Here is a 72,089-nt window from a genome sequence, read left to right on the forward strand (position 1 = left end):
CCTTTCTTGTCTTAACGGGCATTCAGATTATTTAAACATAAAACATTGTCTTTAAAATAACATAACATTTCCTTGAGATGCCAGCTTCTTCAAGTCCATGCCATGTGCTTCCTCTTATGCAAGCTGCCTCAGTCTACTCACCTGCGTGCATACTAAAAGTCAGCCACGTTGAGTGAGTTCTAGTTAATCATACAACATACAATCTGTCCTCATATTTGCACACGTGCCCGAAGGGGTGTACATTAATCATACATATTCTACATATATAACTATCCATCCTATTTAAAGGGCCTTCCGCCCTATAACCTCACAGATATTAGAAGGGTCTGGTCCCCAACATCACAGATATTATTAGGGTCAGGTCCCTACCATCACAGATATTATTAGGGTCTGGTCCCTTTATTTCATGAAATTGTACCATACCTGTTCCTACATACTTTCCTTGATAATACGTACAATCTCCGAAGAGCGTTCACGTACCATCAACATATCATTCATACATTATGTATACATCATATATATTCATACATACATCTTATCTTACATCATACATATCAATCACATCTTTAGCTACCACCTGATGGTACATGCAATATCCGAAGATCGTTCACGCACCGTTAAGCAATTATCATATATAAATCATACAAGGCATACACTTACCACTCAAGGTAAGTGTATTAATATCACATCGAGTATGCACACAGCCCCGAAAACATAACAAGGAAGTGAGGCTAGAAACTCACCTAAATGCAGTTACGTTCTCCGTTTATGGTAATCCCTTTCTTGAGTTGTGCACGACTAACTGGATAACAATTACACGTATCAATTAACTATCACTACTCATATCGTCTTTCTAGTTCAATCATTACCCACAACTAACGGGGGTCCGGGGGCAGCGCCCCTTGCTGCGAGGTTCTAGGGGCGGCAGCCCCTAGCGGGGTCCAAGGGGCAGAGCTCCTGGCTGGGGTTAAGCTACCAGGTCAGCTTGGAAAAATTTTATTTTCATTAACTGCCTTAACACATTTTCCATTAGGGTTTTAATTCATTTCTCAGCGAGCTTAACTTTTGGCGAATTTAACATTAAGCGAACTTATTATCCTAGCGAACTTATCATTTAAGCGAACTTAATCTTTAGCGAAGTTAAGCATTCAGCGAACTTAGCTCAGGCGAAGTTAGCATTGAACGAACTTATCACCAGGCGAAGTTAAACCTTAAGCGAACTTAACTTGCAGGCGAAGTTGCCTGCTGGCAAACTTGGCAACAACGAACTTGGCTTGCAGGCGAAGTTGCTCAGCAGCAGGTTCTGTTCGTTCTAAAACCCCATACTCGTATCGTTTCGTCATGAAACCTTGGATATGATAGTGACCAAACCCGTAAACGTTCTCATATTCATTTTCGGATAAAACTTGACCCAGAAACGCATAAAGTTTGGACCTTTAATATTAAACGTTCAAAACTATATCTTATGGTTCCATTTAATCGAGCCACACAAGTTCAAGGGTTCATTAGTTTCGTTTTAGCATCAAGTTTACAACTTTAATACTCGTTTATACCCGATCTATTCCCGTTTTAAGTCTCAAGGCTAAACGTTTATTAAAACGTAAACTTTTAAGATCAAAACATACCTTTATGCGTTCGGTTGGTCCCGTTTTGCTTGGTTATCTTGTATCAAGCTCGTATATGAGATATCTATTGTTATTCGATGTTCGTTGGTCGTTTCACCCTCTTCCTCTCTCTTTCGGCCGTAAATAATAATAAGGAAGTGTGTGTGTTTTTTAGTGTGTAGAGATTAGGATGGAAATGAATGAGGGTTTAGGGTTTTAGGTTGGTTTAGGAGGATATTTATATTCCCTAAAGCCCATGGACCTAAGGCCCATTCCCTTTAATCCATCTTAATTAGTCCAAGTCCATGATCTTTTTTAATACTAATTAATTATTTAGACCCAATAACTAAACGCGACTTTCTTTTATTAAATACGAAAATTCTAGGATGTTACAATAGGTCAGAATGTCAGAACATTCTCTGACATCCTAGGATATGTTTTTCTGGCGCCGTCATCGCCGGAAAACCGGGATCTCGCAGGAAAAGCGAGATCTCGTTTATTTCACCACCGGTTTTCGTCCCGTTCGATCCAGATCTGAGCTAGGGTGATCCCTAGGCTCATCTTTCGCTCGGTTCATACCCGATTCCACCCGGATCTCGTGACTTTAACGTTTTAAAGGTGTCGGCTCGTCGTTTCGCTACTAGATCTAACGGGTTTGGATCTCTACAATATCATACTATCATTACCTCGTGTCAGGATCGATTCTTCTTCTTGGTTTCGACTAGAGAGATAAAGTAGGATGAGAGAAAGCTAAGTGTGTGTTTTTTATGGTGTTTGGAGTAGTGGAAAATGAATGGATTAATGATAAGTTTTGTTTATATACTATGGGTCATGGGCTCAAGCCCATGGTCTTTTCTTCCCTTTTTTTTAATCCAAGTCCATAACCTATATCTATTTAACCCAACACTAGCCCGACTCATAATAACTCATATTTTATTAACCGAAACGAGAAAACGAGATGTTACAAGTAATGTCTTTAATAATATTCTCATTTAAATATAACAATTAATTTCCACCTTTTTAGTATATTTTTTATTAAAATACATGTATATATGGTATATATATTTTTATATCATATTTTTTCACCTTTAAATATTTTCAAAGTCAACATAAATTTTTTTAATCTTTCCAAAGTTAGTTGAAAATTCATTTATTGTAAAACGTTTTTATGTTTTGCAAGTTTAACAAAATATTAATGTCAGTGATTTAAAAGTTTGTTGCAAGATTGGTCAAAATTAAAAAAAAATCATAATTTTTTTAAGTTGACTAATTCCAATTTTTTTATATTTTGTAACTATTTTGAAAATATTTCAAAACGGGTTGTTTTAAAAAAATATCAATTTTTTTAGGTATAAAATGACGACCAAAAAAGGTTTTTATTAATATATATATTTTTTGGTTTAATGGTTTAAGTTAGAAAGATGTTTTATGTTGTCATTTTACTTTTTTTGTTGTTGTATGTTATTTTGTTTTGATAAAAACAACAATTTAATAAAAACAATTTTATTAATGTTCAAATGTTACTCATTATTAAATATATTTAATTTGGATGCTATTGTTTTATTATATTTGCAGCTGGTAAAACAAAATGAGTTTCTTTTGGTAGAATGTTTATAGAAGTTGATGGTGGTTTAATATGAAAGAACATGTTTATGTCTTTTTTTGATGTTTTTTGGTTGTTCGATATACATTAACTTATTGTAACTTTTAACTTTTAATATATAGAACATGGAAATGGTTAACGTTTTAGTCCGAAAGTTTGAAGAAGTTTTGTATTGCTTGAATTTGTTGTTTAAATTTATTATGTTTGTTGACATGTTTTTCCACCCGTGTGTAACACGGGCTATACCCTAGTTTTTAGTATAAGAAAATGCATCAATTTGTTTAGAATACGCATTGTTACAATTTTGGTAAATAATTTGTTTTCCCCTTAAACATGCTCGGACCTTAACGAAATCACTTTCAAAGTGTACACATTAAGAAAGTTTATATAATATTTACGTTTACAAAAACTTGTAACAAAAACAACCCGGAGCTCACAAACCCCTCTGTCATCAACCCCCCACACTTTTTATTTATGACTATTGTTAACGCGCCTGTACAACATCCAGCCCGTGATAATATGGCAAAGATTCGTATCCACATGTGCATTAAATTCCATCTCAATTGAAGAAGTGTCCAACCGCACGAGTAGGGGTGTCAAACGTGTCGGGTTGGCAGATTGACGGGTTGGCAGGTTGACGGGTTGAAATGTGCAACCCGAACCCGACCCATATTATTATTCGTGTCAAATATGTCAACCCTAACCCGCACACACATAAATTCGGGTCAACCCGAACACGACCCGTTTAACCCATATTTTTTAAGCAAGTTAATTTATAAAATCAGACATACAAATTATAATAAAATCAAAACCATATATTGTAAAATTCAAATGAAATTTAAGCATAAGTTGATTTAGATATAGATGGATTTGACGATATGTTCATGCATATTGGTGAAGGAACCGAAGAAATACATCCTGGGTAATGAAATTTTGGTTGAGATTTTACAAGTGTCGTTCACGAAAAATAGAATTTAAGGGGAGACCAAAAAAGGTAATATGGGGAATGAAAAATAATTAAATTCTTTAATACATATTAAAACTAACAAGGAAATATAAAATTAATTTTAAAATATCTAAAATTAAACGGGTTAACGGATCAACCCGTTTTTATATAGGTCAACCCGAACCCGACCTGTTTAGAAAACAGGTCAACCCGAACCCAACCCGTTTTTTAAACGGGTCGTGTTAGCCTACCCAAAACCTGTTTTTTTCGTGTCGGGTTCGGGTTGGGTTTCGGGTCATGTCAAGAATTGACACCCCTATGCACGAGCATATTATTATTTTTTGGTTATTGTACAAGTCTCGTCCAAAAAATTATATTATATATATTTTGCTCTTCTTTTTTCTTTTTAGATAACAGCCATTAACATTAACTTATTTTCAACAGGTGACCATATATTAAATAGTAATTAATATATTTTAAATGTTTATTTATTTAAATTCAATTTACTTTTGATTTTTATGGAATGCAATTACTATGTTTTATGTTTTTATAGTCTAGCTTAATATTTTTATATTGCTTATTTACTTGTATTAATCATTTAATTATTCAAATATTTTATTATGATTTAAGTAATTACATTTAAAGAAAAAATAGGTGATGAGGTGGCAACTAAGTAGGCAACTAAGGGTATCTAAGTATGCCCTTACTATTGGAAGTGAAATTAAAGTTTTCAAAAATTTGAAATGATTTGTAAGAATATGACATGGCATTTGACTGGACATCTAAGGGCACATAGGAGCCCTTCGACATTGGAGATAGTCTAACCCCATAAACGCTCTTCCTTATCTCCACATTGACTCCACTAAGTGCACATACGTTAATGTGTTAGATCATAGCCCCGCTGCTTGGTAAAACCCATTTAAGGATGAGTTAGCCAACCATTTACAAAGTAGGCTGTCGAATCATAGCCCGCATTATCAATTTAAAAACGGCATATGTTATTCCAACACCATATTGGTTATTCAAACAACAAGTGCTTCTATACGAGTCATATAAGAGCTATACATGCCTTATATGCAAGAATTATGTCATATTGTGTCTCAGTCTATAACGGCGATGTTTTCAAACCCGACCCGAATGTCGACCCGGACGCCTTACCGGGTCAAAGGTCGGACCGACCCGAGAGAGCGGACCGGTGTTTGACCCGGATGACGTCATAAATAATTTAAATATATAATTGCATATATATATAATTCATATACATATAAAAAATAATGATAACCAAATATAATAATAATAACAAACTTTAGTGTTTATCTATGTTTTATACATTGCTTTTTAAATATGTATGATTTATGTTTGATTAATAGAGACATTAATGAAGTTTGGTTGGTTGGCTCATTGGTAATTATTAAAGCTTTTATCTCTAAAATGACCCAAGTTCGAATCCAGGCGTACACATTACATTTTGGATTTAACGAAAAAATGGGTTTCAGCGGTTCAACCGGTCCAACCGGTCACCCGGAAAACCGGCCGGGTTTTTCGAAAACGGGCCAAATATAGTGACCCGGCCCTATTTAGGAACCGGGTCCCGATCGAACCGGTCATAAAGTAGGGGCTATACAGGCCGGGTTTCAAAACACTGTATAACATGTTATATAGATATAAAATTGTCATAAAGTAGGGGCTATACAGGCCGTATACACTAACACGTCAGAGGTGGTGTTAGAATATTACGAATCTTTAAAAACTCGTCAAAAGATGATTTAGGTTTGAGGTGTGAAGTGAAATTGACTTTACACAATCATCAACTTTTAAAAAGGCTTTAATTGTTCCGAACCCAAGACCAATCTGGACCATCGATGGTAGGACCCGGTCAACTTCACCTCACCTCACCCCCAGCGTATTTTAGCATCTCCTATCTCTCTCTCTATCTATCTTATGTCCACTTTCTCATCTTCTCTTTCCATTATCACCAATTCCAAACCCTAGTTTTCACCACCGTAAAAATTCCGTACAATCCTATCTCAAGTTCAATTACCTTCAATTCACTGTTTCCGATCCATGATCCATGAAGAAACACTAAGTGACCCCGGCAGATTACGGATAATCTTAGGGTTAAGTAGATGTTTCCCACGAGGGTTAGGTCCGGCAAAGATGGTTATTCTTCTGATGACCTGCAAAACAGACACCGTGAGCTCGTCACTGAGAAGGGGGGGTACCTCCTTGTGACCACCCTCCGGCGTGAGAATCAGGCTAGATTGCTCTGAATATAAGTGTATATTGAGAGAAATAGCTAGAGCAGATCATATAAGATAAGATAAGATGATCATACCGTTCCAAGGTGTTGGAGTATTTATAGCCGAAGGTAGGTTTCCAAGCAGGTACAGCCAGCTGTATAATATTTCTTTTCTACCAACTGTGGGCTACGTATATGCCATGCTGGTGGTTAGTGGGTAAGCAGCGGCTGATAGTGACATGGCCGGCTGTGTACTATTCCTTTTCCACCAACTACAGGCTATGTACGTGCCACGATGAGGGTTGGTGAGTAGGCAGCGGCTGATAGTGACATTTTGTACTAGAGCGTGCTCCTCGTCGTACTGTTGTCAGTGAGCTGTCACCCTGTGATTGGTTCATGGGCTGCTTTGGTCAGATCTTGTCTATTTTGTCCATACCTTGGCAGGTATAGTACAAAAGATCTTCCAGAAGCGTACGGACTGGCTCATTTGGGCGGGAGTATTCCCGCCTTGCTCATTCCTTCTTCAGGTGACATTACTGAATTATTGAGAGTTAGTGCCTTGTGCGTGTAGCCTTACTATTAGTGCGGGTAGCCTTCCCTGATGGCTTGTATCCGCAGCTGTGGGAACAGGCGGGGTACTTCACCATTGGGAGGCTTTTCCTGCGGGAACAGCTGGCGTACTGCGCGTAAGGTCTTCATCTCTCTGAGCATGGTGGGTCATGCGGATCCAGTTGGTCTTTGCGCAGACGTCCCTCTTCAAGGTGAGTCTTGCGGGTCCAACTGGGCTCTGCTGGGACCTACCTCTTCAAGTCCCCCAGTCCATTGTTCTTCTCATGAATTGTTAATAAGTGAGGTGAACTTTTGGACTTAAGCAAGGGGTTTTGAAAAGGGTTTAGTTTTAAGGTTTTCCGTGGGGATTCTTCCCGCGGTTTTCCTAATGTCACGTTCAGAAATTCCCGACTTTTCTGCTTGATCTTTGGGTATGATGCGGGTAGGTGTGTAACCTCCTCGCAAGTCAGATGCGTTGAGTTTCACTTGTGTAGATTCTTCACGAGGTTTTGGTAGTTTTAGACATAGTGATCAATTATGTTAAACAACCAATTCCATCTTGGAGCTTCAAACAATCTAGTTCTCAACGTTCCCGCTATGTGGGGATGTTATTTCTCTTTCCACAAGCATGGCCCAGAAGATCCTTCTTGGTTTCAATTCCCTGCAAGTGCTAAGTATGTGAAGGATTTCGCCTTGACACTGTACCCGCACTCTTCTTATAGTTTCTTGATTTCCAAGGTATTCTTGGCTTCAATTCCCTGCAGGTGCTAAGTATGTGAAGGGTTTCGCCTTGACACTGTACCCGCACTTGTCTTACGGTTTCTTGGTTACCATTGTATTCTTGGCTTCAATTCCCTGCAGGTGCTAAGTATGTGAAGGGTTTCGCCTTGACACTGTACCCGCACTTGTCTTACGGTTTCTTGGTTACCAAGGTAAGGGGGTATATTCCCTCTTATTTTTGAATCTTTGAATCTTTTTGAAATTCGAAGAGTTGGTGAAAGGATAAGAACAGTCCAAACTGTTGAAGGGACGTTAGCGTCGTCCGACGATTTCTTCTGACAGTTTCAGGACGTGCAGGAAGTTATGGCGACGTGACAGTATATGGTCATTCCAGACGCTTTTTCAGGCGCGTGGGCGCAAGTTTTCGGGCGCGTGGGCGCGAATTTTACGGCACGCGTCCTGTCGACAGCTGTTGCCAGCTTGCTTTCCACGTGTCGTTGTCTTATTGTGCCTGCGCTTTTCCCTCTCCCCCGCATTAAATTCATCGCATTCATTGCGATGGGTATATAAAGGGGGAAGAGGATGCATCTCAACTTACACCTTCACTTCACTCTTCTTCTTCTAAACGATTTCTGGCGAATACTCTAACTTTTCCGCCGAGCATTTTCCTGAAATCGTTCTCTTTCATACCTCCAAAATGTCTTCTACTCATGATCCTGAGGTTACTGCCGAAGAGCCCGACGTATACCCTGACAACCCGACGTCCACGTCTGACAAGGACGATAAGAGTACTGCTGGCGAGTGCCAGTGTGCTCTTTCCGTCGACCTGTACCAGTACATCGTCAAGAAGTTCATGCTCGAGCCTTTCGAGCCTGAGTTTCCTGAGCCTCACTGTTGGTGCATAGATGTCAGTAGTTCATATGTCTAATGTCTGTAATCGAGTCTGTAATATTGGTTATGTAATTGTTTGTAAAAGCGAAGTTGTTGACAAGTTCGCTTAGGCGAACTTGTTAACCAAGCGAAGTTGTTGACAAGTTCGCCTAGGCGAACTTGTTGAACGAGCGAAGTTATAGACAACTTCGCCTGAGGCGAAGTTGTCGTGTATTTAAGTAGTTTACTATTTACGGTTAAGGTGTTGGTCAGTTAGTGTCTTGGTTGATCGAGTTCAGTTTACGTGAGTCTATTGACGTGAGTCTGTAAGTAACACGATCCGAGTTATCAATATAACGTGTGGTTGTTCGTATTGTGTGTACGTGTGTTCGTGAGCTAATATTCTACGTCCGTAACGATCTACACAGGGATTCCGCACCTGTGTATATCGGGATATCTCGTGTGATCCGTCCAGGGAACCTACAATTGGTATCAGAGCATTTGCTCGATTGTGTGGTTCGGGATATTCAAGCGGGTGTAGAATTCGTTCCATTTCGGGTATTACCGGGACGAGTTTTTGGTGTTGTTGCTCATTCTAGCCTCCTACAAGTGTGTTCAAGCCTTCAAACCGTCAAAATCGTCGTCAAAATTCGATTTTCAGATCTGCAGAAAGTTTCAGTTCGTCAGGCGAAGTTGCTGTTCATCAGGCGAAGTTGCCGTCAGGATTCGTAGGGTTTCAGCGAAGATATAAGGAGAAGCGAAGTTATTCACAACTTCGCCTACCTCCTCAACTTCGCCTACCTCAGCGAAGTTCTTCTCAAGTTCGCCTAGTTCAGCGAAGTTCTCTTCAAGTTCGCTTACTTTCTAAGTTCGCTTATCCTAAGAGAAGTTATTCTCAACTTCGCCCAGTTACGCGAATTTAAGAAGGATCCAGCGAAGTTATTACTTAAGCGAAGTTATACTTAACTTCGCCTACAGTACTGTTTCGAAGAAATTTTTCTAACTTCGCCCATTTCAGAATTTTTCGGGTTTCATAGTCTTCAAGAAGGATGTCGTCAATCAATATTTCAGAGCTTGTCAAGATGGAAGTTGAAGCGGGGTCAGCTACAAAGGCCCCAAGGTTGCTGAAGGGAACCGACTTTGTTGCGTGGAAGGATCGGTTCATACAGTATGTTAAGTACCAGGATGCAAAAATGTGGGTATGCATCCAAGATGGATATATTCCACCGATCATGGAGTATGAGGGTCGAGACCAAATAAAGAAATACAGTAAAATGGAAGAAGAGGAGAAGAAGATGTATGAAGCCGAAAGCAAGGCTCATGCTGCAATCACAATGGCTCTTCCACAGGAGATCCTCCATACTTTCAGAAAGTATACATCAGCTAGAGAGCTTTGGGAAACTCTTGAGAGCAGATTCGAAGGAAATGTAGGCATTCAGGCCTCAAAGATAAAGCTGCTGAAAACTCAATTTTCAGTCTTTAAGTACTTAAAGAACGAATCTCTTGATGATATTATCACTCGATATTATCATCTAATGACTGAATTGAGTAACTACTCCATTTCCTACAGAGAAGAAGAGATTGTAGAAAAACTTCTCGATGCTCTCCCACCAAAATGGGAGATGTATACTGTACTGATGAGGGAAGACAAGGACTTCTCTACGTATGATCTTGAAACCGCTGTTAACAAGCTCAGAACTTTTGAGCTTAATATGGTTAGAAAAGAAACATCTATGGATCAGGTTCAAGATCCAGGCATGTACGGTGCGAAAGTGAACTCCAATACAAGTTCAAAGACTGACTCTGCCGCCTACTACTCGAAAGGTGAGTTGGGTGCAAATTCTTCACAGGAGGGGCATGTGTCAGTAAATTCAAATGGGGATGTTTGCTTTGTTGCGGGTGGATCAAGTGGTACTCAACAGACAGCAAGCAAGAGTAGTGGATCTTAAAGTTCCTCAAGCAAGAATTACTCTAAGATGCCAATGAGCGTCAAATCTGCTGAAGAGCAGTTTGGCCTCTATGCTTCATTTATTGCTTCTTATGAAAACTACATTCAAGGAAAGGTGGTTGATCCAGCGATACTAGATGAAGACTACGACCAGATCGATGCTGATGATCTGGAGGAGATGGATTTACAATGGCAGATGGCCATGATAGTGAGGAGAGTGAAGAAGTTCATGAGAAAGACGGGGAGAAAGTTTGTTGGTGGCAGGCCTGGGTTCGACAAATCTAAAGTGAGGTGCTATAACTGTCAACAAAACGGGCACTTTGCCAAAGATTGCAGAAACAAGAGAGTTGAACGTGGTCAAGGGAGGCCTGCACAGCACACTGGGAATAATAAGGAAATCAATGCCATGTTGTCTAGAGAAGCAGGTGAATACAACTGGAAGCTGCATTTAAATGAAACTAGTGAACATGCAAATATGGCTAAGGTTGAGAGTGAAGAACGTGAGAAGACTACCGGAGAAGAGAAACCTGCTGGTAAGGAAAAAGCTTTCATGGCAGATAACGATGATCAACGCTCCGAGGTAAGTTCTAAATCTATCTGTACTAAATGTGAGAATTTGTCTGAGCAACTTGCTACCATAACTGATCAGTATGTTCGTTTAGATGCTGAATTTAAAACTCTTAAAGAAGATCATCACTTCACAAAAGCAAGAGAAAACAGTTACAAAGTTAAAATTAAAGCATGTGAAAAAGATGTTAAAAGCTTAAAAACTAAACTTGCCGAAAAAATTGAAGTAATTGATCTAAGTTATGAGGTTTTAGAAGAAAAAACTAAACTGATTGCTGAACGAGAAAAGCAGATTGCTGACCACCAGGTGAAAGTGGTGGAACTGAACCGAAAACTAGAACAGTTCAGAAATTCCTCAGCTATTCTTGATCACCTTGTTAGTGATCAAGGTACCTCTACAAAGAGAGGAGGAATTGGTTATCACGAGGTTCCACCACCGTATAACCACAATTACACTTTTAATCCTAGTGTACAGAAATCTGCTGATTTTGAAGTTCCTCAGACAGTTCCTAACAAGGTTACAAGTAAAGAATCAAGTGTTAGTAGTGGCGAAACGAGTTCGCTTGTTTCAAGTGTGAATATTTCTGTTACGAGTCCAGTCTCATCGGATTCGGATAAGTTGTCCGAATCGGGTAAGACAAATGAGAAGGTAGTGTTACCCACTGGTGGAGAAAAAGATAAATCTTCTAAAAAGAATACTCCACTCAACCCGTACGTCCCACCTTATGTGAGACGAACGGCCGGTAACACTGCCTCGACATCCAAAACAACCTTTGAGAAGAAAATGGAGTATAGGTGTTGTTTTAGATGTAATAAGTTAGGACATCTTGTTGCAGATTGTCCTCTGACACCTAAATTCAGAGGCGTGAGGCCTATTAAAACTGAGCATAAGCTTAATGGTAATTTTAAAAATGAAAACCCTTCAAAGTTTCAAAATGTAACTAATTCAGGTTTTCAGAGAAACAAACCTCAGTTTTACAATGCTAATCACCAAACCGTAAGATATAATACTTTCAATACGCATAGGTTTGGAAGGCCTCACACTCAATTTCCAAGGAGATTTCCTAATTGGACTGATAGGAATTATCCAAATGCTAACTTTGGAAAGCAGAAGTACGGGATGTATAGATCCAAGACCAATTGGTCTTGGGTCCCTAGATTCTAATCATTTGCTTTATTGTGCGGGAACAGTTGAACAGGGCTGCCCACAGTCTTTGGATTGTAGATAGCGGCTGTTCCCGGCACATGACGGGCAACAAATACTTGTTGCACGACTTAAAACCTGTTCAGGGAGCGAGAGTTAGTTTTGCTGGTGAAAGTGGAGGAAGGATTATGGGAAAAGGTACGGTGTCCAATGGGAAGATGACACTTGAGAATGTGAATTTTGTGGAAGAGCTGAAGCACAATTTGCTGAGTGTGTCGCAGATTTGTGATAAGGAGTATACTGTTCACTTCACGAAGAATGAGGCGATCGTGTTGAAGCCTGGTTTTCAGATACCAGAAGAGTGGATAGTGATGACAGCTCCACGTGGTACAAATACGTATGTGATGGATATGAGGTCTACTGAAATGGCCTTGGGAGAATCATGTTTAATGACAAAAGCAAGCGAATCAGAATCCGAACTATGGCACAGAAGGATGGGGCACATTCATCTTCGGAAGATGAACCACATTGTCAAGAATGGGCTTGTGATGGGCGTTCCCTTGAAAAGTTTTAACTTTGAAGACAAATGTATTGCATGCAAGAAGGGAAAGCAACACAAGAAATCCCATCTCACCAAGAAGGTCAACTCAATTGCCAGTACTCTAGAACTGCTTCACATGGATCTCTTCGGTCCAGTGAATGTAAAAAGTCTAGGAGGTACTTCTTACTGCTTGGTGATCACTGATGACTACTCGCGATATTCGTGGGTATATTTTCTGAAATCGAAAGATGAGACGGCTCAAATGGTGAAGAGTTTGATTACTAAAGTTGAGAACGTCATGAGTAAAACAGTTAAGTTCATCAGAAGTGACAATGGTACGGAGTCCAAGAACTTTGAAATGGAGATCTTCTGTCTTCAGAAAGGAATTGAACATCAATACAGCGCTCCGTATACTCCACAACAGAATGGAGTGGCTGAAAGGAAGAACCGAACTTTAATTGAAGGAGCCAGGACTATGCTGGCAGATTCAAAGCTTCCTGTGATGTTCTGGGCTGAAGCAGTTGCTACAGCCTGCTATGTTCTGAATAGAGTGTTAACCGTTAAGAGACTTGGTAAAACTTGCTACGAGCTTATGCATGGAAGGAAGCCCAACTTGAGTGGTCTTGAACCATTCGGGTCCCCTTGTTCGATCTTGAAGACAAATTCGAAATTTGGGGAAGTAGCCGATGAAGGAATATTAGTCGGTTATGTTGTTGGTACTCCCAACAGGCGTGTCTTCAATACTTCGACTTGCAAGGTGGAGGTGGTGTGTAACACTGACATCACAAGTTACCAACCGCCAAAACCTAGCAATGGACCTGCTGAGCTTTTCGACTATGTTAAGCTTTTTAAGTCATTTAACGTACCGGATTTGGAGATTTCTGAAGAAGAAGAAAGAGCTGCGACGAAGATGATACTCGATGAGGAAGAAAATTTATTGCAAAGACAGCTGATTGAAAAATGTCAACCTTCCTCATCAAACACTATCGGTACCCCTGCTGCCTCAACTGAAGAAGAATTTATCAATCCTTTTCACTCTCAGCATGAAACAACCATTGATGAGATCTCTTCTAATTTGGAAGATAATTTGCATATCGGTGCTGTTCCGACCACGAGAATTCATAAAGATCACCCTCTGGATAATGTGATTGGTGATGTGTCCTCAGGTGTACAAACGAGAAGCAGCTTGAATGAACACACCTGTGTTTATACAAGCATTAAGGAGACATGAATAATCGATGAATGCCTGTATACCTGCTTTATAAGCCAGATTGAACCGAAAAATTATCAAATGGCTTTAAAGGACAGCTCATGGGTCGAGGCCATGCAAGAAGAGTTGGCTCAATTCGAGAAGATGGAAGTTTGGACTTTGGTTGAAAAACCAAAGAATGTGCATGCGATAGGCACAAAATGGGTGTTCAAGTGCAAGAGAGATGATAAGGGGATCATTATAAGAAACAAGGCGAGGCTTGTCGTGAAGGGTTTTAATCAACAAGAGGGGATTGATTATAACGAAGTGTTCGCTCCTGTCGCCAGATTGGAAGCCATAAGATTGTTTCTGGCGTTTGCTGCTTATGAAAAGATGAAGGTGTTTCAGCTAGATGTGAAGAGTGCGTTTTTAAATGGGATAGTTGATGAGGTTGTGTATGTTGAGCAACCTCCGGGTTTTCCTGACCCAGACTATCCAGATCACATGTACAGGTTGAGCAAGGCATTGTATGGATTACATCAGGCACCTCGTGCCTGGTATGCAACTTTATCGGATTACTTGCTCGAGAATGGTTTTGAAAGAGGGAAATGAAAATATTTTTCAAGTCTGTTACTTCGTAAGAAGTTCGTTAGCTATGTTAAACGGAAAATTGATCCAACCTTGGAAAATGATAGATATACTAACTTTGTATGCTTAACTAGTGAAGTTATTAGGCTTATAAGGCTTTAGGACAATCATTGTATGTCAAGGTAACTTTTTATGGTGCGTAAAAGTAGACGTGATACAAACTAATTTTACTTGATTTTACGTGGAAACTCCTTAAGAGTTTTGCGTGTCTTCATATATATCTTTCCGAATGATAGGCAGAAAAGCGATTACCCAGTCATACACGAGCCCATGTGTGTTCTGATTCCCGTGAAGATATCGTTTCAAGATACTGCAGTGATCCAGATTCGGGACTTGCAGTTAAATTCTACTTTGAAGTCTATGTTGTTCATAAAAAAATATATATATATATATATTTGAAGTTATTGTAACATATTAGTGATGATAAAATCAAGACTTCTCTATCTTAGAGTAAGAAGAAGAACGGGAACCAGAAGAAGAGTACATACTTGTTTAATCAGACACTATGGGTCGAAGTCAATTCGGGGTGACTTGGGGAAAGCCAAATACGCTTTGAGGTTAGATAGGAGGCATCAATATTTCTGAGTTGTTGCCCACTTAAATTTTAAGGATTAATTGAACCTAACTCGTATCACAGAAACGATGAAAACCACTTTAAGTTATACCTTCTTACAACCTGTCTCTATATGTCATAATACAGCTAAACACGGATCTATGTGACAGTCACGTAGTTAGTATGATTCCTGTTCGGATCTTTTCTACAACGTAGCAGTCCCTAGCAAGACTGAAATTTAATCCCTTATACTTTAAATTTTTTAAGTTTTTGTACTTAGATAGTTTTATGATTTATTAACTGGTTACTTAGAATTGATCATGTCATTTATTTCTTCTAGGAAAGTTTTATAACTTAATTGGAAAATTGTTAAAATTATAAGGTTTGATTTTGTAAATATATAGGCGATGTTGTTGAACAGGCGAAGTTGTGGTTAACTTCGCCTAGGCGAAGTTATCCGTAACTTCGCCTGTATAACTCCGCCCATATAAAAGGACTTTCAACAGTCAATTTTTCATTATTTTCAGCGAACTTATATCCACAGATTCACTTATTCTCCGGCGAACTTGATTTAACCTCGATTACGTGTTTTTTATTCCGATTTTTTCACCGATCAAAGGTTCGGATGTTGTTTTATCATATATTATAAGGTCGTTCATGCTAATCAAGGGTCGTTTCGACCCGGTTATTAACCTCGAACCAATCGGTTTTGAAACCGATTCTCTTAACTTGTGTTTTTACGTGTTAAACACTATAATGATCGTCAACATGTCCTTAAAACTTGTGTTTACGAGTGCTTAATCGTCTAAAAACAAGCCGAATCATCAACTGCACGTTGTTCCATGAATCTCACTGTCGCCGATTCAGATTCAGGCGAAGTTAGGGTTTAGGCGAAGTTATCCGTAACTTCGCCCGAAGCTTAAGTTCGCCTGAGGCGAAGTTATCCGTAACTTCGCCCGAAGCTTAAGTTCGCCTGAGGCGAAGTTATCCGTAACTTCGCCCAGAACTTAAATTCGCCTGAGGCGATGTTGTGATGAGGCGAAGTTAACTTTAACTTCGCCTAAGATCAATTTTACTTAGTTTTAATTAGACGAACTTAAAGCTGAAGCGAAGTTGTTCCCAACTTCGCCTCAACTTTAACTTCGTCTATACAGAGTTTATCACAACTTCGCTCATGGTAACAAAGCGAACTTGTGCTACGTCTTTTTGTCGTTCTAACTTGGTTAGTTTGTTGCAGATATGGCTGCGGTAGCTGGTGCTGGAGGTGCAGGAGTCAATGATGGTGACAATCAGAGACAATTTTACCCGGGTCACAATATGTACATCACTCTTGACCCGGAGGCGAGCGGTGTGGACGACTACCGCGAGATTATCACGTTCCTCCTGCGCTCGAGGATCTTTCATGCCATCACAAACACGCTGCCGATATCTCTGCCGAACATCGAAGACTTCTGGCAGACGGTAGAATATGATTGCCGTATTGAGCCCCCGGTGATGAGAGCAACGGTAAACAATCAAGTAGTTCAGTTCAATTCTGAACAGATCCGGGTGGCGCTACGATTTGGAGAAGAGACACGAGATGATCCTACAGAGTTCGTAGCTCCCTTTCGTGATGGAGCGTTTCTTCGAATGGGCTACTCTGGTCCATTAGGAGATACCCAGAGGAAGAAGGGTTTCCTTCTAGATCAGTGGCGCTTCCTCATGCACGTTATGATCGTGTGCATGTCGGGGAGGAAGGCGGGCACAGATGGTATGGGTGCGACCATGCAGTCTGCCATGACTGCACTGACCTATAACAAGCGTTATAGTTTCAGTCAAATGGTCTTTTACGAGATAGACAGGCAAAGAAGGGCAATGTCTCGGGAGCGGTTCATCATGTACCCACGCTTTTTACAGATGATATTGAACCATGTCGCTCCGGCTCTACCTCAGAGACGCTCCGATCAGATACATGGAATCGGTGAGCAAACGTATCTTTGCTCAGTGCCGCACGTCAAGTGCGAGGAGCAATCCTGAACGTCGTCCCAGGCATACTCCTCTATTTGGGTTTTTAATCAACCCAGAGTATGTTCCTGCTGGCGGGGACGAGTTCAGAGATCCTCAACCGCGACAGGCAAGAGCAACTCAAGCTGTTCCTGCTCCTCCTATGCCTGTTGCGTCTACTGCAGAGGATATAGACCTTGACGCTGTTTTTGGAGGTCAAGGCTATTTTGACATGGATCATGTGGAGGAGGTGCAGGTCTCGACTGCACAAAGTTTGGGTGTGAGTATGACTAGAGCAGCTACGTCGATGGCTGACTCCGATTTAGACGAGATTATGAATGAGGGGAGACGGTTGATGGTGTCTCGAGAGAGAACGATTGGGAAGAGGAAGAGAACAGAGGATGATGATGAGTCGGAAGAAGAAGAAGACATACATAAGCTGATTAGAAGATCAAGACGGGAGAGGACAGGTGCTGGCATGGGAGCTGGAGAGACTTCAAGGACTGTACGATTTGCTCCGGCCGCACTGTCTGGTATGACCATTGTTCCTTCTTCTGTACAGGTGACGAGTACAAGCGCTGCGGATGTTCCCGTGGTGGCTACATCAACGGCTGACATTCCATCCACCATTACCATCCAGACGTTGACTCCGGAGATCGTGTCACTACCACCTCCAACGCTTACTCAATCGGTGGTAGCTGCTCGTTTTGTGGAGTCAACGATCGTCACAGCTGCAGGGTTATCAGGTATGGTACCACCTGCGGTTACGCCTGCTTCTGGAGTCTCGCCTTCGCCAATGTCAGACTCAGAGAGAATAGCTTCACTAGAGCGGATCGTTGCAGAACAATCGAAGACTATTCAAAGCCTAGTGGAAGCAAATCAACTACAGGCATCCCTCCTGGTTGAGCATGGGAAAATCATAGATGCCTTGAAGGAGTTCTTGGCATCTCAGGGGGAGATGAGCTGTAAGGGCGACGAGCTCAGATCGAAGAAGAGGAATAACCGAGACAATGATCCCAATGCATCGAAAGATGCAGGTGGTGAGCTGCCAAGAACTTCTGAAGCTCTTGGTACTTCCACAGCTGAGGGGGAGTCTACTGACGTGGCTGGTGGTTCTGGTGATGATGTTGTGTTAGTTGAAGATGATGTGATCGATGTGCTGAAAGAGCTTGATGATGACATGTTCAGTGACGATGTTCTGTTTGATGAAGATGTGCTGCCGAATGATATGATTGAGAAGATCGGTGAGCAGATTGAGATTGAAGATGGAATAGAAGAGGGGGAGATAGTAGAAGAAAACGTTGAACACGAGATCCCTGAGGTTGAGAAAGCCGACGTGAGAGTTGAGATGGATGAGACTGAGTGGGAGGAGCAGCCTAGGTGGAAGGAAGGCTATGCTCATTGGTTTATCAAGACCAAGAAGCCTGCTGTTCCAGCCATGTTCAAGAAGAGCTATAACATTAAAGGCTATGCTGAGTCTAAGAAGGGAATCATATGTTGGATTTATGATGAACAGATCAAGTTGTTTGTGGTGAAACGTTATGATGGCATTCAATACTTCAAGAGAATGTTGAGATCTTTCAACACGTTGCCGGAATGCGAGGTGAAGGATTTGGCCAGGTTGGGCCTGATAAACAGAAGTGAAAACAATATGGCGAGAATGATTGAGAAGATTATGTGGAAAGAAGGCATAAAAGAAAAGAAGTTTGAACTATTAAAGCCACAAAAGGGAAAGCTCGTGGAGGATACAGAGAGGGGATTGAGAGCAGATGGCAAGCCATGGATGGTGATGAAGTACAAGCCGATCCGATGCATCAAGGAGGTTCCAATGAAGACTATGCCTCAAGATGTGTTGAAGAATCTAAAATGGTGGTACGTTGATTGCCAGACTGCTGAAGCTGTGATGGAAGATGAGGATGAACAAGAGATACTTAGAATTTACGATCCGATGCATCTTGTCAACTTATCGCAAGCTGATCTGAAGATGCTCAACGAGAAAAAGATCTTTTATATTCCAGCTTGGAAGGATGAAGCAAGAAAGTATCAACGAGTTGTGACGGTGTGTGTGAGAGAAGGAGTGCACGCATGAAGATACAGGATTACGAGACAAGAGCTGAAAGATCAAGATATGAAGCTACTGCCAAGGGGGAGTCTGTTGGTGCATAGATGTCAGTAGTTCATATGTCTAATGTCTGTAATCGAGTTTGTAATATTGGTTATGTAATTGTTTGTAAAAGCGAAGTTGTTGACAAGTTCGCTTAGGCGAACTTGTTAACCAAGCGAAGTTGTTGACAAGTTCGCCTAGGCGAACTTGTTGAACGAGCGAAGTTATAGACAACTTCGCCTGAGGCGAAGTTGTCGTGTATTTAAGTAGTTTACTGTTTACGGTTAAGGTGTTGGTCAGTTAGTGTCTTGGTTGATCGAGTTCAGTTTACGTGAGTCTATTGACGTGAGTCTGTAAGTAACACGATCCGAGTTATCAATATAACGTGTGGTTGTTCGTATTGTGTGTACGTGTGTTCGTGAGCTAATATTCTACGTCCGTAACGATCTACACAGGGATTCCGCACCTGTGTATATCGGGATATCTCGTGTGATCCATCCAGGGAACCTACACTCACCAGACGGTGTACGATGCCCCCAAGGGCAAGATAGGGGTGTATGCTGCTTTCTTCATCTATGGGAATCTCAGGTTCCATTGACGAAGTTTGTGTACCGTGTTTTGGAGAAACACGGTATACATTTGACGGAGGTACACCCAATGGCGATCGCTAAGGTTCGCCACTTTGAATGTGTGTGCCACATTCTGGGCGTTGAGCCTCGCGTCGACCGCCTGATGACCTTCTACTCCTGGAGGTGCATCCAGGGCTGGTACACCTTGATCACTCGGATCAAGGGTTTGAAGATCTGTGCTACCAAGCGCAGTCTTCGGTCTTGGAAGCGGGAGTTCTTCTATATCTCTGCACGTGTCGTCCCTATTGCGATGACATTCAAGAACGGGAGAGCACTCCCGAACCTTCACGCCTCCAACTACCAGGAGGCGGAATGGTTTACCAAGATCTCCCGGATCCAGACTCCGGTTTACCGCTTTGCGGAGTCTGGGATGGTGATGCTTGGGATGAGCCGGGTATGGAAGGATGCCGGTTCTGGGACGCCGCAAGTACCTATCATCCTCGAATACGGTTTGAATTCTACTCCTTACGGTATGCTCCGTCTTTTTTGTTGATTTAGGGTTTTTCTTCTAATTGTTTGTCTTTTATTTTCAGAGGGAAACAACTTGCAGTCGCTTCTGCAACCGCGTGAGAGCGGTGGTCCCGCTCGGCTGGGTCCTCGTGCTTTTGATGAGAACGAGTTGCCCATCTTGGAGCAAACGGCGGATCGGTTTGTGGAGGTCTACCCGCCAGGCCACGAGATTTTGAGCGCCACGCGGCCAGGTAAGGGATTCTTTAACCCTCGCCCTCTTCATGCTCAAACCTCTGCTGGAGTTTCCCTAATTTTATCATCTTCTGATGAGGGATCCGCAGATGGGCCTTTCTTCGTGAGGAAGAAGAAAGCTGCCGGCGTGAAGGGCAAGGCGAAGGTCGCCTCCACCGCCGATCAGGGAAATCGGTCCGACTCGGAGACCGAAAGCGAGGAGGCAGTGGGGAACCCTGGTGATGGTGAGACCACTATTCCGGAGGTTGAGACAGCTGTCACCTCCGGGCAGCCCAGTACGACGACGGTGACCGGCGTGAAGAGGCCGGCTCCATCGGGTTCGTCCCCGCCTGTCAGAACCTTTGTTGGTTCAGTCGGGACCGGTACGATCCGAGCCGGTTCGAGACGGAAGGTTTGATAACCAAAGACGGATAGAAACAAACACGAAACAAACGATTTCATTGATAAAAACGAAAGATTACATGCTTGTTAAACACTGAAATCACGATCTATGGCAGGGGGAGGTCGAGCATGGCCTCCCCCCTCATCCGGACAGCACCTGGGCGCCGGGCACGCAAATCCTTAACAAACCACGCCTGAAAGCTGGGTATTTATACCCACTGCTATTCGATCAGGACTCATTCGATCGAATGAGTCCTATTCGATCGAATAGCAGACTCATTCGATCGAATCGGAGACTGGTTCGATCGAATGAGTATCCATTTGAAAATGCTCTTTCGAATGGATGACTTTCGGCGTGGACCACTATCTAGGTGTACAGCATACAACATAAACATTCTAAACTATTCGCCAAGCGACGGCCACAAAACATGCACCAACAACCTTCAAGCTCAAGAAAACTCGTAAGTATAAATTAATCTTACCCGCATTTCTTTCCGCCATTGTTTTTAATATTTTGTCTTCGTGCAGGAGTGGATGCAACCGCATTCCAGAGTGGAGCGGGAAGGAGCATCTCTGGACCCATGACGGTAGGTTTGGTCAACCTACCCGAGGCGATGACCCAGGCGGCTGCGCCTGTTTGCAGTGTTGGTTCAGTTGCTCATCCCGTTGAGGCAACTGTTCCAATTGTGACGTCATCTCCGCCGGCTGTCAGTGCCATCTTTACTGCATCCTTCACTGAGCCGGCGGTGATTTTCTCTGCGGGCTCCTCCGCAGCGGCGGCCTCGGTTGTGAGTTCACCTCCGATGGTCTCTACCGCGGCGGCTTCAACCGTGCCTCCGGCACCGGCGACTACCTCGTCCCCGGCCGGTTCATCAGGTATGTTCAGGGTTAGAGCTTCTAGCCAATCTCTGCCTTCTTCCCATCTGCCTGACCTCTTGGATGGATATCCCTTAGGTTCGGGTGATGGGTTTGGCGGCTACCGGCCTGTTGTCGACCCTACAGGTGCGTAGGGTTATTTTGGCCTATTATATTTTTTTTTTTTATCATTTTTTCCTAACCGCTTTTTGTTTTTGCAGTTTCGGATTCCAATGAGGTGTATGTTCCACGGTGGAACATCCGCCGGGGAACAACCCTTCGAACGGCTGTGGACTGCGTCGAGTGGGCGCGTCACGCAGCCCCAAGTGGTGCGTTGGGGGAAGCCATGTCTAGCTACCAGGAGGGTAGGCTGACGAATGAGCTTCGGATTCTCCTTGCCCGGATGCAACCGCGCGTCGAGTTGCTTTGTCGTGAAAACGACAAGTTAAAAGCGGCGCGTAGCCAGGAAGTGGCTCAGGCGCGGGCTATCCGGGAGGAAAACAGGAGACTTGCCGCCATTGCTGCGGAGAAGGAAAAGGCCTTCAAGGCCCTCGAGGTTGAAGTTCAGGCCCGACTCGAGGCCCGTTCCAAGGCTACCCAAGCTGTTAACGAACAGCTTCGGTTGGCCAAGGAAACCGCACGGAACGCGACCGAGAGGGCCACCAAGGCTGAAGCTGTTGCTGAGCCTCTGCGCGCCGAGAATGAGGAGCTTAAAGCCAAACTAGAGAGGCTTCAGCAGGCTCATGATGCTTTGGCTTTAGAAGATGCCAAAAAGCTCCAAGAGATCTTGGATCAGAGGGGTATACTTGACCACACTGAGCGTAAGCTGAAGGGCGTTGAAGAGGCTGCTGCTAAGGAAGTGTTGCTTGCCAACCTTAACCAAAATGAAGCCGAACGCGCCCGTGACCAAGCTCAAGCTGCCCTCCAGGAAGCTCTGATCACCAAGGAATGGCTTCTACGAGAAGCGTTGTCGCAGGTATGCTTAGCTTCATAATATCTTTACGCTTTTCTTTATACTTAGAAAAGTTTTTGATACATATATTTTTTTTTTGTATGTTGTGCATCGGATCTTCACGAACACATCTTATGACGATGCCATGAGCGCAGCCCTCAACGCTTCCCATGAGGATGGGGAAAAGGCTGGTTTCCAGCTTGGTCTGGGGTTTGTTGAGAAGGGCATCCCGCCTTCCAACTTCCCTCTTTATGACGTGGACACTGAAGCTGCTTATGACCAAGCAGTGAACCAGTATGCTGCCTTCCCGCATCCGGTGGTGGAGAAGGTGAACGAAATTGCTGCTGCTGATGATGGGCTAACTATTCTCAAGACTTTCCTTGAACCGCCACAGCCAACTAATGGTGCGGGTTCAAGTGGGTTTGGAGGGAGTGGTCCTGAAGTTTGAACCTTGAGATCCCTTCCCACCGTTAGGATAGATTTACATTTCTGTAGGCGGGTAGATACCTGGCCATTCTTGTAATGTTTGAATTTTTTATGAAATATAAATGTTTGTGCGGGTAGGACCGTCACTTTCACTTAATGACTTGCTTTATAAACATTATATGACTTGCTCATGCATATTATAGTTTAATTTGGCACTTGTTTTGCCTCATAAACAATATATGATTCGCTCATGCATACTTTAGTTTAACTTAGCAATTTTCCAAGTGTTTTGAATAAGTTATCCTTTCGACGCGTGGTTGTCAATAGGTTAGTGTTCAGTTTCCTCTATCATGATTGTGCGGGTAGGGCCGTCACTTTCATTTAGTGGGATGACCAAACTTCACCTATAACTGACCTGTGTGAAGGTTTTCCTCATCTTTTTAGAAATTTTCTAAGTGTTTTGAATAAGTTAACCTTTCGACGCGCGGTTGTCAATAGGTTAATGTTCAGTTTCCTCTATCATGATTGTGCGGGTAGGACCGTCACTTTCATTTAGTGGGATGACCAAACTTCACCTATAACTGACCTGCGTGAAGGTTTTCCTCATCTTTTCCTTAGAAATTTTTGCCGTTTTTTGTGTTTATGCGGGTTTTGCCGCCTTCCACACGCAACGACTTACTTCCCCACTTATTTATGCGGTGAATACCGGCATATCAGTGTTTTGAATAAGTTAACCTTTCGACGCGCGATTGTCAATAAGTTAATGTTCAGTTTCCTCTATCATGATTGTGCGGGTAGGACCGTCACTTTCATTTAGTGGGATGACCAAACTTCACCTATAATGACCTGCGCGAAGGTTTTCCTCATCTTTTCCTTAGAAATTTTTACCGTTTTTTGTGTTTATGCGGGTTTTGCCGCCTTCCACACGCAACGACTTACTTCTTTGCACACTTATTTATGCGGTGAATACCGGCATATCAGTGTGGAAAGTTCATAAGTATAAAGGTAAGGCTATCAGCGTCAATGTGATAAGGAGAATCATTTCCATTAGAAGTGGCTCTAGGCCTTTTCTTTACAAGTTTGGAATTGATCTACATGCAGCCTGTGTAATTGAGCTCCCTTCCATGTTCTTGGGATGGGGGTGTCATCGAGCCTTTCGAGCCGATATGCACCTGGTTCGGAATCTCGTTGTTTACGCAGTATGTAGTCTCCAACATTGAAGCTGCAGTTTCATCCGTGTTTTCCCCAACTGGGGTTCTACACGCATTAGCCTGCTTAGCGTCCATTACGCCACGAGGTGAGTGAGTTTCCCATTTCTGACGAATGCTTCGACGACGTCCTTCAAGGATACGCATTCCTCCGTAGTGTGGCCTTTTGTCTTGTGGAAGTCACATGATTTGCTCTGATCAGCGTTGTGACGCTGTCGAATTATTGGAGCCTTTGGCCATGGGAGCCTCTCGGTGGCAAATATTTCGGTGATGCTTTTGGTGAGTGGCGTCCATCTGGAGTTCCGGTTCGACGACTGCATGTTATCCCTTCCGCCTAACCGAGGGTGCGAGCCGGATGAGGTGTCAAAGTTTACCCTTGACTGCCAAATACCAAGCTTCCTCTTTTTGTTTTGTCGGGCGGTAAGGACGTTGTTTTCTCTTGTTTTTTGAGTGTTGAGGTTTGTGCTCTGGGGAAGATCTCTACCCAGTTGCTTTTCCGTTTCCGCAAAGCGTTTAGCTGCTGTCATGATGGCATCCCACGTGGATGGCATGCCATCTTTACCCGTTAAGGTGCGGATGAGCTCTGGGTATTCGGCGCCTTGGATGAAAGCTGCGCGAACAAGATCCTCGCTTATGGTGCCCAGACTCAGCTTCTTTGAGTTGAAGCGAGTGATGAAGTCTAGTAAAGACTCATCTTCCTCTCGGATGCAGTTGAGGATCGTTCATTGCTCTTCGGTATACTTTCTTTGTTGACTGAAGTGTTGGCTGAACTTCTGCTGGAAGTCTGCCCAATCGTAGATGTGGTGGACCGGTAGACGGTCAAACCACGCTCTGGCTGCCCCAACAAGCGTCATTTGGAACATGTAACACCACGTGGGTTCCGTCTAATTGCTGACGGTTGCCCCCGCTATGAATCTGTTCAAGTGATCGTCTGGGTCAGATATATCATCATATGTGCCTATGTTGGACATTTGTTTGGCACTTTTCGGGGCAATTGCTTCCGCAATGTCCCTTGCAAATTTGGACGTTCCCGCATTTGCAACAGTTGGTTTGAAGGTTTTAGAGAAGTCACGTGGGTTTCCACCCGCGTTTTTTGGTTTAAAGGTTTCTCCAAAATTTCTTCTGTGGAAATCTGCTTGTTTACGCTTCCCTTTCGCCCTATGGCGCGGGTTTGCGTCCCTGTCAGATTCTTCCCAATCTTCATCATACTCGCACTCATTACTCATGTTGAGCTGTTGTCGAGTGCTTCCGAATTCGTCAGCCTGTTGGAGTGAACGTAAGCGTTCATCCAACTCAGCTTGGAATTCCTTCTAACGTGCTTCGGCCCACGCTTTAACTTGATCAAGTGTTTGGCGGGGGAGCCTCGTCTGTTGTCTCTCCGCCTGGGTATCAATGAATCCCAGGGGAGGATTGTTTACTGCACTTGCCCCGGCTTGGGTAACTGGGGTAGTGTTCGTAAAATTTGTGTACTCACCGGTGTTCCCCCCAGTAGCTGGGTTTTGGTTACCGGGGTTTCTTGGTCACTCGCTGGCCTTGGCACCGGAGTAACCTTAACCATCTTTCCAGAGGTTTTGAAAAAACTGAAAAAGAATTAGTTCTAGCTTTTATGCACGGATGCCGCCAATGAAGAAACACTAAGTGACCCGGCAGATTACGGATAATCTTAGGGTTAAGTAGATGTTTCCCACGAGGGTTAGGTCAGGCAAAGATGGTTATTCTTCTGATGACCTGCAAAACAGACACCGTGAGCTCGTCACTGAGAAGGGGGGGATACCTCCTTGTGACCACCCTCCGGCGTGAGAATCAGACTAGATTGCTCTGAATATAAGTTTATATTGAGAGAAATAGCTAGAGCAGAACATATAAGATAAGATAAGATGATCATACCGTTCCAAGGTGTTGGAGTATTTATAGCCGAAGGTAGGTTTCCAAGCAGGTACAGCTAGCTGTATAATATTCCTTTTCTACCAACTGTGGGCTACGTACGTGCCATGCTGGTGGTTAGTGGGTAAGCAGCGGCTGATAGTGACATGGCCGGCTGTGTACTATTCCTTTTCCACCAACTACAGGCTATGTACGTGCCACGATGAGGGTTGGTGAGTAGGCAGCGGCTGATAGTGACATTTTGTACTAGAGCGTGCTCCTCGTCGTACTGTTGTCAGTGAGCTGTCACCCTGTGATTGGTTCATGGGCTGCTTTGGTCAGATCTTGTCTATTTTGTCCATACCTTGGCAGGTATAGTACAAAAGATCTTCCAGAAGCGTACGGACTGGCTCATTTGTGCGGGAGTATTCCCGCCTTGCTCATTCCTTCTTCAGGTGACATTACTGAATTATTGAGAGTTAGAGCCTTGTGCGTGTAGCCTTACTATTAGTGCGGGTAGCCTTCCCTGATGGCTTGTATCCGCAGCTGCGGGAACAGGCGGGGTACTTCACCATTGGGAGGCTTTTCCTGCGGGAACAGCTGGCGTACTGCGCGTAAGGTCTTCATCTCTCTGAGCATGGTGGGTCCTTCGGATCCAGTTGGTCTTTGCGCAGACGTCCCTCTTCAAGGTGAGTCTTGCGGGTCCAACTGGGCTCTGCTGGGACCTACCTCTTCAATCCACCTCAATTCCAGATCTTTACCTATAAATCAATACCCTTTAAGGTAAACAACTCTTTGTTTTTTTTCTTTTTTGAGTTAATTGCTTGAATTTTAAAGTTAGGGCTTAAATTTTGAATCTCTTTAGTATGGGTTTGGTGTAGGTTGGTGAATTGTATCTGGGTTAGGGTTTTTATGTAATAACAGTGCTGGTGTTTGATTCTTTTGGGGGATTTGAAGCTTGATTGTTATTCTGGTGTGTGCTGTGATGGATGGAAGTGAGGGAGGTTCTAGGTATTTGTCGAATTATGGTGACAATCACGGGTACGGTTCGACCCGGATGAAGGTTTTGGGTCGGAATGTACCGCAACCTCACTCCCAGATGATTGCTGATAGTTATGTTGATGAAGATGATGATGAATTACAAGAAGATGATGATGAAGAAGAAGAAGTTGGTGATGGTCAGATGAATGGTTCGGGTCAACCGAATGGTGTTTATGTTGACAATGATGATGGTGATGATGATACTGATGATAATAATAATGATAATAATAATAATGATGGTGACGGTGAAGACGATAAAGAATTGTTAGTTATAATCTGCATAAGCATCCAAAGAAGAGAAAGCTGAAGAGCTTATTGTCTAGTTACGAATTAGCGCCACGCGCACCTCCACCACTGGCGATACTACCACCGCCTGCCACCAAGCCTGGTGGGAGAAACACACTGACCGACTGGAGTGAGCACGAGACGTTTGTGCTCCTTGATGCGTGGGGTGAACGGTTTCTTCAACGAGGTAGAAAAAGCCTCAGATCGGAAGAATGGCAAGAAGTTGCGGAAAAAGTTTCACAACAATCGAAACTGGAAAGAACCGACACTCAGTGTAGAAACCGTCTCGACACATTGAAAAAGAAGTATAAAAAGGAGAAAGCCGCTGTTGGAAAGTAATACGAGTTTAAATTCAAAATGGGTGTATTTCAAGAAAATGAATATGTTAATGGCGGGAACACCACCTCAACCGTCACAACCACCACCACCCCGTGCAAACGGATTGAATGGAATGAGAATGAGGGATAGCCCGGATGACACAAATTCTCAAGACGGTTATGATGACGAGGATGATGATGATTTGGATATATTGCCACCAAAAAAGTCAAAGTACAGAGGTGGGAAAGGTGATGGTGTCTCGTCATTTAAGTTGCTTGCAGACTCCATTAACAGGATTAGTGAAACATATGAGAAGATTGAAAACAGTAAGCGAAAGCAGATGTTGGAATTAGAGAAAATGAGGATGGATTTTTATAAAGATTTGGAGTTGCAAAAACTGAAGATTCTTGATAGAGCAAAAGATGAGATTGCAAAGATCAGACAAGGAGATCATGATGATTCTGCAGAGAATCTCAGAGGGTAAAATGGTAATTTGGTAAATTACCTCCCCTTTCGACTAACATTTTTCATCAAATTGTTTACTGTTGACTTATTGCTGTTGTGTAATATGTGATATGTGAGATGTAACTCCATATGGGTTCTAAAATGTTAAGGCAATAAGATTTAGGAAAGATTGATTGTTATTAAAGATATCCCTTTTGAACCCGGCCAACAATTAGTAAACACGTTTAGCGGGTGTCTTTTTGGACGTGTGTTTTAAATGTGGTTATGCGATACCGACTAATCAGTTGTACTACAAAACTATTGTTAAAGATGATGTTGGGATGTGATCTTATTGTTTCAAGTTGTCTGACAACTTATGCTTTATTTATTTAATACAAAATGCGAAATTAGCGGTCCCTTGTTATGGCTCATGTTTTGATTAAGTTGAGATTGAACATAAAGCTGAATATTGTTGATAGGCTGATAGCTTTAAGAGATAGGGTTGAGGCGCAACCGGATTTAAGGTATTCGTTTGCTATGAACCTAACGTGTTGATCCTTTTGACCTTTTGTTACATGAACGTCTAGTAAATCTTGCAAACACGCTAGGGAAAATCGTAACCAAGATAAAAATGAGGTTGGAACTTTAACATGCGATTATGCTTTTCATTGCGTTTGTGTTTTTTTTCGTTTGTAAAACTTAATATCACAGCCCAAACAAGAAAGTCAGTTGCCAACTTGCCATTACATTAAAAGAATTAAAAAAAAATTGAATTTTATCTATACACATTAACTTTAGATAATATTTATGTAGATGAATGCACGGATTAACAACAAAAGTCACGATGGCCGAGTGGTCTATGGCGCCAGACTCAAGTTCTGGTTCTCGTGAGAGAGCGTGGGTTCAAATCCTACTTCTGACATTTAATTTTTCATCTCATAGTTTTTCTTTATTTTTTTTGACGAAAATTGGGAATTCTGGTATTATTATATATGTTTTTTAATTTCCTGAATAAAATTGTGAAGTTACTCGTTCATGATCAATATTGTTTTGAGACTGTATGCTTGTACGTATGTTATGACTAGGATTGTAAACGAGCTGAATGTCAGTGAACTATTCGTGTACCCTCTAACGAAAAGTTTGTTTATTTAATCAACCAACGAACATGATTTAATAATGTGCGTTCATTTAATTAAACGAACGAACATGAACACACGTTTGATTGTTTGTTTATGTTCTTTCATGTACGTTTGGATGGATCATCTACTTAATATTCAATATTTGTTCGTATGTTTTTATTTTAAGTGTGCTTGTTTACATATGTTCATTTATGTTCACATATGTATCTAAATTGTTCGTTTAGATTTTAAATGAATGAACATTAACGAACACGGACATTTTCATATTTTAAACAAACAAACATTAACAGAAATATTTGTCCGACTAAGTATTCGTGTTCGTTTAAACTTAATTGAACGATGCCCTTATTCATGTTTGTTCAATTCGTTTACAAACCTATTTATGACAAAAATTATTAAACATTAAGTAGTGATTATATAAATATATACTTAAATAATACAAATTAATAAACGAGTTAACAATGAAGCTAGCTCGACACTAAAAGTTACCAACAATCAAAGCTCGATTTAGATATAGAACTCTATACAAGTTGCCTCGTAAATCAAATGAGCAAAGCTCGAAACTAGAAGAAGTTGTTCTCAACTCGTCTCATCTCATTTACACTTCTAGTCAGTGTCAGGTCAATTATTTTTTTCTACTGGTGTCATGCCAGTTTCTTTTATGCTTGGGTGTCCGTGTCCCTTAACTTGATGTCTTAGTTTTTTTTATTTAGACTGGATCACATAAATAATGATAAGTTGCATTGTAACTGGGAAAGCTAATAACTACAATGAGGTTTTCAGGTAATTACGACTACGGAATAATAATGCATCATTCAAACGAACATTTATCAATCAATTTTTTCTAAGTTAGTTTATAACACACAAGTTACAACCTTAACTTTTGTTGCCAATATTTTTGATAGAAATCCAGAGCACTAGTCTTTTAGTAGTACACCAAGGTGTATCACAAACACTTTGATGGTAGAGCAAAGCAATATATCATTAATGAGGTTGGTTACTTGTTTTTTCATAGACCGTTGATGCCTGAAACTGTCCCCTGTTCTTGCATCAACCACTTGTACAATGTACAATTAGTATGCATTAGTCAGTTGTACAATTCGATAAGGGGAAAGTGACGTGACTTGTTGATTGTCAGTGGGTATGAAGTCAATGAGAGGAGACCAAATTCAGAGAGTATTCTGTGTTGCCCCATACGGCCATACCATAAAACCAGGGGAGGTCATTTGTACGTAAACAATGTATGTATGTGTTTCAACTTGGAATAGTGAGTGGTCTTTAACTTTAACCAAAGGTTCGGTATATTACTTATTTGAGAGAACGTTGTTCCCAACTAACGATTTGGCTGATAACGATATCATATTTTATCATATTTGTTTCTAACGGTCTGTGATTAGCAAAATGCTAACGCCATTAGTTGCAGCTCGTCGGACTAACCGTTTTAGCGGAAAGCTCACATTTTTTTGGGAAACGTCTTTGTAACTTTAGATTGGACCTTTAGGAACTTTTTATAGTAAGGAAGATCGAAATCGGATGGTGGTGCTGAAGTGGTGGTATTTGGTTGGTGGGGGTGTTCAGGTGGTGTTCAAGTTGAGTTTTTCGGCAAAAAAATATGACTTTTCCGACTAAAAATGTTTTTCCGACGACCTGCAACTAACGAGTTAGCCGCAAACCATTGGGAGCAAATATGATAAAAGGTGAGATCGTTATCGGCTAATTCTTGAGTTGTGATCGGCAGCGACCATTAGATGATAGTTTTGATTAATAAAAACCAATACACCAAGAATATATTCCTAACAACTTGATGTTTTGATGTTTGTTGATTGAAAGTTTAAACATCCGAATTAAAGCACGGTTTCAAGGTAAATTTTACATCAACCAATTCATATTCGTTTTCCAATCAAAAAGCTTTTAAACATAGTTTGAAATTCGAATAAAAAAATCAAACTTATTTTTAACGGGGTCGAATGAAAACAAAGATCGTGAAAGGTGGCAAGAATCTTCTGAGGTTGGTATATCAACAAATCAAAAAAATGCGAAATTAATAAAATCCAGTTTTGCTTAAACAAATTAGTATTTAAAATTTGTTTTCAGGAGTTAGTAAAGTAAGATGTGGTTTTTGTTAAGGAAAAATTCCTAAAAAAGCCCTTTTATAGAAAGAGATTCTCAGTTTATCCATCCTAATCAAAGTTTCTGGTTTTGTCCCTTACGTATCTCATCATCGGACAATGTGTTAGGAAATACTGCCAATGAGTTAGTAAACCAATCATATAGTGATGCATGGGGGTGAAATACACATGCTTGACGATGCGTTAAGTGTTAACTTATATTTATGGTTAATGATGCGCTAAATGTTAATTTATGGTTGAAGATGTGTCATAAATTAACACTAACACATCTTTAACCATGTTTTTGGAGGCCTAACATATCATTGATTATGTGTTAGCAACTCGTCAGCGGGACTACCTAACACATCGTCGGCGATGTATTAGAAGAGTGACAAATCTGGAAAAGGATTTTGAGGGAACATATTGGAATCTCTCATCGTCAAGGGACTGTTTTAGGAATTTTCTCTTTTGTTAAAACCTTGTCCCCTATATATTTAAAACTTAAAAGTATATATAATATTAGTTATTTCTAGTTACGTGAACATCAGGCAGCAAGCAATTAGTCTGTTCCCATGAAGCACATGCTTAACCTGCAGTCTGCATTATATCTTGGACCCATTCTCAGGACTCAGGACCTACTAACAATTTTCACTCAAGCATCATCTTTGACTTTTTCTTCATCCGCAAAAGATGTTTGTATTAACCAAGACCCTAATTTCTAAACCTTAAAGCATATCTTTGTCGTATTTTAATTTTTAAGTAGTGTACTTAATTACAGCTGGATCCTCATTATATGCATGTGATATGCACACATCCTGTTTAAATATGTACTATAACTCTATAACTATATGTGTCGAATTTCATGTATTTCTATACATTTTTATACATATATTTAGACATCTTTATTCCAAAATCTGAACGTCGAGAATCGCACAAGGGCATATGTACTTAATCTATTAAAGTTATACTAAGAGATGAGAGGAGAGAGGAGAGATGAGAGAGATAATTATGCTTTTATGCACCTAAATGAACTTTATGTATTAATATGGTTCTTATAGTTCTTTTTAAATAAATTGGTTTCGTATTAAGCTCCAAAATTTATATATATTTTGATGTGACTAACCCTTTAATAATTACTCCGTATAAAGTTAATTACTATAAGGGAGATCTTAAAAGTCAGGACATCAATATATGTACCAGATTTTAAATACATTACTTACATGTGTAAAGTTGAATTCATGGTTGTTTCACTATGACGAATAGTTAAGACACGTGTTCATATTCGTTTAGTTATGTTAATATTTAAAACAGTGGATTCAAAATGGGGAATCGGGTATGACACAAGTGACAGGGTTTAGAAATTAATCGATTCTCTGCGTTTATATATTTTTTGGTTACATCGAACGTCAATTAATAAACCTTATCTCACGTTCGGAACATGAAGAAACACTAACCGGACCCCGGGCAGATTACGGGTAACCTGGGGGTTAGATAGATGTTTCCCACGAGGGGTTAGACCCGGTAAAGATGGTTCTTCTGATAACCTGCAAAACAGACACCGTGAGCTTGTCACTGAGAAGGTGGGGGTTCCTCCTTGTGACCACCCTCCGGCGTGAGAATCAGACTAGATTGCTCTTTAAATATAAATGTATATTAAGAGATTGCTAGAGCAGATATCAGGTATAATATGATGATAATGTGATAAGATATGATAAGATGAGATGATAATACCATTTGGGGTATTTATAGCCGAAGGTAGGTTTCCAAGGAGGTGTGGCCGGCTGCAATAGTATTCCTGTTCCACCAACAGTGGCGGCTGATAGTGACCAGGCCTGCTGTGTACTATTCCTTTTCCACCAACTGCCGGCTATGCACGTGGTATGACAGGAATTGGTGAGTAGGCAGCGGCTAATAGTGACATACAGTACAGGAGCATGCTGCTCGCCATACTGTTGTCAATAAGCTGTCGTATCTTTAGTCAGATCTTTTGCCCATACCTCGTCAGGTACAGTACAGAAGATCTTCCCGTATCGTACGGACTGGCTTAGTTGGGCGGGAGTATTCCCCCTCCCGCCTTTGTGCGGGATTGTTCCCGGCTTTGCTCATTCCTTCAGGTGACACTGAGTGATTGAGAGCTAAGTGCCTTGTGCGTGTAGCCTTGCTGCGCGGGTGGCCTTCCCTGATGGCTTGTATCCGCAGCTGCGGGAACAGGCAGAGTCCTTCACCATTGGGAGGCATTTCCTGCGGGAACAGCTTGCGTACTGCGCGTAAGGACGTCACGTCTCTGAGCATGGTGGGTCCTGCGGATCCAGTTGGTTTTCTGCGCAGACGTCCCTCTTCAAGGTGAGTCTTGCGGGTCCAACTGGGCTCTGCTGGGACCTACCTCTTCAAGTCCCCCAGTCCAATGTTCTTCTCATGAATGTTTAATAAAGTGAGGTGAACTTTTGGACTTAAGCAAAGGGTTTTGAAAAGGGTTTAGTAAGGTTTTCCATGGGGATTCTTTCCGAGGAAGTCCTTGTCACTTGCAGAAATTCCCGACTTTCCTGCTTGATCTTTGGGTATGATGCGGGTAGGTCTGTAACCTCCTCACAAGTCAGGAGCGTTGAGTCCCACTTGTGTGGATTCTCCATGAGGTTTTGGTAGTTTTGAACATAGTGATCAATTATGTTAAAACCACCAATTCCATCCTGGAGCTTCAAACAATGTAGTTCTCGACGTTCCCGCTATGCGGGGATGTTATTTCCGTTTCCGCAAGCATTGCCCAGAAGATCCTTCTTGGTTTCAATTCCCTGCGGAGTGCTAGGTATGTGAAGGGTTTTGCCTTAACACTACCCGCGCTCGTCTTACGGTTACTTTACTTCCAAGGTATTCCTGGCGTCAATTCCCTGCGGGTGCTAGGTATGTGAAGGGTTTTGCCTTAACACTGTACCCGCACCCGTCTTATAGTTACTTGGTTGCCGAGGTATTCTTGGCTTCAATTCCCTGCGGGTGCTAGGTATGTGAAGGGTTTTGCCTTTACATTGTACCCGCACCCGTCTTATGGTTACTTGGTTGCCAAGGTATTCTTGGCTTCAATTTCCTGCGGGTGCTAGGTATGTGAAGGGTTTTGCCTTTACACTGTACCCGCACCCGTCTTATGGTTACTTGGTTGCCAAGGTATTCTTGGCTTCAATTCCCTGCGGGTGCTAGGTATGTGAAGGGTTTTGCCTTTACACTGTACCCGCACCCGTCTTATGGTTACTTGGTTGCCAAGGTATTCTTGGCTTCAATTCCCTGCAGGTGCTAAGTATGTGAAGGGTTTTGCCTTTACACTGTACCCGCACCCGTCTTATGGTTACTTGGTTGCCAAGGTAAGGGGTATATTCCCGCTTACTTTTGAATCTTTTTGAAATTCGAAGAGTTGGTGAAAGGATAAGAACAGTCCAAACCTCTGAAACGTCGTGCGACGGTTTCTTCTGACTGTGTCAGGACGTGCAGGAAGTTATGGTGACGTGACAGTACATGGTCATTCCAGACGCTTTTTCAGGCGCGTGGGCGCGATTTTTCGGGCGCGTGGCCGCGAAATTAATGGTACGCGTCCTTTCAACAGCTGTTGCCAGCTTGCTTTTTGCCACATGTCATAGTTTCATTGCACCTTCGATTTCTCTCTCTTCCGCATTAAATTCATCGCATTAATTGCGATTAGTATATAAAGGGGGAGAGGGTTTTTTGTAATCCACACTCACTCTTCTCTTCATCCTCAAAACGATTTCCGGCGAATACTCATCTTTTCAGTCGAGCATTCCCTTGAAATCGTTTTCTTCTTTCATCTGCAAGATGTCTTCACGTGATCTCGAATCTACAGCCGATGACAAGAGTACTGCTGGCGAGTGCCAGTGTGCTCTGCCTGTCGATCTGTATCAGTACATCGTCAGGAAGTTCATGCTCGAGTCTCTCGAGCCTGAGTTTCCTGAACCCCACCAGACGGTATATGATGCCCCCAGAGGCAAGATCGGGGTTTATGCTGCATTCTTTGTCTATGGGAATCTTAGGTTCCCATTGACAAAGTTTGTTTACCGTGTCCTGGAGAGGCACGGTGTGCACCTGACCGAGGTGCACCCGATGGCGATTGCGAAGATTCGCCACTTCGAGTGGGTGTGCCGGATTCTGGGCATTGAGCCCTATGTCGACCGCCTGATGACCTTCTACACTTGGAGGTGCATCCAGGGGTGGTATACCCTGATAACCCGGATTAAGGGTTTGAAGATTTGCGCAACCGAGCGCAGTCTTCGCTCGTGGAAGCGGGAGTTCTTCTACATCTCCGCTCGCGCCATCCCCCTTGCCATGAAATTCAAGAATGGGCAAGCACTTCCCAGCCTTCACGCCTCCAACTACCAGGAGGCGGAATGGTTTTCGAAGATATCCCGAGTCCAATCTCCGGTTTACCGGTTTGCGGAGTCCGGGATGGTGATGCTGGGGATGAGCCGGGTGTGGAAGGATGCGGATGCGCAAAAGATCCCAATCGTCCTTGAATACGGTTCGAACTCTGTTCCTTACGGTATGCTCTGTTTCCTTTTGTTAATTTAGAATTTCTTCTAACTTCTTTCCTGTTTATTTCAGAGGGGAACGACTTGCAGTCGCTCATGTACCCGCGGGAGGCTGACGGTCCCGCTCGGATGGGTACTCGCGCTCTAGACGAGAACGAGTTGCCCATCCTAGAACAAACGGCGGATCGGTTCGTGGAGGTCTACCCGTTAGGCCACGAGATCCTTAGAGCCAGGCGGCCAGGTAAGGCGCTATTCGACCCTCGACCCCTCAATGTTGAAACCTCTGCTGGAATTCCTCTAATCGTATGTTCTGATGAGGAATCCGCAGATGGTCCTCCGTTGGTGCGGAAGAAGAAGGCTGCCGGCGGGAAGGGGAAGGAGAAGGTGGCCTCCACTGCCGATCCGGTGCCTCGGTCTGATTCGGAGACCGAGAGCGAAGAGGTGGCGGGGAATCCCGGTGGTGATAAGACCACCATTCCGGAGGCTGTGACAACTGTCACCGATGAGCCCAGGATGACAATGGTGAGCGGCGTGAAGAGGCCGGCTCCATCGGGTTCATCCCCGCATGTCCGTACATTTAGGCTCAAGAAAACCCGTAAGTACAAACTTCCTTTATCTTTAACTTCATAGCTTAATATCATTAACACTTATCTTCTTTGTGCAGGCGTGGATGTTGACGCATTCCAGGGTGGAGCGCAGAGGAGTACCTCCCCGCCAATGACGGTAGGCCCGGTCAGCCTACCTGAGGCGATGACCCAGGCGCCTGCGCCTGCTTCCGCTGGTTCAGTTGCTCACTCCTTTGAGCCGACTGTTCCAGCTGTGATGACGTCACCGCCGGCTGTGAGTGCTATTTTTACCGCATCTTTCACCGAGTCGGCGGTTACTTTTGCTGCGGCGACCGCGGCGGCTGTTACCATGCCTCCGTCATCGGCAACGACGGCCGAACCTTCAGGTATGCATGGGGCTTATCGCCAACCTCTGCCTCCTTCCCATCTGCCTGACCTCTTGGATGGATTTCCCTTGGGTTCAGGTGATGGGTTTGGCGGCTATCGGCCTGTTATTGACCCTACAGGTGCGTAGGGTTCTTTTGGCCCATTTTATATATATTTTTATCATCTTTTCCTAACTGCTTTATGTTTTTTGCAGTGTCGGATTCCAATGAAGTGTATGTTCCACAATGGAACATTTGCCGAGGAACAACCCTTCGCACCCCTGTGGAGTGCGTGGAGTGGGCTCGTCACGCTGCTCCCAGTGGTGCGTTGGGGGAAGCCATGGCTAGCTACCAGGAGGGTAGGCTAACCAATGAGCTTCGGGTTCTCCTGGCCCGGATGCAGCCGCGCGTCGAGCTGCTTTGTCGTGAAAACGACAAGTTAAAAGCAGCTCGCATTAAAGAAGTAGCTCAGGCACGGGCTGTCCGGGAGGAGAACCAAAGGCATACCGCAGCTGCTGCGGAAAAGGAGAAGGCCTTCAAGGCCCTTGAGGTTGAAGTTCAGGCCCGGCTCGAGGCCCGTTCCAAGGCTGCCCAAGCTGTTAATGAACAGCTTCGGCTGGCTAAGGAAACTGCAAGGAACGCAACCGATAGGGCCACCAAGGCTGAAGCTGTTGCTGAGCCTCTACGCGTGGAGAATGAAGAGCTTAAAGCCAAATTAGAGGCTCCCCAGCAGGCTCATGATGCCTTGGCGATGGAAGACGCCAAAAAGCTCCAGGAGATCTTGGACCAGAGGGGGGTGCTTGACCATACTGAGCGGAAGCTAAAGGGCGTCGAAGAGGCTGCGGCTAAAGAAGTGTTGCTTGCCAACCTCAACAAGAGTGAAGCCGAACGCGCCCGTAACGAAGCTCAAGCTGCCCTCCAAGAAGCTCTGGTTGCCAAGGAATGGCTTCTTCGAGAAGCGTTGTCTCAGGTATGCTTTTCATGTCTTTACGCTTTTCTTTGTAAATAGAAAAGGTTCTGATACTTGTATATTTTCTTGTAGGTTGTGCATCGGGTCTTCTCAGAGACGTCTTATGATGATGCTATGAGCGCAGCCCTCAACGCTTCTCATGAGGATGGGGAAAAGGCCGGCTTCCTGCTTGGTCTAGGGTTCGTTGAGAAAGGCATCCCGCCTTCCAACTTCCCTTTGTATAATGTTGATACTGAAGCTGTTTACGACCAAGCAGTGAATCAGTATGCCGCCTTCCCGCATCCGGTGGTGGAGAAGGTGAACCAAGTTGCTGCTGCTGATGATGGGCTAGCTATCCTTAAAGCTTTCCTTGAACTGCCACGATCTACTGATGGTGCTGGTCCAAGTGGAAGTGGCCCTGAAGCTTGATCCTGAAGATCCCTTCCCACTGCTAGGATAGATTTAGCTTGTATAGATTTATTTTCTTGTAGGCGGGTAGTTACCCGGCCATTCTTGTAATGAATCATTGTGAAATATAAATCTTTGTGCGGGTAAGACCGCTACTTTCTCTGGATTCCTTGCTTTATAAACGTTATATGACTTGCATACTTTAGTTTAAATTAGCAATTTTCCAAGTGTAGAATAAGTTAACCTTTGAACGTGGTAGATAATAGGTTGAAGTTTTGCTTCCTCTTTCGTGATTGTGCGGGTAGGACCGTCACTTGCACTTAGTAGGATGGCTAAACTTTACCTATGTCTGACCTGCGTGGAGGTTTTCCTCATCTTTTTGAAATTTCTAAGTATTTATGATAAGTTAACCTTTGAACGTGGTAGATAATAGGTTGAAGTTTTGCTTCCTCTTTCGTGATTGTGCGGGTAGGACCGTCACTTGCACTTAGTAGGATGGCTAAACTTTACCTACATCTGACCTGCGTGTAGGTTTTCCTCATCTTTTTGAAATTTCTAAGTATTTAGGATAAGTTAACCTTTGAACGTGGTAGATAATAGGTTGAAGTTTTGCTTCCTCTTTCGTGATTGTGCGGGTAGGACCGTCACTTGCACTTAGTAGGATGGCTAAACTTTACCTACATCTGACCTGCGTGTAGGTTTTCCTCATCTTTTTGAAATTTCTAAGTGTTTAGGATAAGTTAACCTTTGAACGTGGTAGATAATAGGTTGAAGTTTTGCTTCCTCTTTCGTGATTGTGCGGGTAGGACCGTCACTTGCACTTAGTAGGATGGCTAAACTTTACCTATATCTGACCTGCGTGTAGGTTTGCCGTTTTTTGGGTTTATGCGGGTTTTGCCGCCTTCCCCACGCAACGACTTTCCACGTAATTATGCGGTGAAGACCGGCATATCCGTGTTGAATAAATTAACCGTTCGACGCGCGGTTGTTAATAGGTTAGTGTTCAGTTTCCTCTATCATGATTCATGCGGATAGACCGGCACTTTCATTTAGTAGGATGACTGAACTTTTCCCCTTCAACTGACCTGCGTGAAGGTTTGCCGTTTTTTGGGTTTATGCGGGTTTTGCCGCCTTCCCCATGCAACGACTTTCACACTTATGTATGCGGTGAAAACCGGCATCAGTGTTGATAGTTAAAGTATAAATGTAAAATCATCAGCGTCGATGTTCTAAGGAGAATCATTTCCATTAGAAGTGGCTCTTGGCCTTTTCTTTACAAATTTGGAATTGATCTACATGCAAACTGTGTAATTGAGCTCCCTTCCATGTTGTTGGGATGGGAGTGCCATCGAGCCGATACGCACCTGGTTCGGGATCTCGTTCTTTACGCAGCATGTAGTCTCCACATTGAAGCTGGAATTTTTATTCGTGTTTTCCCCAGCTGGGGTTCTACACGCATCAGCCTGCTCAGCGTTCATTGCGCCACGAGGTGCGCGAGCGTCCCATCTCTGACAAATGCTTCGACCATGTCCTTTACGTCTGTGCATTCTTCAGTGTTGTGGCCTTTTGTCCTGTGAAAGTCACAGTATTTGCTCCGATCAGCATTGGGATGATGTCGGATTATTGGAGGCTTTGGCCATGGGAGCTCCTCAGTGGCGAATATCTCGGTGACGCTTTTGGTGAGCGGCGTCCATCTGGAGTTCTGGTTCGACTGTACGTTACCCCTTCCGCCTAACCGATGTTGCAAGCCGGATGAGGTGTCAAAGTTTACCCTTGACTGCCAAATGCCTAGCTTCCGCTTTTTGTTTAATCGGGCGGTAAGGACGTTGTCTTCTCTTGTTTTCTGGGTGTAGAGGTTTGTGCTCTGTGGGAGATCTCTACCCAGTTGCTTCTCCGTTTCCGCAAAGCGTTTTGCTGCTGTCATGATGGCATCCCATGTGGATGGCATGCCATCTTTACCCGTTAAGGTGCGGATGAGCTCTGAGTCGTTCGCGCCCTGAATAAAAGCAGCGCGAACAAGATCTTCGCTAATGTTACCCAGACTTAGCTTCTTTGAGTTGAAGCGAGTGATGAAGTCTGGCAAAGATTCATCTTCCTCTCGAATGCATTTGAGGATTGTCCATTGCTCCTCGGTATACTTTCGTTGTTGGCTGAAGTGTTGGCTAAACTTCTGTTGGAAGTCTGCCCAGTCGTAGATGTGGTTGACCGGTAGACGATCGAACCACGCTCTAGCTGGCCCAACAAGCGTCATTTGGAACATGTAACACCACGTAGGTTCCGTCCAATTGCTGACGGTTGCCCCCGCTATGAATCTGTTCAAATGATCGTCTGGGTCAGATATACCATCATAAGTGCCGATGTTGGACATTTGTTTGTGTAGCCGGTATTCCCCCCAGTAGCTGGGGTTGTGGTTACCGGAATTTCTTTAACCATCTTTCCAGAAGTTTGAAAAAACTGAAGAAATGAAGTTCTAGCTTTTATGCACGGATGGCGCCAATGAAGAAACACTAACCGGACCCCGGGCAGATTACGGGTAACCTGGGGGTTAGATAGATGTCTCCCACGAGGGGTTAGACCCGGTAAAGATGGTTCTTCTGATAACCTGCAAAACAGACACCGTGAGCTTGTCACTGAGAAGGGGGGGTTCCTCCTTGTGACCACCCTCCGGCGTGAGAATTAGACTAGATTGCTCTTTAAATATAAATGTATATTAAGAGATTGCTAGAGCAGATATCAGGTATAATATGATGATAATGTGATAAGATATGATAAGATGAGATGATAATACCATTTGGGGTATTTATAGCCGAAGGTAGGTTTCCAAGGAGGTGTGGCCGGCTGCAATAGTATTCCTGTTCCACCAACAGTGGCCTACGCACGTGCCCTGCTGGTAGTTGGTGGGTAGGCAGCGGCTGATAGTGACCAGGCCTGCTGTGTACTATTCCTTTTCCACCAACTGCCGGCTATGCACGTGGTATGACAGGAGTTGGTGAGTAGGCAGCGGCTAATAGTGACATCAGTACAGGAGCATGCTGCTCGCCATACTGTTGTCAATAAGCTGTCGTATCTTTAGTCAGATCTTTTGCCCATACCTCGTCAGGTACAGTACAGAAGATCTTCCCGTATCGTACGGACTGGCTTAGTTGGGCGGGAGTATTCCCCCTCCCGCCTTTGTGCGGGATTGTTCCCGGCTTTGCTCATTCCTTCAGGTGACACTAAGTGATTGAGAGCTAAGTGATTTGTGCGTGTAGCCTTGCTGCGCGGGTGGCCTTCCCTGATGGCTTGTATCCGCAGCTGCGGGAACAGGCAGAGTCCTTCACCATTGGGAGGCATTTCCTGCGGGAACAGCTTGCGTACTGCGCGTAAGGACGTCACGTCTCTGAGCATGGTGGGTCCTGCGGATCCAGTTGGTTTTCTGCGCAGACGTCCCTCTTCAAGGTGAGTCTTGCGGGTCCAACTGGGCTCTGCTGGGACCTACCTCTTCAGAACACAAACAAAGGTAAGTAGCATAAACAAGTTAAAAGACAAATTAAAAGACAAGAATGGGGAATATCTATATATCATTATAAACAAAATGTCCACTGTCCAGTATAGTATGACATTGACATCTTTATTAAAGGTCTTTTGTTTTGCTCTCTTTAAAGGCAGTACCATGCAATGACCTTTTCCTTGGGTAGGGGTAGAGGTGCACAAATCGGTTTTTTTAAAAAAATCGGTTCGGTTATTAACCGGACCGGGTTTTTTTGGCCCGGAAAAAAACCGGTTCGGTTAATAACCGGACCGGTTAATAACCGGTTTTTGTGTGTCAAAACCCTAACCGGTTATGACCGGTTTAGAAACCGGTTAGAACCGGTTAATAAACCGGTTTTTTTATTAACCGGTTTTTTAATAACCGGTTTTTAGGTTAACCGGTTTTTTTTTTTTTTTTTGTTTTTTTTTTTTTTTTTGGGTTTAGGGTTTAGGGTTTAGTTTGGAAGACCGAAGCCATTCTTTGCTTTCGTTGTTAGGGTTCTTTGCTTGGAAGATTAAAAACACATAACTTTCATTTATAGTTTTTATATTAAAAATACAAACATTAAATCGTTATTGCATATTCGTAACTCAAAAATACAAACATTAAAGAATGCTTAGACACGATTACATGAACAACTTGCTGTTTCTTACTCATTATTTGCCTCCATGTTTGCTGTTTCTTTAACTAATTTTCTTCGCTACCCGATCCCGAGCTATTCCTTAGGTAATCGTCGTACGCGGCTTCTTCATCGGTCATTGGTTGAGTGTGTCCTTCATTGACCTCGTCTTCATACAAGCCCACCTCATACTCCATTTCCCCCTCGAGTGAGCGTTGATGTTGTGCCCTATCTAAAGAGTCCAAGTAATCCTTGTAGCAAATCGACATCTCTACAGCTGGTGGAGTGAGTCGAGTCCTACTAATCGATATAACCCTGCCAGAAACAGAAAAAGCAGACTCCGAAGCTACCGTGGAAGCTTGGACCGTTAGTAAATCTTTGGCCATGGCGGCGAGGATCGGAAACTCATCCTCCTTACCTCTCCACCAAGCCAGCAAATCAAGACTTCTAAATTCATCCGGAGTCATGTGTTTCACAAAGTTGGTACCACCATACCTTCCTAGTTCACTGCTTGGGGTGTTTACCTTTTGACGTTTACCGGCGTCTTCCCAAATCATGTAGTACATCCCCATTTCAAGGTCGGTTTGGGATTGGGATTGGGCAACAGCTCTTAACGAGTCATGAATTTGGGAAGACTACCCGTATTTTGTAAGGTAAACATCATACATGTTTGACAAGGTGGTGTTGAAAGCATTATTTAAAGTTTGGCTATAATAGGGGTTTTGATCGTCGTTTAACTCTAGCTCATCACAAATTTTTTCTATTAAAGCTTCAACACCACCAACATTGATGCAAGGGTTTAACGCAGCAGCACATGTCAAAACAGCGGGTAGTTGTTGAAAATATTTTCTAAATTTTTCTTTCATTTTTACACCCATATCAAAATAAGGTGCACCCCTACAATGAAGTTCACTCAACTTTGTGCACATGACAGCAATTTTTGGTAAAGCAATGGGGCTTGTTGGATAGTAAACCCCGGATAAACTACATGTGCAAGATTTAAAAATTTGAAGGACCTCCGTAACGATCTCAATCAATAACCAGTTTCTAGGATCGTACGGTGCACATTTACCCCTACTTGACAAAATTTGATGAAACGCAATTAATGATTCTTTTTGTTGGATGGCTTTCTCAAACATATCACAAGTCGAGTTCCATCTTGTTGGACAATCCCAATTTGGCCCCAACCATTGACAATTAGCTTCTACACAAAATTTTTTGTATCTTGAAAATGTTTTATTGTTGCTGAAAACATCTCGTAACATTCTTTTAAAATTGTTTCTTTGCGTTTCGATCACGTTTAACCCATTTTGCACGGCCAAGTTGATAATATGTGCAATGCATCGGCTATGAAAAAACGCTCCATCACAAATAGGTTTATACTTTAATTTTAAATGGCCAACCGCGGCCGTATTGTTGGACGCGTTATCAAACGAAATTGAAAAGATTTTATCTTCAATCTTGTATTGTCGAATGACTTTATCCAAGAGTTTAAAAATATTTCTACCCGTGTGCGGGTAATCAAACAATTGAAACGCAACGGTTCGTTTCATCATTTGCCACGACTCGGGGTCAACCCAATGAGCTGTCACACAAATGTATGAGTCGGGCGAACCATTAGGTACCGACCACACATCCGTTGTTAAGTTTACACCAGTTTGTAAGTTTGAAAAGATGAAATTAGTTCGGATTTAGCGTTTTTCCATGCTTTAAGACAATCTCTTCTAAGGGTCGAACGACTTACGTGTTGGTAGCGTGGTTGAACATACTTTTGCATCATCTCCGTGAATTGAGGGTTGTCGAAGTGGTTGAAAGGAAGTGTTTGTTGAATCACAAAGTTTGAAAACTTTTGACGTACCGCTTCAAGGTCGTACGTAAACACCGTTCCTTGATTCGTCATCTCCGGCTGCGAACTACTTCCCGATTCGTCCTTCAAGGCCTTGCAAAAGGGCCTTTGTACATGCGCTTTTAAAGTGGAGTTTGCAACTTTGCCATAAAACTTCAAACAATGTTTGCATCGAGCTTTTTGGCTACCGTTAGACATTTCGCATAGGTCGAAATGTTGCCAAACATCTTGGTTTCGTTTCGTGGGGATGACCCGAACGACCGTTTCTCCCGTGTTCGAGGCACCCATGTTGACGGATGAAGCAGCACTTTGGGAGGCCATGATAATCGACTACGAAATAAGAGCGTATGGAGTGGTAATGTGGTATAATTGAGCGTGAGATAACAAAATAATCGCGTATGAAATAAACGTTTAGAGCGTTTGGAGTTGTATAATCGAGTGTGATCTAACCAATACCCAACCTAAACTATATATAGATGTTTGTGGGGGTAAAATGGTAAAAAAAAAAAACGGTCAAAAAAAAACCGGCTATATAGCCGTTATACAACGGAAAAAACCCGGTTTTTAACCGGTTAACCGGTTATGGAAAAACCGGTTAACCGGTTTTTTTATAACGGTCAAAAACCGGTTTATAAAAAAACCGGTTAACCGGTTTTTCCATAACCGGTTATTAAAAAAAACCGGTTTTTTTAATAACCGGTTCGTTAACCGGTTTTGGCTCTAAAATGTGTAACCGAAATACGAACCGGCGGTTTGTAAACCGGTCAAACCGGTTTATAAAAAACCGGTTTTCGTAAAAACCGGTTTCCGGTTTAAACCGGCAAACCGGTTCCCGGACCGGTTTTTTTGACCATCTCTAGGTAGGGGTCAATTCAAATTTATTTCTCTATCTTCCAAGAATCGTAACATAGATATTGACTTGATTTGGGTAACATTTTTATACCCCTAAATCATTACTCCTTTCGTCCCATTATAAATGTTAAGGTTTGAAAAACACAAAGTTTAAGGTGGATTGAATGGTTACTTTTTTTTCTTATTAAATGACAATAATGCCCTTGTAAAGTGGGTCTATCAATATTGTTTATTAATTTTAGTTGTGTGTGTTTAATGGTAAATTTGGAAATTGACTAATAAATTTTAAAAGTTGACACTTGTAATGGAACAAACAAAAATGGAAATATGGGCACTTATAATGGGACGGATGGAGTATTTATTTACAAGTTTACAAAACGTGTTTGTGACCAGTCATTATTACTTATTAGTGTTGTTTTAACTGGTATTATAACTTTATAAGTATATATATGTTTTAACCTGTTACCTAACTCATTTAAAAAAAAAAGATAATCAATGAAACTAGTAATACTCTATTTAAAATTTAGACTATATATAACTATATACATGAATTGTATGGTTCATTCAGATATTTTAAAAGCAGACGTGACATGACGTGATAACACGATAAACAACCATTACATGAAAACAAAATCATGAACTAGAAAACATGGACGTTACATCTTAGTATGTAGTGCATTCGATCGTCGATCAAACAATAATCCCCTTGTTGAAAACAATAGACGGGACAGCAAAGCGAGCCGAAAATGATCTGGAGAGATCATCATAATCATCCACTATCAACCCCTCATCAAAATTTTGTGCATACTCACAAAGATCGTAACTAAAATGATTCTTCTTCTTCTTCTTCTTTTCTTTCTTCATCTTCCTCCACAATATTCTCCAAATGGGTGCTTTTAAACCCATAGTTATTATACTCAGGGTGATGAACACATGGTTGTCAATCTTGTATTGCCGCCAGATTCGGCTCCGGCAGCCGGAGTTGCACCAGCTGACGGTGGCTTCCATTGCTCAGAAGTTGAAGTGAGAGGGTGATGTTAAGACACAACAACTAGTCTATCATTTAAGTTGAAGCTGACGGTGTCTTGTAGGTGAGACTTGAGAGGATGGCCATTTTATACCGAGTAAGGAAAGCTAATCATGGACAAGTAGTATTTTAACTTATGTGAGAGTTATAAATAAATATATACTTGGATTTAGTTCCCCGTGCTTCGCGACGGGACCGTTAAATCGAAAAAAAAAACATAACTAAAAATGTTAACCATAAACTCGATGCAAAAGTTGATGCGAAGTCAGTGTGTATCAAGTTACGACATCAAAAACAAAAAAAATAAATCCATTAATGTCAAAATACAACAAATTATCATATGTGGAACCAAATAAACCGGCACATTACAGCTGTGAACTAACACGAATTCGGTTAATATCAGCGGTACCAACACAAATTCGTAAACATAAATTAGTAAGCCAAAAAAATATATTTTAAAAGCGAGGTATCAAACGTTGAAACGCGAATATAAAACCATATGACGATGGGATATTTTTAAATTATGAAAAATGTTTTGGTCATTGTAAAGACGAACTATAAAGTATATAAAGAAAAGTTTGAGAAAATCGTTTAACCGACAAAAAGAAACTTATAAAACCGAGACTTGTTCAAATTTAATGTTAAAAATATTGTTAAATATTTTAGTTAGTTAAACAAAAAATAAAATAAAAGAAATAACAACCTTCATTTTTATTTATGGATTATGTCTAGTAAATTAGTATAAAATATTAAAATAATGAATAGTAAATTGAATAGGAAAATAGTGAGGAGGATTGAATCCTTCTTTTGATATATATATATATAAACGAAATATTCATAAATTATCTTACATTAACAAAATGTTTTCTTTGTAAATGAAGGTTTTTTATGCATTTGGCCCGCATTCACTGGTATGAGTCTTCCAAACCTAAAAAAGCTCTTAAACGGGCTATATATCATCTCATTATATTAAAAATTAATTTTATCAAATATTTAATATGAAAATCCTATAAAATAGAGATATACTAAAAATAATATCAGTTTTTTTTAAAGATATTATTTATAAATAAAAAACAATTTTATAGTAAAAAAAACGGTCAAATGTTTCACTAAACCCATATAGCTTATAAACAAGATTAAACGTCTCATTTATTTGTTAACATTTAATTGAGATTCAATCGGTCATGGAACTAAAATCTTCGATGATTTCAATCGACTCTGTATTATCAGGTATTAAGTCACCAGATTGCTTTATTTGTAAATGAAGATTTCTCATGCATTTGACATGAATTCACGGATATGGGTCTCACCAAATGCAGATAGCCTTTAAATGGGTTATAACATCTCAATTAGAGTTGGCAAATGGTTTGGTTGGGGTCAAACGGGACATGAGTCGAAATGAGTCATGGGTCAAAACGAGTTTGGGTCAGAATGGGTTAGGGTTAGAATGAGTCAATTAAAAGACGATTGTTTTGGTTTGGGTCGGAAAGGGTTTTCATTTTTTTTAACAGGGATAACGGCGAAAACATGTTACTTTTTTTAGATTTTTTATTTATATTTTGAGTTATGATTTTTTTTATTTTTTGTATTAAAAGGTTTTCTATTAAGATAAAAAAACCCCAAAAAATATTCAAAAATAATTATAAAAAAAGCCTAAATCACAAATAGAAAAATTAAAAACACTTAAACGTTTAATTTGTTGTCCTCGTTCCATAAAAAAACCACCGAGACCAAAAAAATCGAACCGAAACAAAAAACAAAATCAACGAAAATGAAACAAAAGGCCAAAACCGAACCAAATCAATAAAATTCGAAAAACTCAATCAAAAAGAATTCAAACCGAACAGAAACAAAACTGAAAAAACGGACAAAATGAGTCCGGAATTGACAAAAAATAAACAAAAGAAACCAAACCTCACCGTCCAGTGTGAAAACTCGTGTTGGCTTGAAATCTGAATCGAACCCGTTCCAATCTGAAACCCGTTTTGTGACGAAACCTATCTTGTACGAAAACCCATTCCGATCTGAAACCTGTCACATTTCTTTAGGACACTAATCCACATTGACCCATTTCTTTGAACTTGTCGACTGAAGAAACACAAATCCACCCCTCAAGGTCTAACACGTTAGTCCGAGGGGTATGGTTAAGTATTCCCCACGATGGGTTATAAAACCTCCTTGGCGCAAACGAGTGTATCCTGCAAAACAGAACACCGTGAGCTCGTTACGAGGAATGGGGGGAGGGTTCTCTCGTAACCACCCTCCGACGTGAGAATCAGTACTTGATAGTACGAAATAGAATGTATTGATAGTGATAGTATGAGAGTGTATATCCTTTACCATTTGGAGACCCATTGATATTTATAGCCGGAGGAGAGAGAGAGTGGCCAACTACCTTGTCAGGTTTTTCCACCAATAATATTCTCCACCCGTGCGGTCGTGGAGGCTGGTGGAAGTTGGTGAGCATCATGGCCTTTTGACAAGGACGTTTTGTACTATTTTGTACTGTCCTTTATGTGTTGTCCAATCCCCATTGTTTGGGTGTTTATTCGCATGTAAATTGTATCTTTTTGTCCCATGATTATGAGACTTTTGCGTCACCATTCTCTAGATGTCAGGGAATGTATATTATATTGAGATGTAACTTTGGCGCCATGTGTTACGCCTGGCGTATGGCATTTCTGCCCGCCGCTTGTTCCACCCAGCGTTCTGGTTAAGCTGGATTTGGGTGTTATACTTGGTTAAATGGTGGGTTTAATACCCTACCTCTACAAGTCCCCCTAGTCCATAGTTGCTCGTTCCTAAGAGGGGCTATGGACTTATCATGGGCTTTTGGCTTTTATTGTATCTTTCAGCCGTTTGTATTCCGCTCGTCTTTTATCAATATTGCTTATTTGGGTGTCTGGTTAACGAAAACCATTCTTCCTGGCAATTGGTTATTTAACGAGCATAGTCGATATTTGGAATATGGCGTGGCCTTATATTTTGGCGGGTGATTTATGATAATCATGCCGTGGCGGAGCCTATTCTTGGAGGGTGATTTATGATAATCGTCCCATGGCGGAGCCTATTTTTGACGGGTGATTTATGATAATCATCCCATGGCGGAGCCTATTTTTTGGCGGGTGATTTATGATAATTATCCCATGGCGGAGCATATTTTTTGGCGGGTGATTTATGATAATCATCCCATGGCGGAGCATATTTTTGGCGGGTGATTTATGATAATCATCCCATGTCGGAGCCTATTTTTGGCGGGTGATTTATGATAATTATCCCATGACGGAGCTTATTTTTGGCGGGTGATTTATGATAATCATCCCATGGCGGAGCCTATTTTTGGCGGGTGATTTATGATAATCATCCCATGGCGGAGCCTATTTTTGGCGGTGATTTATGATAATCATCCCATGGCGGAGCCTATTTTTGGCGGGTGATTTATGATAATCATTCCATGGCGGAGCCTATTTTTACCAATACTTGTCATCTTTTTCTCATATGTTGAAGACGTGTTATTTGGCATAGAGGGTGAATTAAATGCAAGTCAGTGAAACGATGGTTAGACGTGACAGTTTGACGACGGTTGCTCTGCAGTGCAGTTTTTTCGCCTGTGTCACGCGAGTGGGCGAGAATCCCGGTGACGCGCCCAGCTGTAACACATTTCCATAGTCATTTTATTATCTTGACGTTTGCTTATTGGACCGCGTGTCTTCTATCTCTTTTGTACTCCTCTTCTTCATTAATTACGATTGGTATAAAAGGAGGGGTTTCTCCGTTTGGATATCATTTCTCGCCTTCGTCTGCATATTTTCATACCCTTTTTTCCTTGAATCCTTCCTCTCTTTTATGGCTGAATCTACTCAATCTTCGAAGACTAAGAAGAATAATACCATGGAGTTCGTCGGTTGTCGCATGGCTGCCGAAGACTTCAATAACATAGTCAAGGTCCATAACCTTGGCCCTGAGTATGAGCCTGAGTTGCCTGCCTTGGGCAAGACGGCTCGAGAGGCTCCTATCGGCAAGATTGCCGTGTATAGGGAGTACTTCTTCCTGGGAAATTTTTGATTGCCCCTCACTCGCTTTTTGCTGAATGTTTTGGATGTTTTTGGGCTGCACCTCAGCCAGATTCATCCACTCGGGATGGCTCGTCTTCGGCATTTCGAGTATACTAGTCATTGCCTTGGTAGTACGCCTACGGCTGATAAGTTATCGGCCTTTTGCCGGTGGCGTTTCTCCTAGGGGTGGTATAATTTGTTTACCCGCCCTGGCGTCAAGGCCATTGCTTTGGATGCACCGCAGAGTTTGCACGAGTGGAAGAGCCTGTTCTTCTACATTTCTGCGCGTGTGGTTCCACATTCCATGCATTTTACGGATGTGAAGGAGCTTGCTGAGCCGAAAGTGGCTCCTTATTCCAATTCAGAACGGTTCACCACTTTGCAGGCCAGCCTTTCCCCACTCCGTCACTACTCAGAGCGCGCTCTGGTGCTGTTCGGCATGAGTCGTATCTGGGAGGATGCGACGATGGTGCTGGTCATTCATAACGGTGGTCAGGGTTAGTATCATATTTTGTCCCAAGTTTTATGTATATGTATACAGTAGTAACCTAACTTCTTTTTTCAGAGGTGGAGGATCCCATGCTCCTTCTGCACCCTGCTCCTGAGGGCGCTAAGTTGTTGAGGCGGAGGGAGTTGGGTCTTCGTGAGGAGCCAATCCTTGGGAGGACTGCCCAGAACTTTGTGTTCCTCTTCCTATGGGGCAATCATTTGCTCCGCGACCGCTGCCACCTCCCAGCTTTGTTAACCCTCAGGGGGGTAAGTTCCATTTGCTATGGTTGGACATTCTCTTTGTTTGCTTCTTTTCTAACGTTTTGACTTGATTTTCAGGTAGACGGCCTAACGTTGTGTGCTTTCCTAAGTGCCGTAGTAGGGGCGCACAACGCAGTGGTGGGGAGACGGTTGCGTCTCCGATAGATACCGCCGCGAGAAACGCCGTGGATGACGATGACGATGTCGTCATCATGTCCACCGTTCCGTTTGGGGCTCCGGTCTCTTCGTCTGCGACATTGCTTGGAGCACTCGGTTCCGACGTTGGCGCGGTGTCTTCCCCAACCACCTCCGCATAGGTTTCTATTGGCTTTTCCTCGCCTTCAGTCTCGCAGCCTGTGACTACTGTGTCTGTCTTGGACACAAGTCTGGTTGTCGCTACTCCAATTTTGGTGGCGACAGATCTTGTGTCTTCTGCAGCCACAACTTCTGGAACTGTTGTGGATACGAATTTCGTATCTACTAGTCCACCTTCTTCTTCCGCAGTGGGTGGGGCGTTCACTGTTCCACACCATTCGGTTTCCGCCCCTGTGGTTAATGAAGAAGATGCAGACGTACCCTGCCTCTTCAATAAGCCTCAGCTTGGCGGTTTCGTGAAGAAGAGCGGTCTTGTTAAGTCGTCAGGTATAATGTTTAAAACTAATTAAGAATTCTTTTGACGCGATCCGCCTTTTTAACTTTCCTTTTGTCCATGTTCTAGGGACCTTGGCGATTTCCTCATCGACTGTTTCTTCCACAGTTTCTACTGTTGCGTCTTCACTGGCGGCTGTTTTCGCTAGTTGCCGATGATGACAATTGTTGGCAGCTTGTCGGAGGCGATGCCTACTGTACAGATGTTGAGTTTGCCTCTGAGGCCGAAACCATTGTGACGACGGCGAGCGTGCTGGCGGAATCTCCCATTCCATCCGTTTCTCAGCCAACGGTGTCCGCTGGGCCGATGAAGGCGATTATGGACGAATCGCCCAAGGTTAGTCTTGAGTCGGCGGGTATTTCTTTTGCCGATTTCATGAAGTCCAGACAGTCCTCGCCAGACTATGCTTATATCCTTGATGGCGACGAGGCCGTGCCACCGCCGCCTTTTACTATTGGTGCGACGGTACACGGTAAAATTTTTGATTTCCGCGGTGGCAGTAGTGGCGGGTTGAGTGGCGGGGTTTTGAATGTAGATATGGTTCCCCGTGATTCCGTGGAGGCGAATCAGATTTTTCGTCCTCGATGAAAGGTTACTTGCGGCGCCAATTTTGAAGACCTAGCCACTTGTACAGAATTTTTGGAACATGTTGTTCCTCCTGGCAAGCGCATTGCTCGCAAAATCCAGCCTCAGAATAGTTTGTATTCCGACGTTGCCTTCCACCACGTCCATGCGCTCTCTAGTTTCGCGGAATTGATGCACGAAAATCGTGCTCTTCATGAGGAGAAGATCGAGGCAAGTGCCAAGATGAGAGAGATGGAGCAGTTGGTGAAAGATACTGAGGCTACCGCCTGGAAGGCGGGTAAATAAACATCAGAGCACCTCCAGGCTCTGATTGATGTTGAGGAAAAATTGGCGAAAGTTGAGGCAGATTTGGCGGAATCTGTCCGCGAGCGTGCCGCTCGCTATAAAGAGTTTGAGGCTGCCTGCAAGAGGTCTAACGCCGATCTTGCGGATGCGCGTAGCCGTGCTCTTTCTGCTAAGGAGGCTTCGGCCAAACTCGAGAGTGAAAACGATGCTTTTCGCAAGCGTATTGAAGAGTTGGAGGCGGAAGCTGAGTTGAGGAAGGCAGATGCAGGCAAGCTAGCTGACACGTTGGTCTCCAATAAGGAGACTATTAAAGCCTTAACTGCTGAATGTGTCGCTGCCGCTGCTGACCGAGATTGGCTGTTGAAACACGTCATCTGCAAGGTATTTCACAAATATATGTTTATACCTTCACTTGTGTTTTACTAACGTCTTTGTCATGTAGGTTGCCCAACGCATCATCACCGACGACGACTTGACGCGGTCTGTTGGAGCCCTTGTTACTGCTTCTCAGCAACTTGGTCACAAGACCGACTTTCAGGAGGCTGTGACGCATCTGCGTGACAACCTTCCTCCTGAAGCCTACTTTCTTCAAGCTATTGATGTGGAAGCGGAGTATGCCGCCGCTGAGGCAGAATATGATGCTCTTACGTTTCCCATTCTTTCTGAAGTTGCTCAATATGCCAAGCAAGAAAATGGTGTGCAGCTGTTGAGGAAGCTGCTTGAGCCTCCGCAGGCTGGTCCGTCTACTGCATCTGGTGGCAGCCAAGGAGATAACGCAGCCACTGTTGAACAGTCGGGAAGGAGTGTAAACGACGTCGACTAGGCTATCTCTTTGATTTGTATAGTTGTAGTTTGTTTTTTTTTCTCTTTTTTCGCGGGTGTTGGTACTCGCTTGTAATTACTTGTACATGTATGCAATGAACTTTTCTCTTAATTTGTGAAATGCGGAGTATCGTTTCCATTCAAATTTGTTAGAAGACCCTTGGCCTGTTTTTACAATTTTGGAATCGATTTACATGTAACACCTTCGCAGCTGTGCCGCGTTCCATGTTCTTGGAATCGGTGAGCCATCGAGTTGCATCAGGACATAGGCGCCTTTTCCCAATACTTCTTTAATTTGATAAGGGCCTTCCCAAGATGGAGCCAGCTTGCCTTGCGCGTGTGTTCTTGATGCCTCGTTGTTGCGAAGGACGTAATCTCCGGCATTGAACTCACAGACTTTTACTTTTGCATCGTAGTACTTTTGTAGTTGGCGCTTGTAGTTTTATTCCCTTATTGCGGCCAACTCTGGACGCTCTTCAAGGAGCATTAGATCTAGACGCCTTTCCGCCTCACTGTCATTTTGTAATGTAACCCTTGGTGATGGGACGCCAACTTCGGCGGGGATCATTGCTTCAGTACTGTAAGGTAAGCTGAACGGTGTTTCTGCGTTACTTGTATTTCTTTGGGTTCGTATGGCCCAAAGGACGTGGGGCAATTGATCAACCCATCCTGATTTGTAATTGGCTAGTCTTTTCTTGATCCCGCCTACAATGGTTCGGTTGGCGCGTTCCACTTCTCCGTTCCCTTGTGGATGGGCAACGGAAGTAAATGTTTGAGTGATGTTGAGCTCTTTTAGCCATCGTTGGATGTGTTGATAAGGAAATTGTGTTCCGTTGTCGTTGACCAAATTCATGGGTAATCCGAAGCGACATATTATGAATTCCCATATGATTTTTTTGACGTTGGCCGCATTTATTGTTGCCACTAGCTTTGCTTCAATCCACTTTGTAAATTAATCAATTGCTACAATAAGAAGCTTCACTCGTCCTGGCGCTTCGAAAAACGATCCCGTTATATCAATTGCCCATTTCTGGAATGGCCAAGGGGCTGTTACCGGGATCATGACATTTTTTGGGCGCAGGGTATTCAGCGCATGGCGTTAACATGCATTGCATCGTCTCAACTGTTTTTCAGCGTCCACATGCATGCCCGGCCAATAGTATCCGGTATTCATGATTTTGGCGACCACCATTCTCGGGCCCGCATGCACGCCGCATATTCCTTTGTGAATTTCTCTCAGTAGATAATTTGCGTCTTGTGGATCTACGCATCTGAGAAGTGGCCCTAAGTATGATCGCCTGTACAAGATGCCATCTTGAATTGTATAATTCAATGCTTTGTGGCGAATCTTTCTGGCCTCTACTTTCTTTTCTGGCAAAATACCTCTCGCGAGGTAAGTGACAATTGGTGTCATCCAATTTGTTTCTGCCATTGAACATACGTAAACTTCTCTGTTCATTGTTGAAGGCGTTGCCAGAACTTCGATGCGGACGTCTTTCGCGAGATGTTCGAAACCAACCGATGCTAATTTGCTTAGGGCATCTGCTTGTTTGTTCTCACTTCGCTTGATGTGCTTTACTTTGCATGTGGCGAAGGCTGCCATTAGCACTTTGTCCTGCGCTAAGTATGACGCCATTTTATCGTCTTTTGCGTCATATGAGCCTTCAATTTGGTTTGCCACTAGCATTGAATCCACGTGCGCTTCTAAGTGTTGGGCTCATAACTTTTTGGCGATTCTTAACCCTGCGAGCAACGCTTTATACTCCGCCTCATTGTTTGTACTTTTGAATTCTAGGCGTATTGCATATGTGAAGTGTTGTCTTTCTGGGTTGGTTATTCTTAGCCCTGCGCCTGCACCTTCATCATTAGATGCTCCATCTGTGAACAACTTCCAAACTTTATCTTTTTGTTGATCGACAGGAGGTTCAATCTCTTTTCGGCATTCTTCTTCTTTCTCTTGAGGAATTTCTGCTATGAAGTCAGCCAAAACTTGGCCCTTGATTGCTGGCCTGGGTTTATATTCAATGGCGTGTTCTCCCAACTCTATCACCCATTTTGCTAGCCTTCCAGACAGTTCCGGCTTGCTCAATACATTTTGTAAGCGATAGTTGGTGAGAACATGTATTGGATGGCCTTGAAAGTATCTTCCAAAAAACATTTGAACTGAAAGGGTACCAACGCATCCACCTTAAGGTCGATTTCTAGCAACGGGTACCAATCTTTTGGGCACACTTTGTTGAGATCTTTGAAGTCGATACACATGCGCCATTGCTCGTTTGCTTTGGGCACCATCACTGGATTAGCTATCCATGTTTGGTATTGGATTTCGAGGATTATGCCCGCATCTACCAGTTGTCGGACTTGTTCATCACAGGCTTTTGCTTGATCTGGTCCCATCTTCCTTCGTTTCTGTACTACTGAGACGAAGGCCGAATTGACTTTTAATTAGTGCTCCGCTTTGCTTCTTGGGACCCCTGTCATGTCCGTCGGGGTCCAGGCAAAGACATCTACGCTTCTGATTAATAATCTCTTTAGCGCCGCCCGCGCCTCTTTGGAGATAGTTGGTCCAATGGTTATGGTTTTTTCTGGGAACTTCCTGTTGAGCACCCATTTTTCCATTACTCTTTCTTTGCCGGTTTTTGGTATCTTCTGTGGCGATGTTTTTCTTTCCACCATGTTACATTCCTTGTTGGCATGGATCATTGCTACCCCTGTTGGAGTTGGTACTCCCAAAATGCCATGAGTTGTTGAGGGGTTAGCATTGAAGTCTCCGATTGCTTCTCTTCCCACGATTACATCATACTGTGGATGGGGGGTCTCCATTACCAGGAAATCCACGTCTTCTGTTCTTGAATGTATCCCGTCAGTTAGCTTAACTGGGAATGTCAATTGTCCTAGTGGGTATTCAATACTTTGATTGAATCCCGTTATCGGAGCATTGACTGGTGTCAACCTCTGTTTATCTTTTTCTTCCAGCAAGTCGAAGCACTGGCGGTACATGATGTCAGATGTTGCCCCCGCGTCAATGAAAAAACGTGGTGTCTTGTAGTGACCGAATACAGCTTTGATTACTAAAGGCGCTTTCTTGTTTGCCCCTCCCTTTACTTTTGGGAAGATGACTTGCTCCTCTTTTCAGGCTGCATGTTCTGCTTGCAAGCACTTCTTGGATTGTACGTTGCCTGAAATCATGTTGGCGTGGAGGTACTTGATTTTCTTTTCTGGCCTTCTGCCATCCCTTGGAGGTGGGCGCCTGTATCTCCCTTTGATACTCTTTACACGGTGGTCCAACTTTCCATTTTTAACATACTCCTCGATGGCATCCTTTAGGTTAGAACACTGATTTGTTGTGTGACCATGTTGTTCATGATAGTCACAATAACTTTTCATGTCTGTGTTCGGCCCCTGCTTGATTGGTGCCGGTTTCTTTAGTTGGATCCCCTCCGTATACATGATTTGGGCTGAGCTTTTGGTCAGCTGAGTCCATCTAGATGCATTCGCCTGACCTTTCTGTCGGGCTTTGAAGGGTTCATACGCCCCGGACTCTTTTTGCTGATTTTCATTATTTAGTCTTGACCATACGGAGGATATTCTTTTGCCTTGGCGGGCTCTGTTGATATCATTTCTGGCATCGTTTTTACCAGTTCTTTCCCCAGACTTTTCTCCATTCGCGCGTACCTCTTGGCCACGGTCATAACGTCATCCCACCGCTACGGCATGCCATCTCTGCCCGTAAGGTTTCGAATGAGATCATCACACTTTACGTTTTGGCGGAGGGCTGCGCGCAGTAATTTTTCACTCACGCTGCCGATGTTCAAGCCTTCTTGGTTGAACCTGGTAATGAAATCTGCCAACGTTTCATTGTCTTTCCTGACCACTTTCAGGATATATGTTGGGTCACTGATGTGATGCCGTTGTTGGCTAAACTGTTAGGTGAACTTTTTCGTTAAGTCCACCCAACTTGTAATCTGCCCATCTGGCAGCCTTTCAAACCAGGCTTTGGCGGCTCCGACTAGTGTCAATGTGAAAATATGGCACCATAACGACATGGTCCACCCTGACACTAGCCCAGCAGCTGTGAAAGTCTGCAAATGATCGTCTGGATCTGAGATGCCATCATACTGACCAACCGTTGGCGGTATTTTTGGATTTTCTGGTAACTCCGCCTCAGCGATTTTCGTTACAAACTTTGATTTTCCCGCCGATGTTATTAGCCGGTATGGCTTGGAAAAATCTTTTGCTGCATCCGAATGATATTTCACCAGTTTCTTGGCGTTGTCTAGACGACTAGACCTTTCCAACTATCTTCGTAGTCTGGATCGTCTAGACGTGAGTCAGGTTCGGGACGCGACCGATGTGACTTTTCTCCTGCTTTGCTATTTTGCCGAGCAGGTGGTGATTTGGCGGTTGGTGCTTTTGTACGATTAGGCGTTGAGTGTTCTTCGTACTCTTCTTCTTCTTCGTTGTTGCTAGATACTGTATCGAACAGCATTCTAGGTTTAACAACAGTCGCCATTTTTTCTTGGACCTTGTACCTTAGTTTTTGTTGTTCCGCTTCCAACCAGGCCATTATGTCTGGTGGCATGGTTGCTTTGGGACGTGTTTTGGTTTTTGCTTTCTCTGTGATGGTAGGTTGAAGGGTGGACGCGTTAGCGAAGTCTTCACCGGTACCAATGACGTCCAAGATTTTCATATTTCCTTCTTGGTTGGCCTTTGGGTTTTGGCCAACCTCTTTCGGTGTAGTTTTGCCACTCATCTGAATCAAGAACGGAGTGATTTTCGAGTAACTGTTCTAGCTATATGCACGGATGGCGCCAATGAACAAACACAAATCCACCCCTCAAGGTCTAACACGTTAGTCCGAGTGGTATGGTTAAGTATTCCCCACGATGGGTTATAAAACCTCCTTGGCGCAGACGAGTGTATCCTGCAAAACAGAACACCGTGAGCTCGTTACGAGGAATGGGGGGATTCTCTCGTAACCACCCTCCGGCGTGAGGATCAGTACTTGATAGTACGAAATAGAATGTATTGATAGTGATAGTATGAAAGTGTATATCCTTTACCATTTGGAGATCCATTGGTATTTATAGCTGGAGGAGAGAGAGTGTGGTCAACTACCTTGTCAGGTTTTTCCACCAATAATATTCTCCACCCGTGCGGTCGTGGAGGTTGGTGGAAGTTGGTGAGCATCATGGCCTTTTGACAAAGTGTTGGTGCATTTTGTGACCGTCGCTATGCAATTTAGACCAGCGGAACGCCACAGGCGAAGTTAGCACAACTTCGCCTTAGGCGAAGTTAGAACAACTTCGCCAACGGCGAAGTTGTAACAACTTCTGCCTTAGGCGAAGTTATCACAACTTCGCCATAGGCGAAGTTAGGAACAACTTCGCCTACTGGCCCAAGCCCAAGCCCGAGAAGATGTTTTGTCTATATATATGTGTGTCTTGTTTAGGTTTTGTATCCAGAAAATAAGAGTAATTGTGTTATAGTTCATTTGTCTAGAGAGTAAAAGAGAGGAAGTGTCGTGAGGGACGACCCGAGGTAGAGCTCACCTCGGGTCGGACGTGTTTCTGTTTATGTTACGGTATGTAACGTGTTTGATTATTATATTATAAAGATCTGCAGATGTGTTTTATCCCGTTTGTGTGTTTGTTCTTGTGTTTGTGTACGTGTTTGTGTTCTTCATCTTTACACCAATAAACGAGTCTAGGAGGATTCCGCACTCCTAGACCTCGTGCGGATCTCGTGTCGATCGGCGACGCTCCGGGAACCTACAAGTGGTATCAGAGCCTTAGGCTCTTATGCTATGGTTCGAGATCTGCGTTTTGGTGTTTCTGGCACGTTTCTGTGTGTTTCTGGCCGAACAGCGACGCAGGCGAAGTTATTGTTCATCAGGCGAAGTTGCCGTCACTGTTCGTAGGGTTTCAGCGAAGATATAAGGTCTGGCGAAGTTATGAACAGGCGAAGTTGACTTTAGGCGAAGTTGACTTCTCGGCGAAGTTATAGCCAGGCGAAGTTATGAACAGGCGAAGTTATGAACAGGCGAAGTTAGCAGCCAGGCGAAGTTATGAACAGGCGAAGTTATTGGCCAGGCGAAGTTAGTGGCCAGGCGAAGTTATGGCCAGGCGAAGTTAGCAGCCAGGCGAAGTTAGCAGCCAGGTGAAGTTATGGCCAGGTGAAGTTATGGCCAGGTGAAGTTAGCAGCCAGGTGAAGTTAAAAAAAAAAAAAATTTGTTTGGAGTTTTCGTCTGTATGGCCAGGTGTACACGATTATTGTGAGACCGAAGATGTTGTTCCGTCAACGAGTGAAACTTGTTATCTCTTGGTCTTACGTGTGAACAAATACGTGTCAACTCTGGATTTGGAGTTGAGGTTGTGAATGGGATATTGATTGAAACTGGATATTGACACATATTTGGGTGTTTGTGGGCAATGAAATTGTTGTTGTTCGAGGTTGACCAACTGAAGAAAGTCAAATTGAACTGAAGGCTTTCGTCATTACTGGATTGCGGTCAGAGCATATTATTTATGTTATTTTCAAGGCGTTCGAGAATTGGATCCGAAACGTGATGCTTATTTATTAGAGTGAAAATTCTGGAACAAGTTGGATTTAATCGGGAACTAAAGTGTTTATGTTCTTGATCGTTATCCCTGGTGATTGAAGATGCTTCGGATTAATTAATGGTCATGTGTTAGATTCTGTCAAGGTGGTTTTTTGATGAAATCGATCACTTGATGTTGAGTAGTTGAAGATTAAACCTTATCGTATGCCGACGAGTTGGTGAAGTTGTGGAGGACGCCCAACTTCACGTGTTGGTGAAGTCAGATGGACTCACGTGATTGGTTGAGATGATCTATTGGCACGAGGATGCATGCATTTCAAAGACCTCAATCGTTATAGTCGGAGAAGCTTACACTGAAGGGGAGATCTGATATGGAAGACGCTGGGTGATTGGTAGATTTGTGAAGCTACAGGACAGTTTCAGACACGGCTGGTTGAAGAGCAAACAGAAGATCATCAGTTAAGAGGGAGTCTGTTGGTACATGTTTTGTAACAGATGATCTTTTGTGTTTGTTAGAATTGAGAGCAACGGTCAAAGGGGAGACTGTTGGTGCATTTTGTGACCGTCGCTATGCAATTTAGACCAGCGGAACGCCACAGGCGAAGTTAGCACAACTTCGCCTTAGGCGAAGTTAGAACAACTTCGCCAACGGCGAAGTTGTAACAACTTCTGCCTTAGGCGAAGTTATCACAACTTCGCCATAGGCGAAGTTAGGAACAACTTCGCCTACTGGCCCAAGCCCAAGCCCGAGAAGATGTTTTGTCTATATATATGTGTGTCTTGTTTAGGTTTTGTATCCAGAAAATAAGAGTAATTGTGTTATAGTTCATTTGTCTAGAGAGTAAAAGAGAGGAAGTGTCGTGAGGGACGACCCGAGGTAGAGCTCACCTCGGGTCGGACGTGTTTCTGTTTATGTTACGGTATGTAACGTGTTTGATTATTATATTATAAAGATCTGCAGATGTGTTTTATCCCGTTTGTGTGTTTGTTCTTGTGTTTGTGTACGTGTTTGTGTTCTTCATCTTTACACCAATAAACGAGTCTAGGAGGATTCCGCACTCCTAGACCTCGTGCGGATCTCGTGTCGATCGGCGACGCTCCGGGAACCTACACAAAGACGTGTTGTCCTATTTTGTATTGTCCTTTATGTGTTGTCCAATCCCATTGTTTGGGTGTTTATTCGGATGTAAATTGTATCTTTTTGTCCCATGCTTATGAGACTTTTGCGCCACCATTCTCTAGATGTCAAGGAATGTATATTATATTGAGATGTAACTTTGGCGCCATGTGTTACGCCTGGCGTATGGCATTTCTGCCCGCCGCTTGTTCCACCCAGCGTTCTGGTTAAGCTGGATTTGGGTGTTATACTTGGTTATATGGTGGGTTTAATACCCTACCTCTACATCAACCCACTTTGAACCGAAAATAAATAGATGGAATTTTAAATGACTCATTTAGTTAAAATCCCTGACCCAAACCAACTCATTTATTTTAATACAACCCAAATTAACCTGTTTGAAACGGTTTGGGTCAAGATTGCCACCCTTAATCTCAATATATTAAACATTAATCTCACTAAATATTTGATATTAAAACCCTATAAATTAGAGATATACAATAAATTAATATCTTATTTTTTAATAAAAATTATTTATAATTAAGAAATAATTTTATAGTAAAAAAATAAGCGAGTAATATGTCTTATCAAACCCAGATAGCTTTTAAACCGGGTTATAATGTCTAATTTATTTGTGAAACTGTTTTTATGATCAGTTTTGAGTATATTATTTGTTTCTTTACAATAAATAAAATTAAAATTCCAAAAATCTGTCATATTTGATAATTTCAGATTTCACATCTTATCAACCCAAAAAAGATAAACTATTTTCAGATTTTATTTTAACTAAACATATATGCATTATTTAGTTTATTTATAACATCATTTGAATTTACAATGTGTTTGTTATGATAAGTGGGCTGATAAGAGGGCGCTAATTACAATTACAAAGAAAGGTTGGATTTGAGACACAACACAGGACATTGATACATGGAATTGTCTCGAGTTTTGACTTTTAAGTGCTTTATCTGATTCACTGAAAAGTTTAATATGCAAAGATTGAAAAAGACACCTTTCCAGTTCCCACCAAATCGTAGATAGATCAAGACAACCATTTTAAATTGACAATTTAACATTATATTCTTTATTTTTATTTTGATAATTTGGTATAAAGTTTTATAATAATATAATGTTTTTCACAATAAAACTATACATAACATGTAACGTTATAAAGGAATAAGGATAAACAGTGTATCGTATTTCATAAAATAAAATATATAATATGCGCTTTTATTATTTTCCTTTTCCATAATTTCAAGCTCTAATATGCTGATACGAATTTAATTGGTACGGTATAACTTTGACAAATTGAAAAAACAACACATTTGATATTGTGATTTCTATTATATATATATAAATAATATAAAATCTACTATTATAATAAACAAAAATCATTGTTGTGCCACATGACATCTAATTGTTCCATTTTTTTGTCAAGTGACATAGTTATTATTCAACTTTGAAAGTCATAAGTCATAATTATCTAATTAAAACAATTAATGAATATTTTAAGCATTCCATATTAGTGATTTATCTATATAATTTTATAGTAATATATAAATAAAAAAAGTTAGACATAAAAGAATGTATGTATAACTTTTGAAATTCATTTAAGTGTGTGTAAATTTGTGTTGTATGTTTTTAGTTTATTAGCGATCTATTCAGAAAGTGTCATGATTCGTCTTTACTCTGAACAATATGAAAATGGTTCCCATTTGATATTTTTTTACTATTAATTCTATATAATAAACCTTCTTATATGTATTGATAACTTTTGCTAAATTGACACAGTTCAACACTCAAGGATAATAATAGATTAATGATGGTGTATATCAGTACTCTTTCTTTCAGATCTAATAATTATGTGCATTTTTGTTTGTCATATATTAACTAATAGTGAAATTCATTGTACTTATTTATAGTCACATATTTGCATCAATTAGAGTTTTGGGCTAGGCTGGTATATATAATTAGTTGTTTTGATCCCTACAATACAGTGGTGTCATGGTGTGTTTCGTTTCCTTGATGATATGTTTATATCCATTTATATTCATGAAGTAACATTCATATCATATTGGGAGAGTGTCCTGGTGGTGATGGCATTGTGTTGTATGTTATGAGCAGAACACTCATTTTTTTATTCAAATCTTGCAAGTTAAGGCAATAAAGGATATTTGTCAATTATAAATGATAGGAAAGTGGTTGTAATTATGGGTGTTACAAACTAATTTTATACAAAATCATTGTAAGAAGTAAGATCTTGAGCAGAGTGTTCAAAATACTAATATGTTTCTTTTAAGTTGGTTGTTTACTATTATGATTTGTTTGTATTCAGTATTCTATATAAGAATCTCAAAATTTCTTGATACACGGGAGGAATGATGGTTTTTTTTATAGTGTGATACTTATTTGTTGTGAATAAAACATTTGCAAGAGTAAAAAGGTTTTTTACTCTGATTTATATAATGGGTCACAACAACTTCCACTTGAAACATGCCCACTTTTAGTACGATTTGGAATATTTCGGGCAAGTTCAACTTGTAATCGACCCATTAAGTAAACATGTCAAATTTGCTACTTGTGTTCTCTTATAGCTAGCAAAACAGGCAGATCCAGTAGGCGCAAGGCATAAGAACCGGTTTGGTTAGTACAAGCTAGAGTCAAAACTAATCATTTTAAGAAAAATACTCCCTTTGTCCCCTTAAAAGTGTCATGGTTTGAAAAATATAAAGTTCAAGATAGATTGAATGATTACTTTTTTTTGCTTAACAAATGACAATAATGCCATTGGAAATTAGGTTTATCAATATTGTTTATTATTGTTAGTTGTGTGTGTTTAAGGATAAATTTGAAAATTGGCTAATAAATTTTGAAAGTGGACTAATGTAATGTGACAAACTAAAAAAGGAAATTTAGACACTTTTAATAGGACGGGAGAAATATTACTTTTTGGTTCGGAACATGTTTTCCTTACACTTTTTTTTTTACTTGTACGTTTACACAAAAATATAAAACTCATTATAACTGTTTAGTTTCTTGTATGTCGTTGGAGTTGAGTAAAGTGTGTCAAGATCATCTAAAATTAAAAGTTTAATAAGATGACATGTTCGAAACCGAAAAAAATTATGATAAAATGCATATAACTTTATTAGCATTGCACTTTCTTTGCTTCTAATTTATAACCTAAAGAATGAGATAGAAAATTTATTTTTTATTGGTTATAGATGGTTAGTAATTTAATATCAATAAACCCTTAATTTGAATCCTTTGGCAATTTTTTTAACTGATAGAAACCTCTTGCTACTATTAGTTCGATAGCAAGATATGTTGAAACTAACAAAATAATATATTTAGCAGTTTGTTTATATTTTTTAGCTCTTTATCTTTTTAAGAGTTTTGATGTGTTTTTTTGTACATGATTATTATAACTTGAAAACCATAATAATATAATAAGATAATTTATGAGATTTAATTTTTTAAACCCGTGTAATACACGGGTTTATAACCTAGTCAAGAGAATATATGAAAATACTACGTGTTTTTAACATTTGGTTAGTTAAAGTTTATTTTTGAATTGTTGCCTTTCTTACTTGCATTAAGAATTTCATGAATTAGAATGTGGTTATTTAGTTTACTTCTAGGCTCTTTTTGAAAGTATTTATCCTTCTAAAAAGCCGCTTACTATTAAGCCAATACGCCATGGGTTAAGTTTGGTTAAGACTCAATTGAGTTTCTCACGACCTAAGAAAACTCTCAAGCTAACATGTCTAATTCGTTTGTCACATAAGTAAACTTGTTGGAGTTTACATGCTACTAAAACGAACTTTTAGAGTTCGCATGTCATGTAAGTTAATTTTAAGGCAGCGTTTGTAATGCAAAAATGAAAGAGGTATGGAACAACTCATTCTGGAGAAATTGAAAAAACGGTGTTTGGTTGCTCAATTGAATGGAATCTACGATTCCACATGGAATCTTTGTTCCATCAAAATCATTCATTCGCATCCCATTTTTTTCTTCATTAAATTCATCTTTCACCATACTATTTCAACACACTACGTGAAAACAACCCCCCCAACACACACACACCCCCCAACCTTACCGTCGCCGTCGCAACCACTACAACCATTGTTGTTGCGCTTGACCACCACCACCGTCGTCGTTACCCTACCATCACCATCACCACCTGACCAACAATGCCACCACCACCAGCATTATCACTGCCCTTGACCGCCATCGTTACCACCATTGTCTTCGTCGGAGCTACCACCACCATCACCATTGCAATTTTCTTTTTAAGTACTTTTATCATTTTTATTTCTTCATATAATTTTTCTTAACACCAAACAAAATAAAATAATAATTCATTCAATTTATCATAGATTAACCAAATAAAACAACCATCTATTTCGTTCTATTTTCCATACTATTGTTCTAATATTTTGAGTAAATTAATAAATAAAAACCCTTTCAAAAACGTTATAGAATAATTAGTTAGAATCCTCAACCAACCCAAAATACTTGTGTAATAACTTTACCGAGACTTCAAGCTTCCATACATATTCAAACAACCACCAGCATACTCCGTCATCGCCGTGAAAGCCTCCGTCATCTCCGCCACCGACTTCTCCATCACCTGAACTCCATATCGCCGGCAGACCTCCTCCGCCTCCGCCAACCGCCTCTTCAAGGCATCCACGACAGCCTGCTGCTCAGCAATCACGTCCACGTCATCCATCTCACCACTCGGTACTCTCCTCGATATCTCCTTATCACACCACTTCTCAAATTCTCGCGTCTTTTTCTCAATTTCTCGTCTAATCTCATCGCATCTCTCTTTCAACTTCATCTCGTGAGACTGACACTGTGCAATTGCAGCAATTGCAGATGCTAATTAGTTAATGGCGGTTTTTGCCCTAGCGTCCGGAAGCTTCTCGATCTGATCGTTCCACGTACTTAACAGTGACGTAATATTAGGGTTTTGAGGCTCTAGGTTGTTATGTACAGAGTTTAGGTTTAGTTTTAGCAAGTTGTTGAGTGATTTGATGTATTCCTTCTGCTGTAGAATTAGGTTTTCCAACTCGGAGCACCATTTTGTCACTTGAAGATGAATTCGCTCCATATTTTTCGAATTATTATCGGTAGTGCTGTTCAGTAATTGCGAGATTTTGATGTTGTTGTTTAGCCTCTGCACGATTGTCGATTGCTGTTCGTGCTGCTCTCGCATGTTGCTCCACATTTCTTCCATCCTGCACATAAAGTTTGATCATTAGTAATTGATTTTGGAGCATTTTGTTATTGTTCGAATATGTACTTACTTTCCTACGATTTGAACGAGTTTCAGATACAAGTGTTGATCGCGAAGGCAATTGATCTCTGTGACGGTTGAATCTATGGACTGCATTTCAACGGCGTATGTTGCTTGCAGACAATTTAAGGTTGCTTCTGTTTGCTTCAGTCTGTCACGCCTAACGCCTCGTGTTCTTTGTTTATTGAGGGATGCCATCTTTTTCTGGTATTCGTGTTTCATCTTTTCGCCATCCTGTTCATCATCATTACACTTGTCAGTTACAGGCGAACCAATTTTGGTGAGGATCCCATTATGATCCGAACCAAATTAATACTTCTAAAACGAAATGTTTTGACCCAATTCCAGTTTGACATTAATTTGTTTTGACAGGCTTAATCAACATGAACGTTTTGTTATGTAAAGAAGAAGATGGTTGTTGTGAAAGTAATGTTTATTACTTGAATGTGTGAATAATATAAAGACAACTACATCTATTTATACACAAACAAACCCTAGCTTTCAACCCATAAAAGGCCCATGGGCTTTAACTAACTACATGGGTTAAAACCCTAATTATAACTAAATACAACTAACACTCCTCCTCAAGTTGGAGCATAGATGTTAATCATGCCCAACTTGTTACAAATAAAATCTATCTGAGCTTTCCGGAGCGGTTTAGTTAGAATGTCTGCTAGCTGAAAATTTGTCTTCAAATGAACTGGTTGAATGGATGGAGGATCAGTTTGTGTGCCTACTACTCGATCTCTGATAAGGTGGCAGTCGACCTCAATATGTTTTGTCCTCTCATGAAATACTTGATTCTTGGCTATGTGAATGGCTGATTGACTATCACAGTATAACCGCATCAAGTCATTAGAAACAACCCCGAGTTCTATGAGAAGACGACGTACCCATGTCATCTCTGATGTTACATCTGCCATGGCTCTATACTCCGATTCGGCACTCGACCGGGAAACCGTGTGTTGCTTCTTACTCTTCCATGATACAAGATTTCCTCCAACAAACACACAATATCCGGTGGTAGATCGTCGAGAAATCGGACAACCTGCCCAATCTGCATCTGAGAACCCTGATATCCGACCATCTCCTTCTTCCGTGAAGGCACCCACACGACAATGACCCTGATTAGAGTATAATATACCCAAACCAGGTGAGGTCTTAAGATATCTTAAGACACGAATGGCAGCATCCCAGTGACGGTGTATGGCGCAACCATAAATTGGCTCAGAACACTAACAGTAAAGGAGATATCCGGTCGTGTGACGGTTAAATAATTAAGTTACCAACCAACCGTCTGTATCGCTCATGATCTTTCATTGGATCTCCTTCCTTTGGGAGGAGTTTCTTTGTAGAAAGCATTGGGGTATCAACAGGTTTACAACCCAGTAAGCCACATTCAGTCAACATATCAAGGACATACTTTCGTTGGGAGAGAAGTATTCCTTGTGGAGAGCGAGAAACTTCTATGCCAAGGAAATACCTCAATCGACCTAAGTCGCTGACCTGAAACTGAGATTGAAGAAACTGCTTGAGTTCGGTGATCCCGACCTCGTTATCACCTGTGATTATAATGTCATCCACATAAACAACTACGATAATCCTCTTTCCTTTCTGGTGTCTAAAGAAGACAGAGTGATCGTAGGCACTCCGAGTCATCCCAAACTGTCCCATAACACTAGAGAATCGACCAAACCATGTCCTAGGAGACTGTTTAAGACCATATAGAGAACGACGTAGTCTGCAAACTTTCGAGGCCTCCTCCTCAACAACGAACCCTGGTGGCTGCTCCATATATACCTCCTCCTCAAGAACACCATTAAGAAAGGCGTTCTTGACATCAAGCTGATGGAGCGGCCAATGATTAATGGCAGCAAGAGCAATACAAATACGGACATATGGCATTTTAGCAACTGGCGAGAAGGTTTCATCATAATCAATGCCATATGCCTGAGAATACCCTTTTGCGACCAACCGAGCCTTCAAGCGGTGTAAGGAGCCGTCCGGGTGTATTTTAACCGTAAACACCCAACGACAACCAACAATACGCTTCCCTTTAGGAAGTGTTTCAAGATCCCATGTATGATTGGACTTTAGAGCCCCAATTTCGTTTTCCATAGCCTTTCGCCATCCTGGGTGAGCGAGAGCGCTCGTCACATTTTTGGGAATCGGGTAGGAATCAAGAGTAGTGGTGTACGCATGAGATTCAGGAGATAGGTGGGTGTAGGCAACATAGTCCTGAATTGGGTAACGAGTGCATTTCCGGGGTTCTTTGCGAAAAGAAATAGGTATATCGGGTAGTGGTGCACCAGGAGGATCATAAATGAGTGTATCAGGGGTAGCTTCTGGTAAAGGTGTCGGATCGGGTAAGGATGTATCAGTGAGAGGTGTAGATTGTTCGGATGCAGACGGAGGATCTGAGGGTATTTCGGGGTTGTGGCCTGAATGTGAATCAAGTGTCTCTAATATTTGACCCTTACCTCGCCTAGCATATGTGAAAAGCAGTGGCGGAGGTTCTGTCGGTGGGTCAGAATCAACAGAGATTGGATCGGTAGAGGGATCGGTAGAGGGAATCGACACAGGAATGGTGGGGAGGAAGGGAGATGTGGGTATATTGAGGTCGGAAACGGGTCAGAAACAGGAGTGGAACACTCGGGAAAGTAAGGAGACTCATGAAAAGTGACATCGGCACTAGTAAAGTATCGGTGAAGTGATGGGCTATAGCATCGATACTCTTTTTGAACCCGTGAGTAATCAAGAAAGACACAACGAATGGATCGGGGATCAAGTTTGATGGTTTTCGGACGATGGTCATGAACATAGGCGACGCAACCAAATACTTTAGGTGCGAGAGGAAATGGATCATCATTGGGAAATAGTACAGAAAACGGTGTTTTACCATGAAGAACGGTTGAGGGCATGCGGTTAATCAGATATGTGGCAGTGAGAACGGCATCTCCCCAAAAACGATGAGGAACACGTGATTGGATCATGATTGTGCGAGCAACATCCAATATGTGACGATTTTTGCGTTCGGACACACCATTTTGTTGAGATGTATAAGCACACGATGATTCATTAATAATGCTGTTGGTTTATAAGTATGAAGAAAAGTCGGTGGAAAAATATTCTTTAGCATTATCAGATCGTAAAGTTTTAATGGTGGTGTTAAATTGGTTTTGAACATAAGCATTAAATTCTCGAAATATGGAAAATACCTCACTACGAGATTTCAACAAATAAACCCAAGTAGTGCGAGAATAGTCATCAATAAAGGTAATAAAATATTCAAAACCCAACGTAGATTTGATAGGGCAAGGACCCCATACATCAGAATGCAACAGTTCAAAACAAGAACTGACTCCATTGGGCACCCTAGGGGGATAGGGACGCCTGGTATGTTAACCAAGTTGACACGACTCACAATGAAAATTAAAAGACGAAAGTGGTAAATCTGGTCGCATTTGCCTCAGAACCGCTGTAGAGGGATGACCTAATCGACAGTGAGCCTCCCTGACAGCGGAATCACATAAGTTTGCTACAGGATGCGAAAACGGGGATATACGATAGAGACCTCCTGATTCAAAACCAGTACCAATTACCTGGTTTGTTCCTAGTTCATGAAAAACGCAGTGAGTTGGGTAAAAGGTCACAGAACAGTTGTTTTGTTTGGTAATCTGACTCACTGAACAAAGACTGGTAGGAAATTTAGGAACAAATAGGATAGAAGACAGTTTTAGGTTTTCCGAGTTACTGATGGATCCTATGCCGAGAACGGGACATGAAGATCCATCGGCAAGACGTACCAGTGCATGGGAAACATTTTGAAGACTAGAAAAAATACCCCGATTCCCAGTCATGTGATGTGTAGCTCCAGAATCAATCACCCATGATAAGTCAAGGCTAGAAGGTTTACCTGAATGTGCCGAGCTGGTTTGAGGATGAGGCAACTGGGAAGTAAGAAACCGTTGAATAAGATCATGCTCCTCTTTAGTAAATGTATACATGTGTTTATTTTCGCCCATAGTGATACACGAAACTGAAAATTGACTGTGAACAGTAACAAGTGCGGGTGGAGGGCGGGAACAGATTCCGGCGTAAACAGTTACTCGTCGTGAACAGTAAATCCCGGCAGCGAACAGTAATTCCGGCAGCGAACAGTAACTTTCCGGCAGTGAACAGAAATTTCCGGTCTGAACAGTAACTTCCGGCGGGAACAATGATTTTCCGGCGTGAACAGTAATTTCGGCAATGAACAGTACTCCGGTGAACAGTGATTCCGGCGTTAATAGTATTCCGGTGAACAGTGATTCCACTGTGAACAGTGCTCGTCGGTGAACAGTACTTTCACGGTCGAAAAAAAAGGATTTCGTGACAGGACAGAACAACAAGGTAGGAGCTTGTTTCAGATCTGAAGGCTGCTGGTGACGGCTGGTCAGACTTGGATTCGGGTCAGATCGCGGCTAGGGTTTGGATCGAGAGCCGTAGCTCTGATACCATGTAAAGAAGAAGATGGTTGTTGTGAAAGTAATGTTTATTACTTGAATGCGTGAATAATACAAAGACAACTACATCTATTTATACACAAACAAACTCTAGCTTTCAACCCATAAAAGGACCATGGGCTTTAACCAACTACATGGGCTAAAACCCTAATTATAACTAAATACAACTAACATGTTATATAGGATATGGATCAAATGTTTTATTTTAACCCGTAAAACCTATTGATTTTAATAAGAAACACGCTGTGTTTAGTATATATTTTGTAAAACTTGCTAATTATGTATAGTTTTATTAAAAATGTCAGACAAATATGAACTTGGGCCATAAAAAGCTGCACTGTTTTGACTATTTTCCTATTTTCCTGTTAGGGTAATTGGATGAGACTGGGACGGAAGACCGGAATAATCAGCTATAGAGACGAAAGGGATCGGGAGAGACATTTTTTGAAGAGAAGGAAGAGGCTATAAAGACGAAAGGGATCGGTAGACTTTATTCATCATAAAGCTCAAGCTTGGTTTCTGATAAGTTCTTTATTTTAACTTGAGACGGGCTTGTTTATCATATATCGTGTATACGGGTGCCTAGATAACATTTATATGGATTTAGTTAGTTCTTTTTATTCTGGCTCGAGCCGGATGATGAAAAATTATCATGTCCGGTTCCTCCGGGAGATGGATCTATAAGAATTCAGTATTTAATTATTTAATTTTCCATATTTGTTTATCTTTATATTTAAAAGATAATATATATTATTTTTATTATAATTTTATGTATTTATTAATTATAAATGCATATTAAATAAAAGTTATATATATATGTACATGTATTGTTTCAAAGATTAAAATATAAAAATTTAAAAGGCTAGCATATAGCTTCTTCTCCCATGCTAGCATCTTGTCTAGCAGGGTAGCATGAGTTTCTTTCTCTTTGGAAGAAAAATCGACCTTTCCGCCCTTAAGAACCCTCACGATAGAATGCCCAATTTGGCCTGAAATGAGCATTAATTGAGATATCAGATAAAAAAAAACTTTGATTAAGTTTCAAACTACACAATCCAAAACTAGCAACAACATTTTTCTTCATCAGACATGTTGGTAACCAAATTTGTTATATGAAAATATATACTTATTTGGGTGGCTTGTTTCAATAAAATGCACAGTTTTATTGAAAAAAAGCTTAATACTTGGATGTGATATACTACCCCTTGTTTTTATTTTAAGAAAA

The 72,089-nt window shown here is 42.0% G+C and overlaps 2 protein-coding genes, 1 non-coding gene and 1 pseudogene across 3 annotated transcripts; 2 read left to right on the plus strand and 2 right to left on the minus strand.

Moving 5' to 3' along the window:
• The first annotated feature begins 27,074 nt into the window (after window positions 1-27,074).
• LOC143543161 (uncharacterized) lies at window positions 27,075-28,597 on the plus strand (annotated as a pseudogene).
• A 553-nt stretch (window positions 28,598-29,150) lies between these two features.
• TRNAL-CAA (transfer RNA leucine (anticodon CAA)) lies at window positions 29,151-29,234 on the plus strand. The gene has a single exon. It is a non-coding gene; the product is annotated as a tRNA-Leu (tRNA).
• A 24,582-nt stretch (window positions 29,235-53,816) lies between these two features.
• Window positions 53,817-54,227, minus strand: LOC143543166 (uncharacterized). The gene has a single exon (XM_077035549.1). The coding sequence runs from the start codon at window positions 54,225-54,227 to the stop codon at window positions 53,817-53,819; it is 411 nt and encodes a 136-aa protein (XP_076891664.1).
• A 246-nt stretch (window positions 54,228-54,473) lies between these two features.
• Window positions 54,474-55,010, minus strand: LOC143543167 (uncharacterized). The gene has a single exon (XM_077035550.1). It carries the CDS (start codon window positions 55,008-55,010, stop codon window positions 54,474-54,476), a length of 537 nt encoding a protein of 178 aa, XP_076891665.1.
• Window positions 55,011-72,089: the final 17,079 nt, after the last annotated feature.

The sequence above is a fragment of the Bidens hawaiensis genome, unplaced genomic scaffold, assembly GCF_021521415.1.
Source record: "Bidens hawaiensis isolate Kalapana, Puna unplaced genomic scaffold, B.hawaiensis_p1.1 tig00013076_1, whole genome shotgun sequence".
NCBI lineage: Eukaryota > Viridiplantae > Streptophyta > Magnoliopsida > Asterales > Asteraceae > Bidens > Bidens hawaiensis.

What these genes read in the sequence shown, in the direction of transcription:
- LOC143543167 (XM_077035550.1), bottom strand. Translation starts at nt 55,010, where the DNA reads ATGGCGTCATACTTAGCGCAGGACAAAGTGCTAATGGCAGCCTTCGCC.
- LOC143543166 (XM_077035549.1), bottom strand. Translation starts at nt 54,227, where the DNA reads ATGAATTTGGTCAACGACAACGGAACACAATTTCCTTATCAACACATC.